Source organism: Tachypleus tridentatus, chromosome 6 (genome assembly GCF_004210375.1).
Source record: "Tachypleus tridentatus isolate NWPU-2018 chromosome 6, ASM421037v1, whole genome shotgun sequence".
NCBI classification, from domain to species: Eukaryota; Metazoa; Arthropoda; class Merostomata; order Xiphosura; family Limulidae; genus Tachypleus; species Tachypleus tridentatus.
The window spans coordinates 153,763,649-153,832,902 of record NC_134830.1 but is presented as its reverse complement, the minus strand read 5'-3'; the positions used below and the strand labels follow the sequence as shown (position 1 = coordinate 153,832,902).

At 33.4% G+C, this 69,254-nt stretch overlaps 3 protein-coding genes and 1 long non-coding RNA gene across 17 annotated transcripts; 3 read left to right on the top strand and 1 right to left on the bottom strand.

The window, feature by feature from the left end:
* Positions 1 to 8,409: 8,409 nt before the first annotated feature.
* Positions 8,410 to 11,893, top strand: LOC143251503 (uncharacterized). Its single transcript, XR_013028608.1, has 2 exons — positions 8,410 to 8,562; positions 11,732 to 11,893. It is a non-coding gene; the product is annotated as an uncharacterized LOC143251503 (long non-coding RNA).
* Positions 11,894 to 17,692: 5,799 nt separating this feature from the next.
* On the top strand, positions 17,693 to 61,528 carry LOC143254156 (prolyl 4-hydroxylase subunit alpha-1-like). 13 transcript variants are annotated; one of them, XR_013030032.1, is made up of 10 exons: positions 17,705 to 17,914; positions 20,257 to 20,471; positions 24,666 to 24,743; positions 25,638 to 25,691; positions 26,545 to 26,613; positions 26,820 to 26,915; positions 45,547 to 45,601; positions 46,239 to 46,360; positions 46,795 to 46,912; positions 53,843 to 56,817. XR_013030032.1 is itself a non-coding variant. In XM_076508964.1 (8 exons), exons 3-7 carry the CDS (start codon positions 24,729 to 24,731, stop codon positions 45,595 to 45,597), a joined length of 285 nt encoding a protein of 94 aa, XP_076365079.1. In that variant the 5' UTR covers positions 17,706 to 17,914; positions 20,257 to 20,471; positions 24,666 to 24,728; the 3' UTR covers positions 45,598 to 45,601; positions 53,843 to 56,817. The 13 variants fall into 13 exon arrangements, 3 of the variants coding, with proteins under 3 accessions (XP_076365081.1, XP_076365080.1, XP_076365079.1); XR_013030029.1 differs by lacking the exon at positions 46,239 to 46,360 and adding an exon at positions 51,469 to 51,589 and having other exon boundaries at positions 17,730 to 17,914; XR_013030036.1 differs by lacking the exons at positions 45,547 to 45,601; positions 46,795 to 46,912 and adding an exon at positions 51,469 to 51,589 and having other exon boundaries at positions 17,697 to 17,914.
* LOC143254161 (dynein axonemal heavy chain 7-like) lies at positions 22,602 to 58,039 on the bottom strand. Its single transcript, XM_076508968.1, has 5 exons — positions 57,892 to 58,039; positions 52,439 to 52,668; positions 48,759 to 48,876; positions 45,201 to 45,286; positions 22,602 to 22,734 (listed from the first exon to the last, which is right to left on the bottom strand). The coding sequence occupies exons 3-5, from the start codon at positions 48,853 to 48,855 to the stop codon at positions 22,729 to 22,731; spliced, it is 189 nt and encodes a 62-aa protein (XP_076365083.1). The 5' UTR covers positions 48,856 to 48,876; positions 52,439 to 52,668; positions 57,892 to 58,039; the 3' UTR covers positions 22,602 to 22,728.
* Positions 61,474 to 68,379, top strand: LOC143254141 (uncharacterized). Of its 2 annotated transcripts, none has more exons than XM_076508931.1 (4): positions 61,474 to 61,756; positions 65,708 to 66,416; positions 66,933 to 67,081; positions 68,133 to 68,379. In XM_076508931.1, the coding sequence occupies exons 1-4, from the start codon at positions 61,645 to 61,647 to the stop codon at positions 68,294 to 68,296; spliced, it is 1,134 nt and encodes a 377-aa protein (XP_076365046.1). In that variant the 5' UTR covers positions 61,474 to 61,644; the 3' UTR covers positions 68,297 to 68,379. The 2 variants fall into 2 exon arrangements, with proteins under 2 accessions (XP_076365046.1, XP_076365048.1); XM_076508933.1 differs by lacking the exon at positions 61,474 to 61,756 and adding an exon at positions 65,181 to 65,542.
* Positions 68,380 to 69,254: the final 875 nt, after the last annotated feature.

Below are 69,254 nucleotides of genomic sequence, written 5' to 3'. Positions count from 1 at the left end.
ATAATATATTTGGGTCATTTATACGACCTGTCGCTGACATAACGACTAACAAATAATACTGAAGAGAAAAAAGTATCAAAGTGCACGCACAATCAGATACTATCCAGAAAGGACCCAGCATGGCCAGGTGGGTTAAGGTGCTCGACTCGTAACCTAAGGGTCGCGGGTTCGAATCCCTGTCGCTCCAAACATGTTCGCCATTTCAGGCGTGGGGCGTTATAATGTGACTGTCAATCTCACTATTCGTTGGTAAAAGAAGAGCCCAAGAGTTGGCGGTGGGTAGTGATGAATAGCAGCAACATTCTCTCTATTCTTACACTGCTAATTTGGGGACGGTTAGCGCAGATAGCTCTCGAGTAGCTTTGCACGAAATTTAAAAACAAACAAACTCTTCAGAAATGACACATCAGGCGTCTGTTAACTGTTTATATACTGGCGGTGCGTTTCTCATGGGTACTGTAATAATCGATGAGATTCTCGTTTTACAATTGGTCTAGAGATATCTACAAACTCTGGTTGTCAACGTTTTATGAATAGTAAAATGTGACTTGAATTTAATGGAAATGTGTCACTTAGATGAAAGTACATATGACACTTTTCTAGAAATCTGCACTTGATGGAGAAAAATGGTTATAATTTCTGGATTCAGTAAACAGGAATTACTGTATTACATAGGAACATTTTAATACAATAAAACCATTGCAGGTCTCTGTTGTTCAGTAATACTTAAGTAATGAAGCTTAATATACTACTATAATAATAAGTTATGAGAAAAACTGAAGCATGAAAATATTTTGTTTCCTTGTAATTGAGCACAATACATGTTTACCCAATAAGTCAGTTCATTACATCATGTTGTTTATCAACTTCTTATTAGTCAGTAATAAACTGAAACTATAAACTAGTTTAGTTGAATTTGTAGTTATCACACAACTTTAATATGTCGCTTTTACTTGTGTATTTATAACGATTCCTCAATATTATAAACATGGTTATCATATGGTGGTAAAAACTTATACATTTTATTTCAGAAAGTTTATTCTAAATAATTGTTTAATCCACTTATTTCATAAATATGAATTACATTATGAAAACAACACAATATAAAAAGTTGTTTATTCTTTTACTCTTATTTCGTAAATAAAAACCTTTTCATGAACATTTTATCATCTCTCGTATATGCTTCTGATGCCGAAACGTGTTGAGGCGTGCGACGCGTAATCTGACGGTCGCGGGTTCGCATCTCCATCGCACCAAACATGCTCTCCCTTTCAGCCGTGGGGGCGTTATAATGTTACGATCAATCCTACTATTCATTGTAAAAGAGTAGCCCAAGAGTTGGCGTTGGGTGGTGATGACTAACTGCCTTCTCTCTACCACATTCTACTATTTCATGGAAAAACATACCCTGTCATCATTCGAAGGTTTTCCTTTAATGTAATAGGAATTTCTGTGTATTTTAATGTTATGGTCAAATATGCTTCACGATAAATCCAAAGAAGTTGACAATTTGAAAAAGAAACGCTCTAGAAGAAATATTACTACATGGACAAATGTTTGACATGGAGATTTGTAATGACAATGGTAAAAATTTGAGGGTCAATAAAGACGTAACATTTCTCGAAGAATATTTCTAACAGGTTTTTTGATAAATTATATATACTAAAGAAAACAACAAATATATATATATTATACTGCCATCTGTTGAAACAAAAATATTTTGTCTCAATAACAGTCCAAATATGATGCATATAAATCTCTTTACTATTTGTAGGTTTCACAGATTGTACGTCTAAAGGTAATTTCCTTTTAATTTCATCTAAAACTTTTTCTAATTTACTTGTACGTATAAAGTACAAACTCAACTTTCACATAATTTCGATCTTATAGTGAGTATATGAAAATTTAATTACGAAACTTTTTCAGAGTTTCACTCTTCTAGTAATAAAGTGAATTAATATAACCACCTGGTTAGCCACTATACTCGTAGTCTTAGAATCGTTGGTTCGAGTCTCCGTGACAGACACATGCTTGATCTATTAATGGTAAAACAAGACCCCAAAGTTCCAAAATTCGTGACTTATATAATGTTTTATTTATTGATGTGAATATTACTTTAAATCAGGTTAGGATGCGTAGTCTAGTCTTTTAATAACTATCAGACCATATCATAACTGATTTGTTACTTTTTTTAACTTTACTGTTTTTATAAATTTTATATATTTAAAGAATTTGCCGCTTTCGGATTGAAAATATAAGTAATTGGTTTTATGAGAAATTTATAATATCTAAGAGCTTAAAATTTATACACATTATAAAACTTATCACGTATGAAATGAGAAACATAAGGGCATTAGACTATGTTGTTTTCTTAATGCAAAGCTACACATTGGGCAATGTGAACTTTGTTTACCGCACCGAACCAACACAAGATATAATCGATTAAATTCACTAAAGTCATCGTTAAGTCTTGGGAGAAGAGAGAGGAATTTTGTATTTGTAGAGCCTAAGAAATCTTCAGTTTTACAAAAGGGTAAGATTGGAACATTTTAACTTCTACTTTACAAACAGCTGTAGAGACATAGGAGAGATTCACAAGTGGAATAGCGTTTGTGATATATTATTTGTTACGCAAGATCACACTCGTGTATATATACGTCTGCTATATACACATTTGATGGATAATAAACTTGTATCAATAGAAAAATTATATATATATATATTAATTTATAGTGCATATTGAAACCAATTACAACAGTAGTCAAATAATTTGTAGTTGTTTTAAACACAAACTTCCTCAGATTAACAAAGAGAAAGTTTCGAAGTCTTTGGAAACCGGAAGATCACCAAAGAAGTTTGAAATGTTGTTCTCCACTTGATATTAGTAAAAGATTTAAAACCCACACCAAAGTCTTAAGATACATTTTACTTCAAGTGCGTTTTTCGTCATCCCGAATAAACTTCCCTAATCCTTTAAAATTATTTAAATTAATTAAGTTACTTATTCATAACAACATCGAGATTTTGTGTTTTTAACTCCACTTATATGAAACTTTATATATGTTTTTATTTTTACAGTGTCGTAGGATCCGGATTATCTCCAGTTGAAATGATATTTTGAAATGTTATTTTGAAACAACCCGAAGGTTATACAATAAAAATATATATATATACTTAAAATTACTGTAAACGTAATTTTGAAATAAAAAACTGCACTGAAACTTAGTTTGATTTTTTTTCGCAAGAGAAAACATAAACAATAAATGAATAAAGTAAGAAGTAAATTACAATTTATTGTTAAAAGAAAACATTCGTTAATCTGTCTATCTCTGTGTTTCTCCTGTACCAGGAACACGAATTGATACAAAGTCAGATGCTTCCTTAGGTTAATTTCTGTAGAATATATATCGAGTGTTGAAAGTTCAAAAAAGAAATGCTGTAAAAGAAATATTACCACATGGTGAAATGTTTGACTCGGAGATTTATCTTTTATCTGTACTCACATTCTTGTTATCGATATATGATCAATAAGACAGATGTTTAGATTTCAGGAAGTTTTAAGCTTGTTTGTTATCAATCCTTCGTAACTTTATCTCATACTCTGGTGGTGTTAACCTGTGACAGTTTTTTCTTGATTGAGCTCATTAATACAATGTTCATAGTTTAAACAACTACTTTACAAACCTTGATTGCGTAAACTAGTTACAGGCTAAACGCTAAACGAGCAGTGGAAACTTTCTCAAGATGGTTTATAGAATCATTGTTGTTCTATAATCATTATTGTTTTATACACGTGTGTGCTGATACTTCACTGTATCCTGTATCACACTTCTCATTGTTAATCAATATAATACGAGGCTTCTAAAATATTTAGCGAGACCTCACTCCTACTTGCTTAATAAAAATCTCTGATAAATGTTTACTTGTCAAAGCTTAATTTTACATCCTTACATCTTCTATACATTACCATGATATATATATACCATAAATTCATTATAAACCTGTTCACAGGTATGGTAATTGCTAATAAACACATTCAATGAGAGTACGTTATCACATAGTATTCATTAGCTATATAACACTTCACCATATAATACTTAATTGTAAAAGAAACTCCAAATTAAGAAAACAATTATTAATATAGGTATACTTAATATTGCTTATGTTTAATTAATACATCAAATTTCATGCCATCCGTAGCAATCAAGACGTGTTCTCATTCGTCTTCATTTCACTATTAGTTCTCTCCTGGTCGTCTGTTGAACTCATACAAGAAATTTCTTCAAGGAGTGGAACGTTGTAATCACTCGCGCACTTCACTGTTTTACACGCACTTCGATTTCTCATTTAACACTTCTCCGCTCACGTTTTATTCCACTTGAATAACATTATCGTAATGTGGGTTTTCTTTTATCTATCATTGATTGTTTTTCGGGTAATATTTCAAAACTTTTTTTGTTATCGTCTCTGGCTAATTAATCTTGTCCTTCTACACCTGTTCTCAAACTTTTCATTTTAGATTCTCAAACATACATATATATTAATTGATCATATTAAAATTTTATCTGTATGTTTAACTTACGATTAGGTAACCTAGCCAATTAATTACGAATTTAATAATAACATGTAGCTATTAAAAATCATTCTACATCAAAATCAGATGGGCTTTCTTTACATAATTCAACCACTTCAGTGCCCTGTGAGGAAGACAACCTTCTGTTGTTGCCCAGGTCTGATTTGGTTTTATTCTTGAATTTAAACAGTTCATCTAACTTACAACATATCATTAAAGCCAGTCTTTCACGTTTTGTGTATATCACACTACTTACTAGTATAACTATAAAAACATAATGTTTATTCATTACTGAATCAGTCAACTTCCAATAATCTCAGTTACTTCCTTCTGCTGTGGCTCTCACGTGATCTACATGTTGATGAAATTCCATGATACTTTACCCAGCTCTCAAAGAGGTGAAGTTTCAGATTTCATCTTACATGTTTGACAGCTCAATGAGGTTTGACTCTACAATTATATTCTGAATTATCTGTAACTCTTTTGTAGACAATAGTTCTTGCCAGTCGGGTACTCTTATATTTATCGGACTTCCTATATATTCAGTTTTACTCCTAAAACTATAGGATAATGTAATTCATTGGCTGTGAGTAGAACAAGTTCTAACCAGTCTATGATATCAACTATTCCTTAATTTAATTACATCAGTTCGATAATCAAACCGATTTATATTTAATTTAATATCAATAAGGTGAGTTAATTTTTATATATCAAATGACGAAGTTCCTTGTGTCTTATTTTTTTTTTTTTTTTTTTTTTATTTTGTGAAAATAAAATTATTATATTTTACCCTTTACAGGGTCACATACTCTAATGGGACCTTCTATAGATTTCAGCATATCCTTCTCTATCATTTCCACAGTTTGAGCTAAGGAACAGTTTCAAAACATTTCCACCTGTCTATTAAACCACGTTTTTGTGGGTTCCGAAAGGAAATCAAAATCCTATCTTTAATATCTTTAATTCTAATAAAAATATTCTATCTTAAGAAGATATCGTCTGAGGCCTCATAGTTCTAAGTTAATCCTTCCTGTAAGATCCTTACTAAACATAAGATAGCTAACATATGAAGACAAGTGTCTTATATTCACACACGTATGCATATATAACATATACAACAATGTATAAACGCATCTAATATCGTGTACTTAATTCTTATTTCAACTTCCATATGACTTAACATATTGTTAAAAGTTTCTAGCACACCACGTGTTTCTTCACTAGAGCTAACCTTAACTCTTTATCATTAGTTTTGCCTTTTTATTTGCTTGTTTCTCTCCATGATTAGAAGGTTGTGTTAAATGTTTATTAGGTAACTGAAAGGTTAACTGCATTCTCTGAAATAGCTCAGTGTTGTAATCGTAATCTACTGCATGAAAAAGTACTTTCGGGTTATTATTTCTTGTATAGGGATCAGTACATCTCTACCATGTAATGTAAAGAACGAACTTTCCAGAGTAGACTCATTTTCATCACTTATGTAATAGATGAACCAGCTCTTCCCCAGTTTTCTGATCTTTCCCACAGTATTGAGAGATCATGATTAGCAAAGTTCTGTTGAATCCTTCTACTAATACGTTAGCAGCTGGATGAAAGCAGTTGTTTCAGTTTTCTGGACACCTAACAATTGATAAATGCCTTTTACTGACGTAGAAACGAAGTTACTACCTCTATCCGTCAGTAAGTACTGGGTTACACCGTATCCAGCTATTATGTTATTTACAAATGATTCAGCAATCGTTTCCGCTTTTTGATCAGACAAGCAAGTTATTTATTAACTCATAATTATTTTGTTCACTAACTTCATAATCTAAATCACAAATTATTGGGCCACACACTCACGTTAAATCAACAGATCAATTTTAATATTTAATTGGAATTAAGCAGGATTGGTGACAGTCGAAGCTTTTTTTGATAATACAGTTTATTGTTAGATACCATAACATCTACCCATCTATTTATATTTTGAAAAGTGAAAGCAGTGACGGTAAGACTAATTAAATTCACTCTTGGTGCTTTACTATCACTTACAGTCAGAAATCATTATTTCATGTGATTTTATGATAATCTTAAAATGATATCTCGGACCCACACACACAAAAAAGTTTTGTAAACTCTTTGAGTCACACTAGATGGCACTATATTACAGACAATGTTTGACAGGAAATATTCATTTATCAAATGAAATAATAGTTTCAGAACATTTAAAAAAAAACAAAAACGTAAATTTATAGATTTCTAACTTTTAGAAATTCTAGTCCCAACATCAAATATTACTATTAACATATATTCGTCATTTCCTTTTCAATAATGAACTGAAACAGTGTGGTAGAACGAGCTCTTTGGCTTTTCTTTACGTTGACACTTCAATATTTCCTTCATGGTTACAGTTTTACTGTGATATAGTAAAACAGTCTGACATGTTATAGTCCAGTTTCAAAAGATTCAATAAAACTGTTAACAGTCAAACTGTAATATTATATTCACTAGTTTTTGATCTAATAAACCAATAGGGATCAGAATTTAATAAGAAATCTAGGAATTAAAATAGGTAATTGGGAAAAAGATTTATACTTGTTATAAGCCGTAATAAAGACAATATGTTAAAAGACCCATGTTATTTTTAAACAAGATATCAAGCTAATAATGTACAATAACCCTTATTAAAAAAGTTTATAAAATGAAAAACTGAAAAACATTATAAGACACATTTATGCTTGACATTAGACAAAGGTGTTAAACCTATTACATTTTAACCTTTTCGAATTTTATATTGTTCCTTAGAGATTTTCAACAAATATAACAGAATTTCATAATAGTGTTACATGCACACTATAAGCGTCTAATATCTTTTTCTGACTACATTTTCTTTTAAAACTTGATTTTTTACGACAAACATAAATTGCGGAATACCATTTACAAAAGCCTTTCGATACAACATACCTTGTAAACATTATAAATTAAATATACTACAGACATTATAATAAATGAAAAAAGTGAAACTAACCTTATAAGAAAAATAGAACATACCATACGAAACATGTTTCAATGACTCAGAAACAAGTTAGTAAAGTAAATTAAATATTTGCATTAATTTCAAATCTGTTTACAGATTCGTAAACAGTTATTGATTGAAGAAATAATGTGGATAGAGAAACATATCCAATGAGAACATGAGTTGTTAATCATACATGCTATACCAACTGTGAAACAATTGTTATTAAATAAGTATCTGGCAATAAAAATTAGCGTTCGGAAAGTTTATTTATATACTTTTGTGTTTGTGTGTTTTTATTATAGTAAAGCCACATCGGTCTCTCTGCTGAGTCTTCCATATATTCAGTTGTCTGAACTGTGAAACATAGAATAATAAGTCAATAAGAAAAAATTATTGGACGCACCGTAGAACGTATAATTTAAATAAAATATTTAATTTTCACCTAAATAGCTTTAAATGAACTGAGTTATAAAGTTTCACACAACAAAACGTAACTGTACCTGACCTAAACTCGTTTGGAATGTGACAAAGAAATAAATAATAATAATGTGTATATAACAAACATATTAAAGTTTTCACATACAATAATTCAGATTCTAGCAAAGGGAAACAAAGACAAACTAGCGATATAAACACCAAATGTTTATTCAACATGATATCGGACTTTGAATGTACATCAGTATCAAAAAGAAAATTAAAACATTTCTATAAAGTTTACACCGTTGATTTGTGGTTTAAATTATTTTATCAATACATCTGTATAAGATAGCCAATTATAAAGTACGACCTTTGTATAATTTAAAATCAGTAAGTAGTAATCTGGGTTATAACAGTTTCCTAACTCAGAGCTATGGCCTTCACTATGATTGAGTCATAACAACATATTATATAAATTAGTCAATTTGAAGAACACTGTTAACATAACCAAATAACTTACAGCTGATATCAACGTCTTTTAGCTTATTGCATTGGAATGAAGATGAAGTCAGTGGTAAGTGTTTTACAGCTTATTCTGTATGTTACTTGTCGGTTAAACTCTATTACAGCTCACCGGAGACAAATAGTTGTATTAGGTGCTTGGTATCATTCCTTTTTAAAGTAACTAAAACAGTGTGGAAGAAGAAGGACATTGACATTACTTTACGTTAACACTTCCATATTTCCTGCATGGTTAGAGTTTTACCATATGCAGGAAAACAGTATGACATTTTTTGTTTTTATTTTAATAACATTCATCAAAATTCTTAAAAGCACAAACGGTTTTACTATATTCACTAACTTCTGATCTAATGAACCAAGGTGATCAGAATTAGATAATAAATCTAGGGATTAATACAACTAATAAAGAATAGCATTTCTAGTTATTAACAGCCCAAATATAAACAATTTCCCATAAGATGTACGTCACGCCAAAACAAGATATCAAGCTAAAAATGTAGTGGAATCATAAAAAAGAGAATAAATGAAAACTAATAAACATTATGACATACATTTACACTTAACATGAGATATTAGTGTTAGACCTATTACATTGTTAACCGTTTCTGTTTAGTTTCCCAAAGATAATCAACAGGTTGAAGAATTTATCATGATAGTATTGCAACCACACTATTTATGTGTAATATCTATTGCTCAATGCGTGTTTCTTTACAGACCGGGTTGTATACGGCAAACATAGTTTTTGGAATACTATTTAAGTTATCCATTTGATACCTTATAACTTATAGACATTATAAATTAAATATATTACAGACATTATAAATTAAATATATTACAGACATTATAAATTAAATATATTACAGACATTATTATTAAAAAAGTTAGTTAAACTGACATAAAAAAATGGAACATACCACACGAAGCACATATCAATGACTCGGAAACATGATAGTAAAGTATATCAAACATTTGCATTGATTTCAAAACTATTTGGACATTCTTAAATAGCTTTCAATTGAAACTATAATATGGATAAAGGAACGTATTTAACGAGAACATGATAGGTTACTTTTACATTCTGTACTAACTGGGAAGAATCTGTAATGATATCAGTACCTCTCAATAGAAAATAGCGATCGGTAAATTTATTTATATTCAATTTCATGTGTTCTTTTATTTTAGCAAAGCCACATCAGGCTATCTGTTTGAGTCTGAAGTACATTTAGTTGTTTCTACTGTGAAACATAGAACATTAAGTAAATAAGAAATAATTATTGGATACACCGTAGAACGTACAATTTAAGTGAAATGAGAACTTTACACATAATGTAGCGATTAAAAAAGTTTCACAAAACATAACGAATGTTTACCTATTCTAAATTTAACAGGAGTATGAAAAACATATAAATAATAATAAAATGTAAAATAGAAAAACAATTAAATTCTTTTCATAAAATAATTCAGATATTAATAAAGAGAAACAAATAATTCTGTAATTTACTTTTCGACAAAGTGAAGATGTAAACACCATAATATGTATGTAAAAACGGCTCGTTTGGGTTGAAAAAATTTTTTTACGTAGAGGAGTGAACAACATTTTGTGAACCTGACGATGACCGAAAAAGATCGAAACGTTGTTCACTCCTCTGCGTAAAAAAAAAATATTTCTCAACCCAAACGATCCGTTTTTACATACATATTTCTCTACAAATGGGTTTTCTCGACATCACTAAACACCATAATGCTTATTTAACATGAGTTCGGACTTTGAAAGGATACCAGTACAAAAAAGAAATTAAAACATTTTCATAACCTTTACAGCGTTCATTTGTTTTTTAAATTCGTTTCACAATATATCTGACGAAATACCCGACAATGAAATATAACCTTCGAATTATTTGGCATATAAGAGTTCCGTAACTCACAGCTATGGTCTTCAGTATGATTTCGTCATATCACTACATTACAGAAATACGAATAAACTTCCCCTATTCTTTAAAAAATCATTAAAGTTAATAAAATAACTCACTTTTATAACAACATCGACAATTCTGTGGTTCTAATTCAATTCAAATGAAAGTTCATGTACGTTTTCTTTTTTCACTGATTTTTAGGATCCGGATTATCGCTGATAGAAATGATATTCTGAAATCTTACCTTTATTCAAATAACACCAGAAGGTTATATAGTGCAAGAAAAATATATTCTTGAACTTATTGTAAACTGAATATTGAAATAAAAAATTGCATTGAAATTTAGTTTGTTTATTTTTTGGTTTCAGAAAACAGAAAAGAATAAACTGAATCAAGTAAGAAATAAAGTGTAATTTATATTTAAAAGAAAACTTTCGTTAATCTGTCATTCTGGGTGTTTCTCCTGTTCCAGAAACATTTTGCGATACAGATTGAAATGCTTGCTTAGGTTAGTTTATGTAGAACATATTTTGAGTGTTGACCATTCGAAGAAGAAATGTTCTAGAAGAAATATTACTGCATCGTGAAAAGTTTGACCCTAAGGTTTATCTTTTATCTGAACTCACATTTTTGTTATCGATATTTAATTGATAAGCCAGCTGTTTACATTTCAGGAAGTTTTAAAGTTGTTAGTAATCATTCCTTTGCATCTTTATCTCAAACTGCAGAGGTGTCAAGCTGTCACAGTTTCTTCTTGATTCATCTCATAATTTCCACAACCACTCTACTGACCTTGATAGCATCAATTACTCACAGACTAAACTACACTCTAAACGAGCAGCGGAAACTTTCTCAATGTTTTATAAAATCATTGTTGTTATATAATCATCATTGTTTTATACATGTATGTACTGATACTTCACTGTAACTTGTATCACACTTCTTATTATTAAGCAAAATATTACGAGGCTTCTAAAATATTTCTTTAAAAAATTAATGTTTCTCTGTTAGTGGCCTTGTCTACTACTAGATTGTTAGGAACTATTATTTTGTTTCACGTTTTCTTTCATATAAACATTCACTAGTTTGTTGCAATAATATTGCTAAATGAACTAATAGCATTGCTAGGAACAAAGTCTACGAACGATATGAGTGCAATTATACATTAATTGTTCCAAAAGAAGTTTGAAAGGTGTTCTACACAATTATAACATATGTATCTGGTACAACTGGTTATTCGGTACCTTCGAAATTCTCGTAGAGTTGGCAATCAAGTTATACAAAGTTTTCATGTTTTTCTTTGAACAGGCCGGCAAAGCACGGGATAAAGAAACAATGGCTTCATAGAGTCAACTGATAAAAAGCTAACCCATTAACCAAAAAGAAAGAAGACAACATGTTGTTTTGAAAATAAGAGACGAGTATTTCCAAAATAATTCTAGATGAATAAAGACATGTATTCATTTGTTATCAATGTTATTCTCTTTTCATTAGTTTATATTTTTCTTCAGAAACATAATACGAAAAATTATTCAGTGTGATAAAGCAAATAATAAATTGAACAAAGTAAGAGTTTGTTTTGTTACCGATTTGTAAACAATTTCTACATGATAGAAAAAAAATGAATATTAATTTCGAAGTCTCCGTATGTTATGGAAAATCTATTTGTAAAAGCAATATAATATGTTCGGAATTTAAGTTATCAGGCCAATGTAATATTGCAAAATATTTTTTATCAGATACTGTGTCATCTAACAACCTGTGTTTATTTTAACAAATGAAGCAGCGGTTGTCAATCTGATAAAGGTCACAACTGATGTTTTACGTCTACAGTCATAAACCATTATTAGATGTTATTTTATCACAATTTTAATTTAAAATCTCATTAGCCGTCAGACATATACTGTTTGAGTAAAACTAGATGAAGCTATTTTCCAGAACATTTTTGATAGGAAACTTGCATTTATCAAATGAAATCATGGTTTCAGATCTTTTAAGAAAGACTATACTTAAGTTTACATATTTCTCCATTTTTGTGAATTCCAGTTGCAACATGAAATATTTTTATTGATATATTTTCGTCTTTTCCATTTCAATAGTTATTTGAAACAGTATGAAGGAACGAACTCACTGGCTTTACTTTATGCTAATATTTCCAGGTTTTCTGCATTTTTACCGTTTTATTGTAATATAGGAAAACAATATGACACTTTATTGTCGAGTTTAATAAGATTCATCAAAACTGTTAAAAGTAAAGCAGTTTGTTATATTCAGTAGCTTCTGATCTTATCAACTAATGGGGATCAGAATTTGATAATTAATTGAGTGATTAATATAGGTGATTGAGAATAAGATTTACACTTATTATCAGTCATAATATTGACAATTTCCCATAAAATTTAGGTTGTTTCTAAACAAGATATTAAACTAATAATGTTGAATAATCATAATAAAAACAGAATAAAACAAAAACTGATAAACATAATAACATAGATTTACACATCACATGAGACATCAGTGTTAGATCTATTACAATATAAACCGTTACATATTCTAAATAGTTCTTTAAAGATTTTGAACAACTAGAAGCGTTCACTACAATAGTATTATAACCACACTCTAAGCAAGTTTCTATATATACAGTGTTAGAAACGGCAAACATAGTTTACGGAATGCTATTGAAGTTAACTATTTAATACAACATACATTACTGTTACTGAAAATAACCTTAAAAAAATTGAAACATATATTAGAAGTACGCACCTATGCTCAGAAACATGATAGTAAAGTATATCAAACACTTGAATTGATTTGAGATCTATTTACACATTTTTCAAGAGCTGTTAATTGAAAAAATAAAGTGGGTAAAAGAACTTATTTAATGAGAACATGAGTTGTTAAGCATACATGGAGTGACAACTGAGAAAACATTGTTACGATACAAGTACGTGTCTGTAGAAAATAGCGTTCGGTAAGTTTATTTATATTCAGTTGTATGTGAGTTTTCACGATGGCAAAGCCACATCGAGCTATCTGTTCAGTTGTCTTTAATGTGAAACATAGAACATTAAGTAAATAACAAATAATTATTGGACGCACCGTAGAACTTGTTTTGTCTGCAAGACTAACTAACGTGTGTCTTAATTTACGTTTCTTATATAGTATTACAATATCTCTGAACTTTCTGTACTGGGATAAAATATATCTGAATATTCCGTACTGGTTGAAAATTCAACCGTTTCTGTACCTTGGTGTACGGTATCTATGTGTACTATAACGGCTTATAATATGACTGGACTTTAATTTCCATCCTGGGATGAAATGTATCGGAAATTGTATTTAATGATACAGTCTCTCTAAACCTTTTTTAGTGCGAAAAGATTAATTTATCGTTCTAAACTGTAACACAAAACGCTATAATTCTAAGATAGTTTTTCTTCTTAAAGGGCAAGCAAAGAGCAACAATATTTAACTGAAACATAAAATCGTACTTGTGACAAACGTGAGATAATTTTCTAAAACACTTGTGATGTAACGAAACATTTGCAATTAACATATTGTAATTTACTAAAACACTTTTAAAATAAACATTATTTGCTTTTATATCTGATGAAACAAAATAATGTTTGTCATTGTTATTAAATACTTGCCTTGATTTTGGAAAATTCTTCGCAATTATGATTTTCTGTCTTATTCCTACTACACTTCTTTCTTGACGTATCGTTTTAATTCCAGGGATTTTGCCAATACCGCATGTAAACACTGATTGTTTACTTTGGCTGTATTTTCATAACTTTTTCCTCAGTTCAGATTTTAAGTAAATTCGTTTGGTCTAGAATTTCGCGCAAAGCTACATTAGGGCTATCTGCGCTGGCTGTTCCTAATTTTGCAGTGTAAGACTGGAGGGAAGGTAGCTAGTCATCACCACCCACCGCCAACTCTTGGGCTACTCTTTTACAAACGAATAGTGGGATTGACCGTCACATTATAACGCCCCCACGGCTGGGAGGACAAGCATGTTTAGCGCGACGCGGGCGCGAACCCGCGACCTTCGGATTACGAGTCGCACGCCTTACGCGCTCGGCCATGCCAGGCCATAATAATAAAACACGAAGAGAAAAACAGTTTTAGTAAACTATATTTTAGATTATATTTACTTAATAAAAAATATATTTATCCTGTTCTACGATTTATCACAAACTTATCTTTAACGAAGCCTAAAGTACCGTTACAATGTTAAGCCTATTTAAAAATTAAACCTTGTTGTAAAATCTACACATTTTAAATTTTAAGTTTAAATTGTGACCATCTTTTATTTATTTACAAATCAGACTATATCTAGTTGTTATTTAACCCAAATGACTTCGAATTTTAATATCAAGATTAAATAACTCACAAATTTATAAGAGCGACCACTCTCACCCTGCATCCCAAAACTTAGATTTGATGGTCAGCGTTAACATCTAAAATATATATAAATTTGATAGCATTTAAACGACAAAAAACAACCTGAGCGTTGAGAGAATTTTTGTTCAGTCGGAAATTTAGAATGAACAGATTTAAATAACAACAAATGCAATGAAATGTACAAAATAACATTTGATACACACGTGTTAGAAAAACTACTGTAAAGAAAGGCTCAAATATAAGAATAAACCATTAATATAATGATAAATATGAAATATTATTACTTCATCAGCTTTTATGTCCTTTCCAACAATATAGTAAGCTACTTTAGAAACACTCAACAACACACACCGTCTCTTAGGAACCAAACTATCACTACACAAGTTTCGAAGTCTCTGTGAAAAAGACAACTGCGGCGTATATTGCAAAATATTAATTTTACTAAAAGTAATTACAAAGGTTATTTGGAAGATCTGAGTTGACATAATAATGATGTCTATTCTGGAGTGTTTAACTCATGTATTTCTGTTGCATCTAATATGCTGTTGGAGGAATATCTTAATCCTGGCTCTATTTAGGTTTTTGATCGTAGCAATGGCTTCTATATGCTATTTAATTAAAGTAATGACGGCTTCCAGTAAATGTGTAACCACGGAAGATATGAAAGACGCTTTAAAACATACGTCTAAAGAAATCTGTATGAATATCTTGAAATATCTGAGTATAGTTGTGGTAGTTGTCCTACGGCGATTACTTTACGTATCCATGATGAATATCGCAAGATACCTGATTAATGTAGTCGTGGTGGTTCTCCTAATTTGTTTAATTATGCCAGCCATGATAGATGAACTAAAACATTCAAATAATGTCTTTAGGGTGGTTATCCTAAGTTGTTTCGTTAATATAATCCTGATGGTTCTCGGCAGATGTTTGACTAACATTGTCATGATAGCCGTATTAATATGTTTAACTTCACTAGTCATATTAGTTGTTTTGATGCATGTGACTAAAATGGTAATGCTGGATATCGTAAGATACGTAATTAAAAAGGTGATGATCAGTTTCTCAGAGAAACTGATTAAGGTAATAATAATGACTACACTCCGATTTATAATCGAAAATGACATGATACTGTCCCATATAACATAGTTTACCTATTAATTAAGGTTATAACTTTTTATTTAATACATTTATGATGATTGTCACTAGAAAAAAAATCGTATATATAGAAGATAAATTGTTTGATATCAAAACTGTTGTAATGTAATCAGTGAAGTAGACTACTATATGGGAGTGACATACGACAGAAAACTTTAGTGTTTAGTAAACATAAAAGATATCACACACGGTAAAGAACAACATGGAAATGAAATCCCAAGAGCTATTGAAGTAAGTGTAAAATCTTCCAAATAAACAATTCATTACTGTCTTATCTGAATGAGGTTAAACGTTTTATAAACTTAAGAAACACCGAGATAAATTAATTCAGTCAGTACTCGTATTTATTAGGACGATTATAGCTAATTGTCTAGTTATCTGATTGATAGTTGTACAGAAATATTTGTTCATGCTGATTACTGAATAAAGAAATAGAAGTGAGTGAGTACAAGTGAATTTGTAACAAAATATTACATAACAACTATGCATTTCAAAAAAATTATAAATAATTTAATTATGGGTTCAAAGCCAGGGTGTTTTTAAAGTAATTATGACAATAAAAGTACTTTTTTGCGTTTATTTCTTTTGTATGCAGTAAGATTTTTACAGCTTTTTTGAAGGGAAGAGAAAAATCTGAAGGAAGATTATGTGTTCAAGTACAAATTATTCAAAGAATAGTTAATGAACTCCGATGCATGGAGGATGTTGGATGAGCGGTTAAGCTAATGTTAACAGTAATATTTAGCTGAGTTAAGAATACTACAACACATAACCACGATTTTGTGTTAAGTTATCTAAAAAGGAGAAAACTGACAGAACCAGAATGTGTAATATTTATAATGAAGATTACACTGAAACAGGAGAAAATAACCAGTATAGTGATTATTTTTATCACAGTTATTAGGGTGATAACTGTGATTTACTTTAACCATTGACTTGTGAAATACTCTCAATCACTGTAGAGCACTTGGCAAAATACCAAATGACAATTACTGTATCTTTGGGTTTAATAGTTTAGAAACAAAATTTATGCTAGATTGATAATGATACAAAATACAGTTAAATTTGAACTCAACATTAAAGTAAACTATCATTAACTGATTACTACTTGGTCCTAGTTATTTAAGAGATTGTGATATAAGTAAAATAGTTTTGTTGTAGAGATTGGCTTTAATTTTAAGAAAGGAGGTTTTAGGGTTGTTTAAGAGTTTTTCTGGTTTATATGAATTTTACTTCAAAGGTTTTCATCGTTTTTTGTATTAGTTTTTTATCAAAAACACCTTGGATGTGATAAAATGAAATCAAAATTGGCGACTAAAGTGCTAGCTACACTTAAAGCGTTGATAAGAATTTTACAGCAAATATCCATTCACTGGTTAACCAGTTTCTGTTCAGTTTAGAGTATTATGATGAGTAAAACAACAACAACAATGCGTGGCTTATTTAACTGAATGTTTACTGTAACATTCTTATCAATACTGTCAGTGTAGCTACCAGTTTGGCCTTCAGTTTTTATTTTATTCTTTTAAGCTATGTTAGAAGACTTGATAGTTATTTTAGGTTTATCAGAAAACCGGGGAGTGCTCAAAAATGAATGATTTTGTATTCGCCCCCTTTTCTGGCTTTCAGTAATTTTGATGAGTTTATGGTTGTTTCTCTGATAAGTTGATTTTTCGTGGTTTCAAGCGTGAAGAAAAACGATAAAGGAGGAGAGTTGTCTTCTTGATGGTGATTTGACAAGGGGTGTTTTAAAGCTTTCTGCCTGAAATCGATAAACCGATCACGAGCAGAAGATCCAAACAGCAGAGACCCGTCCCACGTAGGCCAGCGCATCACGTCCCAAAGAAGACACAAAGCCAGAACGAGAGTTTATTGCATCACAAAGGACAGTTACATATTACAATTTCACATACAATTATATGCATGGTAATTAACTTTATACTTAACAGAAATTTACAACATATTTTGTTTATAGAGTTCATAGATATAAAACATAAACTATAAAATTACTAAACATTGAATTTATTGGTAAAATAGAGAACATAACCACACATTGAATAATATAAACAAGATACACATGATTATTAATGAATATATTTGGTCCATTGTTTCTTATGGCCATCAAACTGAGGGAGGTAGAGCCACAAGGTAAAGCTCTCAAGTTGGTTTTTTGAGTGAGTGTTTGTTTTGTGTCCAATGTGATTTAATGGAGGAAAGAACTTGGTCCATGAGGCGGCGGGTGTTTGTGCAACATTGAATAGGTTATTTCTGGTTTTGGTCTTATTTTATTATTTTTAGTATTATGACGTTGAATTTCTTGTTTTTTATAAGTAAGAGCCGATTGTATAGACGTGGATTCGGTAGACTATTCGTACTGCTTTTGGTTGGGTTGACTCAAGTGGCACAGCGCAATGTCTGCGAACTTACAATGGCAGAAACTATAGTGGGCAAAGCACAGATAACCCCTTGTGTAGCTATGTGTTTAATAACAAACAACAACCTCAAGCCAAGTTTTACAGAGATGTGAGGCATGTTGTATATTACTGAACATTCGTATTCCACAACAGATTTTATATAGGCATTTTATATTATCATTATTACTTTAGCGTTGTAAGTCAGCAGACATACCGCTGAGCCACTGGGGGTAAAGGTAAATAGACAAAACACTGCAATTTTTTACAATGTACTGTTTTTATAATAGAAAAGGTAGATTGACAAAATACTGCACTTTCTTGGAATGTTCTGTTTTATAACACAAAAGGTAGATTGACAAAATACCACACTTACTTGGAATGTTCTGTTTTATGATACAAAAGGTAGATAAACAAAATACCACACTTACTTGGAATGTTCTGTTTTATGATACAAAAGGTAGATAAACAAAATATCGCACTTTCTTGAAAAGTTAGCTAGACATAGTATTGTATTGGGCCTGACATGGCCAAGCGCGTAAGGCGTGCGACTCGTAATCTGAGGGTCGCGGGTTCGCGCCCGAATCGCACCAAACATGCTCGCCCTCCCAGCCTTGAGGGCGTTATAATGTTACGGTCAATCCCACTATTAGTTGGTAAATGAGTAGCCCAAGAGTTGGCGGTGGGTGGCGATGACTAGCTGCCTTCCCTCTAGTCTTACACTGCTAAATTAGGGACGGCTAGCACAGATAGCCCTCGAGTAGCTTTGTGCGAAATTCCAAACAACAACAAGTATTGTATTTTCCTGGAATATCATTTTTTTATGATACAAAAATATAAATAGAATACTACACTTCTCCCAAAATGTTGTATTCTGTAATTTTGAATAATTTTGGGTTCTTTTAACTACGAAAGAAAATTACATTAATTAACAAACGAATATATACTGACCAAATAGGAAAGGAATTCGAGTTAATTTTTTTTATTCTTTATAGCAGGAGCGTAGATATTTTACACACAATGGGGGGATAATTTTTTCAACCACTTACGTGGACTGTTCAATTTACAAATTGGTAATCTCTGATTACGTGAACCTGAAAGCTGTAAACATGTAGTCACAGAGTAATCTTGTTGCCACGATACTTGCATGTATACTTAGGCCTACTGACTGATACTTACGAACTATCGCTTAGATGGAAAAGCTTAGAAGCACGCCTATGTTAAAGATGTACATTTCGGCCACTGAAAATGCCTACGTCTCGGCCTAATTATGTAATTCGATTGGTAAAAACACGAAAATCACAAGAACAAACACACAATTTGTAGGCCTGTGATACAATAAAACAATTCAACAAACCAAACTGTAGGGGGGCGATGATTGCATGCAATATACCCCCCAACTAAAATGAATGGGAGATGTATATCCTCCATCCACCCCAGGATCTACGCCGCTGTTCCATAGTTTACAATATCACAGTTAATCCGGTAAGGTTAAGTTTTATTGGGTTTTGCACAGACGTACGAAGACAGACCACGATATCTACAATACTAAAGTCTGAAACATCCACATTGGTAAGACCTACTTGTGATTAGTGTTGTGTTACCTCAGCTGCATAATATTAAAAAAAAGGGAAATACGATAGACGCAAGACTTTATTACTACTAAAATACATGTAAAATGATAATAAATACACGTGATTTTTAACATAAAGATATACTGTTAGTGCAATAAGTACAAACATTTTAAATAATTAAAACTACAAAGTAGTTTATTTTAAGAAGTTTAAGATAGCCTTCTTCTTGTAGCCCATGCTAGATGTAGAGCAACAAACAGTTAATTGAGTATATCCAACACAGGTTAAGGAACCGTGTCATTTGACGCATGTGCTCTACTAGTCACTGCAAATAATGAGAGTTTTCCAGGCTAGTAAGCAAGCAGACACCTAAGGAACTTGATAAGGAAAGCATTAACAGTGAGGGACGTCTGTTTTAACCACTAGGAGGAACCGGGTAGACTACTGTTACAGATTTAGTTCGAAGTTACGTGTGTCTTGACCGCTAAGAGGAACAAGGTAAGCTACTTTTACAACTTTAGTTTGAATTTACATCTATCTTAGCCACTAGGAGGAACCAGGTAATCTATTGTTAGAACTTTATTTAGAAGTTACGTCTGTCTTAACAATTAGGAGGAGCTAAGTTAGCTATTGTTAGAACTTTAGTCAGACGTTACGTCTTTCTTAACCACTAGGAGGAACCAAGTTAGCTATTGTTAGAACTTTAGTCAAAAGTTACGTCTGTCTTAACCACTAGGAGAAACCAAGTTAGCTATTGTTAGAACTTTAGTCAAAAGTTACATCTTTCTTAACCACTAGAATGAACCAAGTTAGCTATTCTTAGAACTTTAGTCAAAAGTTACATCTTTCTTAACCACTAGAATGAACCAAGTTAGCTATTGTTGGAACTTTAGTTACAGAATAATCCGTTGAAGCATCAACAGTTATACTATTAAAACAGCTTTAGTGCAGATATGATTTATCAAATATGTTAAAAAGTGTATAGATAATGGCGAATGAAACTGATATATTTCTAGAATGATTTCGTTATTTCTTATACATTGATCCTATCTATCTTTTGTCTTCTAGAATTAGAAAATACATTATTGTAAACCTTTGTAAGTGCTGTTTTCAAGCGTAGTTTACGTTATTATAGACAAGCACTGACAAACACAATTCATCTGGTTTACGTGTTATAAAGAAACGATATCAAAATTTAAACAATAACTCTATTTAATGTGTTTATATACATGAACCTTCCTGTTAGTGTATAGGTATATCATATTAAACATGAAAAGAACTTTCGTTACAACAATCTCTACACTTCAATATAATATCAACAATCCAACACAACTTTTACACTCCATTGATTTTAGCCATCCATGTAGAATGCAAACTCTGGACTCCATAAGTATTATATTTAAAGCAAAAGCTGTTAAAACAAAGAAGAAATGAAACAGTTTTAATAAAAATAATACAGTCACATATATACAGGGTGTCCCAAAATAACGTTTACACTTTTGGATCATTATAACTTGCCTTGTTTATTGATTTTAACAATGTAACAAGATACATATGATAGCCAAAGGATTTATTTAAAGATTTAATACTGAAATCAAGAGAAAAAAATAGCAAATAAAATTCATCCCAAGGAAAGCTCTCCTTGCTTGAAATTGTAAAATGTCACAATTTGTTTGCTTCACTTCAGGTGTTCAAACTGAAATCCGTTCTACTCCAGACTCATCTCATAACGAGAAGAAATGGAAGTGCACACATCAAACAACATCTCATCTGGTATTAAAGCACATTGTTCTTCAATTGCAACTCTCAATTCGTCAATTGTTGCCCTTTTTGTGCTGTAAACTTTGTCTTTCAGAAACCCCCACAAAAAGAAATCCATGGGTGTCAAATCTGGTGATCTAGCAGGAAATTCTACACTTCCTCTTCGTTCAATCCATCTGTCTGGCATAGATGCATCCAGATAAGCTCTCACGTCGCGATGGAAGTGGGGAGGAGCGCCATCCTGCTGGAAGAAACACCTTCTTCTCCAAATTGTTTTTTGATGCGTGGCATGGCAAACTCTTGTAGCATGTTGAGATAATTCAATCCTGTTACGGTGTCTTGGAAAAAAAAATGGTCTGATGAGTCCCCTAGCGGACAGACCACACCAACAGTCACTCCAGGCAAATTAAAGTGATGTTCCTCTGTAACATGTGGATTTTCTGTTGCCCAATAGGTGCAGTTGTGTCGATTTATTGAGACATTCAGCTTAAACGTTGCTTCGTCACTCCAAACAATTTTGAGTGGAAATTCATCATCGCCTGCACATCTAGCAAGATACCATTCACAGAACTCAACCCTTCGATCAGGGTCATCTTCATTCAGAGCGTGAACAAGCGATGGGATGAAACTTTTGAATTGGGAACGTTTCAAAATGCGATGAAAGCTGGATTTAGGGATACCTGTTTCATGAGATAGTTGGCACACTGATTTTCTTGGAGAATTCAGAACATTATCAATGACCTCTTGCTCTCTTGTTGGGCTTATTGATGATCTTTTTCGACCGGAACGACCCTTTCTCATATGGTGGAGAGTTCCTTGTTCATCAAACTTGGCGATGATGTGTGAAATGCTGGGGCGAGATGGCGCATCCATATGGAACTTTCTAGTAAAACGTTTTTGCACTTCAGCTTTGTTTTCGACTTTTCAAAAAGTTTTGAGAATGAATATTTTGTGCTCGATTGTAAGCTGATTATCCGCCATCCTTGGACACAAGTCAAATCTGAAACAAAAGAAATGGTTTATTAGCTATACACAGTCAAATAGTGTAAACGTTATTTTGGGACACCCTGTATATATATACACGTACAAAATATAACACTAAATATATATATATATACATTTACAAAAACAAAGCATGCTTTCGTGTTCTCCATACTGAGGTGTTTTTTATTAATTTTGTGAGATAACAGCTGCTAGCAAACTGAGAAATTCGTTCCTAAAATCTAAAGATGTCTTTGATGTAAAGGAATGTATCGTGTATTAGGGTTAGCGAGCCTAAAAGATCACTGCCTGATATAAGTTAAACAACGTTCGTTATCACCTTTATTATTTATGTAAAATATTTTCCTAATTTTACAAAACAGATCCTCCTGATTTCTAGCAGCAGACTAAATTAACGAAAAGACAAAAAGTTAAGAGTCATTCTGGATCGCGTTAACACACACTATAAAGAATCTCACTGAATCTAGTCTCGTTTTCAGAGATTCAGATTTGTAATAGTTAGGCCAAAATAGCCCTATGATATTTAGGTTACGTACCCTTTGGCAAGAGAAGCGTTAACTGTCAACAAGGAAAATAAATAAAATATTGTCATGATGCTCCTCGTTCTGGTTTCTTGTGTCAATATTCCTCCAGTGTAAATTAGGTGTTGAGATTCTTGAACGTTACCACAGGGTAAGTGAGAAAACCATATACCTAGTCCTTCAGTATTACTACAGCTACAACAGAATGTTTATACCTAGTCCTCCAGTCCTGCTACAATAACAATATAATGTATATACTTAGTCCATCAGTGTTACTACTATAACAATATAACGTGTATAACTAGCCTTTCAGTGTTACTACTATAACAACATAATGCATGTACCTAATCCTTCAGTGATAGTACAATAACAACATAGTGTATATACCTAATCCTTCAATGTTACTACAATAACAACATAGTGTATGTACCTAATTCTTCAGTACTACTGTGGTAAAAACGTGATTATGTATCTAGTCCTTCAATGGTACCACAGTTACGACAGAGTATTCTATATACACACATATCTAATCTTTCAGTGGCACTACAATAATAACAATGTATATGCCTATTTCACCAGTGGTATGAAAATAATAGGAATTTCCTCAAAACTCTTTTACAGAACATTTGGGCTACCTTTAAAACAGACTTATTTTTTCACAGCCTTCCTTTTCCAAAGTTAAAATTGATAATCAACAGAAGGGGATTTTTCACGTTTATCAGAAAAAGTCAAAATTTTCCCATTTGTTCATATTATTATTTCACAAGTCTATGGCAAAATGAACTGTTTCTTTTGCACTAAAACTGAAACAGACAACTATACCGAACGCTATGAATGTTCATGACCTATCTAAAAGTTGATTATTTTTCATTGAAAGTTGATCTCCGTGGTTACAACTAGATAATAGATGTGATGTTGTTCTGAGGGGTTGCATGTGTACACGACGCGTGTTTACACCAAACCTGGGAAACAAAGAACTTTGGGTCAGTACATAATCACAAGACACAAAGCTTTATTTAAAACACTGTTTTAGTCGTATTTGAAAAGGCTGCTTCTTTACTGGTAGAGTTTTATTACGTGTTCACTGAGGGTTGTGTCTTACTCTAGACATATTTAACTATTACTGTGCATAAGAAAAAGCCAACGTATAAATAATTAAAAAGCATAATTTAAACTTTATAAATATCAATATAAATATAATCTTTTATTACCTTAGTTGTTACTCATGACCGTGATTTATGATTTTCTCTGTAAGCACTGGGAAGTTTTCTATGTAATTCAGTGTTTCAGTCGTGTTTACTTGCTTTAATTTCATTTTGGGTCAATTTTCTAGTTTAGTTACATGTTTTGTTAAACTGTTGACACGTTGTTTCATCCCCTGTAAAAGAGTTTTCTTTGTTATTTTTAGGTCGCAAACTATGGGATTGGTGGTCACTACGTACTACATCAGGACCATCTACAAAGTGCTGGAATGAATGCATCCATGGTATGAATATCTTAAGTTAAGAAATAAGACTTTTCTTCGTTCGAAATCTAGTAATAAACTTGGTATAATTTTATGTTTCCCAGATGTTTTGAGTGATGAGATTGTTTATTTATTAAATTTCTTGTAAAGTTACTTCAGGGCTAATTTTGAAGTGATAAACTAGTTAACGCAGCCAACCGCAAACTCATAGACTGCTTTGCTGAAACAGTGGTGTTTGATTGTCACTCTTATACTACAATCACTGCCTCAAAGACCCAGTGATTTTGGCAAGTAAAAGAGTGCAAAGTGTATAATACACTGTCTGAGACGCCATATACTAGATCAAGTTTGACCCTAAGAGATTAGTTTATGGAGGTGAGTAATGACCATGTAACTGTACTGGGTCAGAGTTTTCATTAGCCATGCAAGTTTCAACAAAATCAAACTTTGGAAAGTAATAAAACAATTATAAATAAGATGAGTGAATTTTTTACAAGACAAGTTTGAAGTTTTAAAGATTGTAATTCTGCAGCTATGAGATGATGTTCGAGAAAAATATTCATAAGAGATGAAAAAGTGATTTGTAGAAATTCAAAATCAGATTAGTTCACACATTTCTCAGAAATAAGTGCATTAGTAAGTCTACAAATCTACACTGCTAAAATACAGGGTTCGATTTCCCGCAATGTACACAGCAGATAGTCCATGGTAACTTTGCTTGAAGTCAAACAAACTATTAAAAACTAACTTATTGTATTACTTGTTACCTAGAAACAATGCTATTAACTTCTGTATAAAACACGATTTGCTAAGAAATATCCAAACATTGTTATTAGTTCTGTGATTTATAATTATATCTTTTTACTATAAGATGTAGGTCATGGAAGGAAATATATATATTGTTTTACTTCAAAGTTACAAGGATTTGAATACCGGGCTGGAGACCGGATTGCAACGTGGATGTTCTCTGTGAGTTAATAATTTTAAATATTTGTTAATTACTTAACACAAACTACAGAACTAAACCTATAACAGCCTAATTTGATTTAAATATTCCAACTAGTCTTTCTGTCTGTTTATAAAGATATAATGTCTTTTTAAAGTTTAGAGAAACAATAACATTTTGTTGTTGTTTTATCTTAACGTCAAAGCAGCTTTCAGGTATGATAGAAAGATTTTTGTGAGGGAAAAACAGAAGAATATTTCTTCATATTCTTTACGTTAAGTAGCTGATGTCTGATATATTTTTAAAATGACTCTTTATTCAGTTACGTTTATTCATTTTGTAGACCTAACAAACGAAATATTTTTATAAATATTCTATGAAATATTATTTTAAGTAACTATTCCATTTCTAACAAACAAATACTTTCTTTTCTTAACAAAGCTAATATTTCGTTTTTAAACATATCAGTGAACTATTCATAAATATCTCGTTAGTTTTTAGGCCTAACAACAACAGTATTGCTGTAAAAATCACCATTTGTAGGCTGGAAAGACTAATACTTTTTTGTAGTTTTCATTACGAAAACAGTGAGATGAGTTTGTTTCTGAATTTCTTGCAAAGCTACTCGAGGGCCATCTGGGTTAGCCGTCCCTAATTTTGCAGTGTAAGACTAGAGTCATCACCACCCACCGCCAACTCTTGGGTTACTCTTTTATCAACGAATAGTGGGATTGATCGTCGATTTATAACACTCCTACAGTGAGGGGGGATGCGAACCCGCGACCCTCACATTATGAGTCGCACACCTTAACCCACCTGGCCATGCCGGGACAGATAAATTACGCTAATAGTAACAGAGGTACATTTTAATTTCAGCTATCTGATGTCGAGGCCGGTGGAGCCACTGCTTTTACTTATGCCAGAACTGTGGTTTGGCCAGAGAAGGTATAGTTACATTTATTTTACGTTTATTAATGCCATTATTGTATTATTATCATAACAAAAACCTTAATATTATGGACGGTTTAAATACAATCGGATGTGTGATGAAGTAACCAAACTGAAAAGTTCGGGAAATTCATAGACAAAAATACTTTTAAAAAACACTACCTATACTAACTTTTAAGAAACACTACCTATACTATTTCCAGGGATCTGCTGCGTTCTGGTGGAATTTAAAAAGAAATGGGGAAGGAGACGAGATGAGCCGTCACGGGCGTGTCCAGTGCTGCACGGATCTAAGTGGGGTAAGTGTTAACTGACCTAATTTTATGTCCGTTTTCGTAACAAAATAGTGATCACATTGAACTAAAGAAATGACTCAAACATATCAGATGGTTATCAACTCCATTGTATATAATATGTTTTTGAACAGAATTCTAAATAAATTAGCAAGTCTAACTATTGAGACCTGTGAAGAGAGAATAAAATATACGTAATTAATAACCATGGAAAACATGGCCGACTAAACGACAGTACAATTTTATAATTTCTGATTTCAGACAAACGTTTCTAATTTTTTCATTTCTTGTACATTAGAAAATACGTTAATCAAAACTTGATTCCAGCTATAAGCGTGTACATCTATAGTGAGTATGAACAGTACTAGTCAAAACACAGATCATTGTACACTGTCAACTGTAATAGTACAAACGTGTAAAACAAATTATTGTACACTGTCATCTGTACTAGACAAATATGTAACACAGATCCTTGTACACTGTCAACTGTACTAGTCAAATATGTAACACATCCTGGTACACTGCCAACTGTAATAGTAGAAACATGTAACTTAGAGATAACACAGAATAATTATTTGTTGTCAAATACATAAAACAGTTCTAACAAGTTTTAACAACTGTGGAGTGACATGCATTAAAATATGTGAAAATTATATGAAAAATATGCATGGAACTGTAGATCTAACTGTAATACTATCACAGAGACATAGTGTGCAATTTTTATCTGTAGTACTGTCACAGAGAAATAGTGTGCAATTTTTATCTGTAGTACTGTCACAGAGAAATAGTGTGCAATTTTATCTGCAGTACTGTCACAGAGAAATAGTGTGCAAGTCTTATCTGCAGTACTGTCACAGAGAAATAGTGTGCAAGTTTTATCTGCAGTACTGTCAGAGAAATAATGTGCAATTTTTATCTGCAGCAACAGAACCATTGTAAAATATAACAGATGTATATTAGCACTTAGTAAAATATTATAGAAAAAAACCAGAAATAGAGTAGAACAGTAGAAATATGGTAGAACACAACAAATTCATAGAAGAATGCAATACAATAGTATCATAGTAGAACACAACAGAAATTTTTAAACACAATTGAAAAAAATTGAAATCTAGGTATTGTTATTAGGTAAAAACTTGTTTATTTATTATATATATTGTGTCAAAGCTACACAAGGGTTAGCTGTCACTAGTAATGAAAAAAATCTAACAGAATATACACCTGTGTATACGAAAGATATGCAAGCTAATAGGTAATTATATTACTAGTGAAATTATTCAATTCAGTTAGAAATAGAACATTATAAAATAACTAATAGAGCCATTGAACACATTGTTAAGAATATTTAAAATGTTTCGATAAAGTTTTGTGGTGATCAAGTACGTGTACAACAAACAGGTTACAAACTGTATATGTATATTTCAGAGTCTGTAAACTACTTGTACCTACTGATGACAAAACATTCTCCATACATCACAGATTTGTTGCTACATTACACTTGTAACAACGTTTTCTTACTTATCCATCTGAGCCTTCTTCATATGTTACCGCCTCAAAAAGAATTCATCGTTATCACGTTTAATGTTTTCTCTGTTATTGGGAAAATTACTGATTGAAACAATATCTCATTGAATAAAATTATTTATATTTCAAATATGGCCATGTTATTTTTGTTCATTATTTTTAATTATTTAAAAACCAATGTCCAAATTTGAGGATACAGTAAAACCAAACAGATCTTTCTTTAAATCACTTCTGGATTTTGATGTCCATTGTTTTTTTAACTTTTTAAAAAACTTCATCTTCATTGAATTGTACATTTTATTTTTAGTCCTAAAAAGACTCGGGTCAGTAATTTGTGTACACGAACTTATGTGTAGTCAGGAGTTTCTGTAAATTTTGTTTATTTGTTGTTCTTAAGCATAAAGCTACAACATGAAATACCTTTGTTTTGCCCACTACAGGTATCAAAACCAGATTTCTAGCATCATATAAAGCATAAATTACTTCTTTCTTCAAATAAATGACATTTCCCAAATTGAGCGTTAATTACTGTTCTTGGAGTTGTCACTACGAGTGTGTTCAACAGATAAACTGTAGCGGTTTGTATTCAATTATTTAGTTTGGGACACAAGAATATTTGTGAACAGCTTGTTTATATTTTAAAATGCATAATTAATACTATGCTGTATACCATATGTTACTGACATCAGCGAAAAAATAACCAACATTTGGAAAAAAATTATAACAAAACCCAACATTCTGGTAAACACCAAATTTATTGAAACACCAGGTACAAAACTAAAGTCCATAGTACGTAAAAACTACACTGACAAACACAACATAATTTATAAAATACAATGCAATAACTGCCACGACATTATATTTGAGAAACAAGCAGAAAAATAGAAAATAGATTCAAAGAACACAAAATACCTTCACACGTTTTTGAACACTGTAAATCAAATAAACACAAAATAACCATAAAAAACATCCAGATATTAAGTAGGGATACAAATATAAACAAATGTAAAATCAAAGAAGCCTACTTACACAACAACTAAAACTAAAATTAAACCAATGTAAAGGAACCTACATAACCTAACATCCACCTACAACGTCCTCTACAATCCTGTACCCATTTATACTCTCGTCCCTATGACGTGTCTGTCAACGGATACATTCAAATTTTCTCTTTCTTAACCTGAAGATGACCAAGGAAGGTCAAAACGTTGTTCTCTCCTTATCAATAAAACTGTTAACATCCATAGAAGCCATTCTGAGATACATTTATATTTCAAGTTTCTCTTCATCAAGAATAAAATTGTTGCTGAATGAAAACGGCACTACATATATTCTTACATTGGTCTTGTAAAGCATAAAAAGGGTTTGATATTTTACGATAAAGATAAACCATTAAATGGATATATGTAGATGTAAAAAATCCATCACCTAGAGTTAGGTGGCTTGATAACTCTCTTTGAGGGTATAATGGACTATTTTCATGTAGCATTTTTGTACGTCCTGAAGTAGAACAGATTTCCATTTTTTCTTAGACTTTTTGACTTTAAATATGAAGACACAAGTGTACACCCAATTAAATAAATTAATTGCTATCGTCCAAAAGAAAGGACTGAAACTTTGAAATGTGCAAAACTAAGAGTGCCAAAGAGACATTATCTTGTTCACAAATTAGACTTAAAGTACCTTCCAACAAATATATTCATGATGTTTAAGAAATAATCTTTCTGTTCAAACAATACTATTTTAAATTATTATTTTATTTATGTACTTCGTAAGTATATTACTCTGTTGCAGTTTTGCAAATATGCAAATATCTGGAACATTTTCATTTTAGGCATAAAAAATTACTGTAATAAATGCAGTGTCCCCTGTCAGCCAATAAAGATAAACATTATTTTAAAAAGTAAATACATTATTAAGATTTATATTACACACAATAGAATGTATTTAAAACATACACTGCTGGCCAAAATCTTAAGGCCAATGAACAGAAAGAAAAAAATATGCATCTTACGTTGTTAGACTCAACCACTTATTTGAGTAAAGCTTGGAAAGATGAAAATAATAAAAGGGAAAATAAAAATAAAAAACTTTTGAAATTAGCCTAAATATTAGCTGGTCAAAAGTTTAAGGCAAAAATGAAACGAAGCATTAATCAGTAAACATGTAACGAAATTTAGTAATTTGTGTTCAAGCATTAGCGTTGTCAGCATCTTCCACTAACATCTCCTGTGTTACATTGGGTAAAAATATGACAAAGGCTAAAAAGTTGAGAGAGTTTGAATGTGGCAGAATTGTTGAGCTGCGAAAGCAAGGTCTCTTTCAACGTGCCATCGTTGGTGAGATTGGGCGTAGTAAAACGGCTGTTGCAAATTTCTTAAAAGACCCTGAGGGATACAGAACGAGAATTTCAAGTGGTCGGCCCAAGAAAATGTTGTCTGCCAAGACATCAGTTGATCGTCGAACCAGATTAAGGCCCTCAGGGACACAGAATACAGCTCAGGAACAAGAAGACGGCAACTACGAGAGAAAGGCTTCAAAAACCGTAAACATTTTCAAAGGCCACGCCTCCTTCCACACTATGAAACAGCTCGATTAAATTTTGCTGAGAAGCACCAAATATGGTACATAGAAAAGTGGATGAAGGTTTTGTTTTCTGATGAGAAAAACTTAACCTGGATGGTCCAGATGGCTTCCAACGTTACTGGCACGATTAGGATATCCCACTGGAGACATTTTCTGCACGACACAGTGGAGGAAGTTCCATCATGATCTGGGATGCTTTCTCTCTGCAATTAAGATAACCTACCTTGATGGTGGCAGGTGGACGTGGTGACGTAAATGTGAGAATGGGACATTGGTCAGCACCATAATTCCATCTTTTCGAGTGGACATACACCTCACTGCAGAAACTCCTAGGGTGGAAAAACCACTGAGAATCTCTAACTCGGGGATGTTCTTCAAATCCCTCTCAACAATAACTCCTTGTGATGAATTCAAAGTAGCATGAGGTGTAACTTCAATAGGTGTATCTGCAATTGCCTTTCAGTGCAAGAAGAGTTCACTATGTTGAGATGTGGATGTTTCCACCAATATGTCACCAGATCGAAGCTTCTTTACTGACTTTGGAGAGCCAGCAGGTTCCTCTAGTCCCTTCTGAATGAAAAAGGGAGACATATGCCCTGAAGGTTTGTTTGAAAATGAATGCAATATAAATAATGAGGTACAACAGATGGTACAAATGGTGAGAATTGCTGCTCAGAATCTTCAAGATGTGGTCATATACCTATAGACTGTTTTTTCACTATTTTATTAAGATTTTTAATTGGAATATCCACATTAAAAAAAGAGAAATTTCGGTACCCACTGACCCCACCTACCATAGAGCCCTATGAGGAGACACACTACAATGTCAAAAAAGGACACTGCAGCAATGCCAGGGTTTCATGCGCACTATACCCAAACACCAGCATCAGATACAATGTCCACAACACCTGTTGAAGACATCCAACACTGGTGCTTGGTTGACCCTAGCCCGAGTGGAGCAGCCAATTTACTCAAGGCTGCCTGTCTACAGTAATTCAAGGCCAAAGTTGTGTGTTAGGGTTGGACCCCTCAACCACCAGAATCCTCTCCTCTACTTCACGGGTTGCCATGCACGGCAAACACGTGGGTGGATGTTTAGACCCTAGAGGAGGTAAACTTAAAGAACAGAACCTTCCCTGAGAAGTCCCTCACCATGTACTGGAATCCACACAGAGGGGTGTGTGGTAAGGACTACCTTCCTGGCTTCACTAGTAGAATCTGCAAGATAATGTGCCTGAGGGTGTCATGATGAATAGTGCTCTGTAAAAAGTGCAATAGTTGAACCTAGTTCCCCAGATTTTTAAAAGTCAACAGACTTAGATTTATTCAGTGTGATCACTGGTATAGAAGGGAAGAATACTCTTATACTTTACTCATGATAGTCCATGAGTGAAGGTCCAGGATAGTATGGTAATATCACCTGGTGAACTACTAGGTGGTCTTATGGAACACTTCATTTCTACAGAGCCTGTTGCAATCAGTAGTAAGTATAGAGAAATAGTAGTTGCTAGTGTGGAATTGGCTTGAAAAAGTATCTGTCTGGGCAACACTTGTCACATAGTGAGATCCAGTGGGAAAAAATGAAGTAAGGGAACTTGAAAAAATAAAGAAACAAGAGGAATAAAAAATTACTTCTTATAATCTAGCAGATGTGGTAAAATGGCCACAAGGGGTAGACAAAAACCTTCAGAAGAACATGCAAATAATGTAATAGAAGAGTTTTGGGAATAATTCACATACCAGCTCACATAATGTCCTCCAGCGGGCAATTCAAATGGGTAGCTAAAGACAGAAACTTGATAAATCTGATGAGATGTGACTTGAAGAAGTTTCCTTGCTGTAAAGTAAGTCCAGCATAAGCAATATATAAAAATTTGCGAAATTACTTCATCAAGGCTATCAGGGATAAGTAGCAGGAAACTGAAGGATCCCAATGAATAAAAAGTCAGGAATGGAGTTAATGGATCCACATTATGCCTCAGAGCTCTGACAGGACATAGCAAACTACTGGGGCCTGAACAATCATAGAGGTGAAAAGTGTTTGGCAAAGTAATCGGTGAGAAGGATTTATGCTCTTCCTTGGCTGCCAGAGTCTCAGGAAGGAAGTACCTATTAATATATATATATATAGCAGAACAGAAGTACAGTGATAAAGAGTCTTGTGCAAACGACTCCAAGCTATGATATTCACAGGCCAGCAGCAACAAAAAGTACGTTTTATGGGGAAATATGACGCATAGCAGATGAGGGTAAAAGCTCAAATGAATGTGGAGAGAAAACGTGTAATACTATATTAGCTGAGTTAGGAAATTGAAAAGGCTTTTTGGGATAAAGTATGCTAAATGATTTGAGAACTAAAGATATAACTGAGGAATGAAATAATTTCCAATGTTTATAATACCAAAAGGTAGATGATAAAAGTGTCTTATCAAAAAATGAGATATGGTTGCCACGTCTTGTTAAGGTAGATTTAATTTCCTTGTGAGAACTCATTGGGGTTTGTGGAGAAATTAAGACAAATACAAAGCAATTTTAGAAGTTTAACTCCAATGCCATGTGAAGGACTGCATAATTTCCATGTATGAAGTTTGAGCTCACAATGTTTGGATGTGGAATGTCGGATTATGGTTGCTTCAAAGGAGTTAGCAAAAGAAGAAGTGGCAAAGGTTGGTACTCTAGGAGATACTGAAGAAGAGAGTATCATGGTTAGGCTGTCCAATCCACGGCTAACAAAGGTTGGTACTCTAGGAGATACTGAAGAAGATAATATCATGGTTAGGCTGTCCAATCCAAGGCTAACAAAGGTCGGTACTCTAGGAGATACTGAAGAAGATAATATCATGGTTAGGCTGTCCAATCCAAGGCTAACAAAGGTCGGTACTCTAGGAGATACTGAAGAAGAGAGTATCATGGTTAGGCTGTCCAATCCACGGCTAACAAAGGTTGGTATTCTAGGAGATACTGAAGAAGAGAACATCATGGTTAGGCTGTCCAATCCACGGCTAACAAAGGTTGGTACTCTAGGAGATACTGAAGAAGATAATATCATGGTTAGGCTGTCCAATCCAAGGCTAACAAAGGTTGGTACTCTAGGAGGTACTGAAGAAGATAATATCATGGTTAGGCTGTCCAATCCAAGGCTAACAAAGGTTGGTACTCTAGGAGATACTGAAGAAGAGAACATCATGGTTAGGCTGTCCAATCCAAGGCTAACAAAGGTTGGTACTCTAGGAGATACTGAAGAAGAGAACATCATGGTTAGGCTGTCCAATCCAAGGCTAACAAAGGTTGGTACTCTAGGAGATACTGAAGAAGAGAGTATCATGGTTAGGCTGTCCAATCCAAGGCTAACAACAAGGAATGGATCAAACCATAGCCATGACTCCAGATAACAGATGAATCATGGGGAAGGAATTGTGGAGGTCCAGTCTTAATTTAATGCATAAATTGCAAAAGCCAGAGGATGAAGTCTGGGGAAATCAAGATGCCTGTAGTTGAGAGATTCAATGAGATTAATTATCATTGTCCCACACTGTGAACAAAATCACCAGAAAATCTCACAGTATACCATCCATTCAGTTGGGCTGAGACAGATGATTTGTTATTAAATTCATTATTCCTGGAACATGGTAAGCTAAGGAGCTGATATGATGAGAATGAGCCAAGTAGAGAATATTCAAAGTTTGAAAACAAAGGTCCAAAGAATGTGTGTCCCCTGATGGGTAATATGAGATTAATACTCTGGAATTGTTGGAATGAATCATGACAATTTTTCTCTTCATTGGAGCTGGAGTTTCAGCCATTTCCCATTGGACACTAAGAAGTTTTAAAATATTAATATGGAAGGAAGATTTGTCACCTATCCATAGACTGACCCTAGAATTCCCGACTATTGATAAATGCTCCCCATTGATGAAGTGAGGCATCTGTAAAGAGATGAATCTCAGGATAAGGGGATGGTATAGAAATATCTATTGTAGTATTTTTTTATCCAACCACCACTCCAGATCTAATATTTCACTTCTGCATTAGGAGACAGGATGATATAGTGCAAAGCTATGCAAAGGTTATTTGTCCCTAATTTAGCAGTGAAAGACTACAGGGACAGCAGTCATCACTACCCACTCCCAACTCTTGTGCAACTATTTTATCAAAGAATAGTTGGACTAACTATCACATTGTAATGCCCAAAGACTGAAAGGGCGAGCATACTTTGTGGTACGAGAATTTGAACCTATGACCCTCAGATTGCAAGTCAAGTGCCACAATCACCTGGCCATGCTGGGTCCCACTGAAGAGAATGCATGTGTGCTTGTTCCAAAGGAATTATATATTCAAAGGATGCTCATATCTACAAAAGAGAGCAAACCATCTGTGCAGTAAGAGAAGGAGACACGAGTAAGAGCACAACTATCTATTCCATAAAATGATGCCAGGTGGTAGTAGGCTGAACCTAACTTAAAAATGTGTTGAAAAAGACACCCAGGTGGAAAATGTATTGATTCTTATAAGACAGTTAACTTTGATAGCTTTTAAAGGAGAATATAGAATTGCTGTTTCACCAACTAAAGAGATGATGCCAGAAGTAACAAAGTATCCAAAAGGTAGATGATAAGGGTGTCTTATCAAAAAATGAGATATCGTTGCCACATTTTGTTAAGGTGGATTTAATTTCCTTGTGAGAAATCATTGGGGTTTATGGAGAAATTGAGACAAATACAAAGCAATTTTAGAAGTTTAACTCCAATGCCATGTGAAGGACTGCATAATTTCCATGCATGAAGTTTGAGCTCACAATGTTTGGATGTGGAATGTCGGATTATGGTTGCTTCAAAGGAGTTAGCAAAAGAAGAAGTGGCAAAGGTTGGTACTCTAGGAGATACTGAAGAAGAGAGTATCATGGTTAGGCTGTCCAATCCAAGGCTAACAAAGGTTGGTACTCTAGGAGATACTGAAGAAGATAATATCATGGTTAGGCTGTCCAATCCAAGGCTAACAAAGGTCGGTACTCTAGGAGATACTGAAGAAGAGAGTATCATGGTTAGGCTGTCCAATCCACGGCTAACAAAGGTTGGTACTCTAGGAGATACTGAAGAAGATAATATCATGGTTAGGCTGTCCAATCCAAGGCTAACAAAGGTTGGTACTCTAGGAGATACTGAAGAAGAGAGTATCATGGTTAGGCTGTCCAATCCACGGCTAACAAAGGTTGGTACTCTAGGAGATACTGAAGAAGATAATATCATGGTTAGGCTGTCCAATCCAAGGCTAACAAAGGTCGGTACTCTAGGAGATACTGAAGAAGAGAGTATCATGGTTAGGCTGTCCAATCCAAGGCTAACAAAGGTTGGTACTCTAGGAGATACTGAAGAAGAGAGTATCATGGTTTGTGATCTTTTCAAAGTGATTACAGACTTCATTCTGAAACTCCATATTCTCAAAATAAGGTCAAGTCTTTGGGGAAACTAAATATATGTCTCCTCCTGGTGGTTGTAAGCCAAACAATGTTGTACCAACATGCATGAACAGCAATATCAGATGATTGAGGGAAAATTAAGTATTTGTTCTTAGATCTTTTTGCTATCAAAGAAAAAGTAAACACAAAAGCAATTGGGGAAAGCCTTGGAACCTCTCAGACCTGACTGAATAATTGTAGAAAGGGAGCAGGAGGTGACTGATCCAAATTGACCTTGTGAGAAGTCAACCTAGTAAGTGATGCCACCAAAAACAAACAAAAAAAAACGAAACTACATTTTTTCCAGGATGTTCTGGATTAACAGCAAAAGGAGTTTCAAAAACTCCCAGACCAAATATGTATCTTCATCTGAGAATGACACTAGATAACAATGATGGAATATAGGAAGTCCAGTTAGCTTCTATTCTAAAAATAGTAAATAGGGAATTTATATGTGAAAACCATGTCTCAAAGTGAAAGGTCTGAATTTTTTACACTTGTTCCAATCTTTTATAATGCACTCAATTGCCCATAAAGATATTTGTCTTGTAATACTTTCCAGTTACATCAATGATCCTTCTATTCTGGTACTGTAAATGAGACCCTCATTCAAATAATGGACCAATGCTTAGATGGGCAAAGGAAGAAATCCTAAAGGTCCAATAACTGCTATAAATGTCAGTGAAGGGAGTATGTTTTAGAATTTGTTTGCCAGATACTAAAGTACAAGACATTATGAAGCATGTTGATAATTTACTTGTGGGTACCAAGAAATATCCTCTTTTTGTAGTGCATGTAGGAGAAAATGATAATGAAAACAAGACAAGAGAGAGGAAATGCTTAAAAAGTATAAAGAATGCCATCAGAGATTTAAGGATAGAAATACACATCTGAGGTTTAAGGAATGCTCCTTCAAGCCAGATACTGAAATAAATTATTGAGTAAGATCCAAAGTTTAAGTGAAAGATTGTCAAGTGGAAGTGGACACTTAGGCCAACAGATAAGCTATCTGGAGCTGTGAGATAGTTTTCACGATAAGGGAGAGATTATATATTAAAGATGAGATTCACTCAGGTAGGTTAGTTAGTAGGATGTCTGGTGAACTTCTAAAGATGTTTGTAAAGATATTCAGTCAGTTACTCTCATATCCAAAGTCACATGTTGCTGCTATCAGGAACTGCTGCCAACCTGATCTGTTCTTCATCCTATGACTCAACTCTACAAGACCCTTTTGTATAGTAGCAAATAAGCTAACTAGGGCAATGTGAAATTTGTATACATGAAGTTTAGAGTATAACAAGATAAATACGTATTAAAAACAAATTTGGTAAATTTGACAGTGATTCCATGCACTAGGCAACCAGCATTTTGCATAACTTAATTTTTGAAGTCATCCTGGATCATTTGTTCATTGGCTAACACCTACAAAAACCTGATTGGACAAAAAGCAGATAATTGTCACACCCATAAATCACATATTGTACTGATCTTGTATTGATAAAACAATATTAATACAGGAAAAGAAGAAAATGGCTTGTAAGTGCAAAGGGCATACGTATGATACTTGTAGGAAATGTTCTCGATGTCAGTGTGGATGCAACAGTTTAGGCTTGGAGATCAAAATGGCAAGAAAAGAAAGTGGGAAACAGCTGCAGAGAAAATTAAAGGCAGAAAGCAAAAAGAAGAGGAAGGATTGATTATACTATTCCATTCTGGAGTGATAAAGATGAAAAGTCTAGCATTATTTCTAAAGATCCCTTGGATTTCATGATACCAAAGAAATGAAGCAGATTATCCACGAACTCTTGTGTAAAAGCAAGGTATTATTGTAGTACTTCAACAGGGCACAGGAATGATGTCTATTCATTTTGAAAGTTTTTTTTTTGGTATCAAATCCAGAGCAATGTCAAACTTTCCAAATTAAGAAGTTTGATGGACTGAATGTTTCAGACCTCTTGATAAGAACAATTATTTGCTTGCATTCTGTATGACTATAATAAGGATTCTATGCACCATGTTACTTCAAAGAGATGCTAAAGGTCTAATGTACATAATAGGAAATGACATTTTTTTAACATATATGACGATACAAAAGTATTCTCATCTGTCAACGATGTGCAACATTCTCTACCAGAGAAAAGTTATACTCGCTCTGATATGTTAGTCAGGGGCATTCAAAGAAGTGAAATAGAGATTGAAGAAGAAGATTTTTAAACAGCTGCATGGCACTTTCATTGACTGAAGACTGGGTTTCAGCTAGAACCTACAGAATGATTTGTCCAACTGCACTGAAACCAATAGAGTACCATTAACCAAGGTGATGAGGATTATCCCACTAATGCCAAGATGAAGGCCTTTATGTACTCTGAAAACAAATAATGGAAAAAAATAGAGAAGAATAAAACAAACTATGCTTGATCTTAGAAAATAGGCTGAGAAAGTTAGTCAACAATGCAATACTATACATACATCTTCCAAGGTGGACATTCACCAAAAAGAATTAAGTTGAATACTGTGTACTATGAGAGTCAAAAACTTACAACAGTGCTGGTAAATCTGTGAATTTTTCATTAAAATTCTGTTTGGAATTTTAGTTAAACCTGAAAACACTAAAAATATGGTTTTAACTCATTGTGGAATAATGTTACATATTAATGTCTACCATACAGCCCAAATCCTAAGTGTCTTGGCCCTTGAAAGCATTGTTTAAAATAAAAATAGTAAATTCAACAATTTGTTTAGCTGCTATTATTCTAATATCAGGAATATTAGGAACAAGATGGATAAGTTCAAAGTTGTAGTTGAAATTGGAGAATGTGGTATAATAGGAAACATGGGAATTTTGTTAAGCTTGAAAAATATTGATAATAGGAATCATTTTGAAACTAGCTGATGTAATGTATCCATTCAAAGCAAATGGAAGACAATAGGGATCCCTTGGGATAGAATAGTACATCAGATCCAACTGCTCTAAGGGTACCTGTTAGGTTTGGTGACAAAATGTTTAATAGTTTGCCAGCTATAAGTGAACAAATGTACAGGAAAGACATAAGGTCCCAAGGGAGAGATCCAAATGCTAACTATTTGAGGTGCCTAAAGGTACAGGCCAGATTTGGTGACAATCAGTCCAGTGATTCACAAGTTACAAGTGGACATAAAACTTTTGTCAAGTAGTGCTTCATAAATAGATAAGAGGTCAAATTATTTAACAGTGAAAGGCTTTTTAAAGAAAAGGGGGTTGAGAGACTATTTACCTAAGAAGTAAACTGTGGATTATTAAGTTGAAAACTTTAGAATGGAAGTTACAATTAAAGGTTGCAAGTGTAGGAAGGTTTTAATTGGATTATTGTTAAGGGAGTGAACATTATACAGTTTATTACTGACCTCATGTATGTGAGGTCGATGATAAACTGTATAATAACATCAAGGATTTTACTGGTACAAATATTGATGCAATTGTAATAGGAGAATAATTTTAGACACATTGATTGAGACTGTGTAAAGTCAAGTAATGAAAGAGAGAGACTTCTTGAAATGATTCAAGATGGTTTTCTATACCCAATAGTCAGTCAGCAAACAAGCAAAAAGGTATTCTATTTTGGATTTATTAACTGTTAATCTTTAAAGAGGAAATGCTTCTATGAGTTGAAGTGGAGGAGTATTTAGAGAAAAGTGATCACTAAATAGTTAAGTGTAATGTTTTGCTATACTTTGAGAGAAACAAGAAATGAGATCTTTGTTCTTCTGAGACCTTGATGCAAGATTTATCATTCGTGAAAAAAATAGATTAAGCCAAAAAAGCAAAAGGATAACAGGAAAGATCAAATTTAACTAGTTTACTAAAGATATAAAAGAGAAAATCAGGGATAAATTCCATGATGTTAAGTGACTTTAAGATATTTAAATTGACAGATATGTTAAAAAATTTGTAGAACTAGAGAAAAGCTACAGATTTTCTTCAAAAAAAATTAGGAAGCTCAAATGGGCTTATTTAGCTGATAAAGTTAAAACTAATTACAAAGATATATTTTCAAAGTATGTTAAAGACAACTAAATTGTTAATGGCAGGAGTGGCTTCTGGTTCCTCACACTGGTTGATTGGGTTGTAAGGAAATTTGGACTAAAGTCAGGTATACATAAATGATCCTAATTCTACATTCAGAAATAAATCTTCTCCATCAGGGTTGATACTGAAGAACCAGCATTCCTGCTGCTCAAAATATTTCAAATTAGGTATAATATTTATGATTATACATTCTTTTAACTATATATAAAGTTATGAAATGGACTTCAAGTTTGAAACATAGCAAATAAATGTCACATAACATCAGAATTCTTGATTCTGACAACAGAAATGTATTGAGTTTCTGTCTTTTCTAATATTCAGCCTGTAAAGCCGTTATCAAATATAACAAATTCAGAAAAGAAAAATAAAGGAATGTAATAAAATGTGTTAAAGCGAGTGACAGAGGTAATATGAGAGTTGTTGCAAAGTCAAATTTATGAGTTATTTTAAAACACCATAGTATATTTATGATGTGTTAAATTTACAAAGTTTAATTTGTTAAATTATTTTACATAAATACAAAAACAAAACAGTCCAATTTATGAATCACTACTATTTATAGGAAATGATTTATGTTTCTACCACAAAACTACTATGGGACTTGTAAACCTGATTAACTATTCTAGCACAATCCTTTTGAGAATTGGCAAATACAAATAAAAAACCAGCATATCAGTTGAAAGGAAAGATTGGAAATGGGTAAGAGGAGGTAAAGTACATATTGGAAATACATTTTCAATGTAAGAAAATGTTAGTTTCTGAATAAGTACTACCTCCACTCACCCAAAGACAGAATTCCATACTGCAAAGGTGGAGAGGTTAGTAAAGGTGTGACAGTATGAATACTGTCATTGAGCAGATAGCAACTGCCTTAAAAGAATGTGTAACATGTGATAAAAAGAAGGCACATATGTGGGGTATAGAACTGTTTCTAGAACTTCTCCTAGTAATGAACAGAGTAATACCTATGAGGCAATATGTAATAGGCAAGCATCATATCTTCAAGAAAGAGATGTGTATCTTCATCCTGTGAAGAAATGCTGTATAACTATGACGTGAAACAGAAGAGTAAAGACAAAAATGGAATGTCTAGTTTGTAATTGATAACGGGCCCAAATAAATATGTGCCAAGGGTAGAGTGTTGGGGCACACTGGAGCACGTCAGTTGCTGTCTAACTGAGCAAAACATTAAGTAGAAACACTTTGTTATTGTGAGCAACAAAATCAATCTTCCTCACCAAAACAACAAAAAAACAAAAAATTCCATGAGAAGCACCTTGTACAAGTAGTTTGACAAAAAGTTGTTAAGTAATTCAGAATCAGCCAATTGTTAATAGATAATGCATAAGTTGTCTATATATGTAACAAGTGTTAGCAGTGAACATAGTGACAGTTAGTCACAGTAAGGTGGCTGATAATGTGATATAAGTGGCTAAGGGAAAAAGCCTCAGGATACATCAGATTATGCAAAGTGCTGTCATTTTCTGAAAATTACAGGAATAAGCACCTTGGATACATTGTATTAGGCCAAATGTGGTCTGTCCATGCAGAAACATCCAGTGCAAATGCCTTGCATAAGAAATTGATTTCGAGATAAGCAAGCATGGTAAAACACATCAGAGGAAGTGCCTTGGATCCAGAACATTATGTTGCTGAATAATCAATAATTATATTGACAATAGCCCTCTTCTTACCAAGTGAGTACATGTGAGCTGTGAAGTTTGATTTATTTCATTGAAAAAGTCCCATTCAGGAGGAAACTTCCATGGTCCATGACTCCAGCTACTGGGAACTGGAAATGGAAAGGACTCTCAATGCTCCAGTAGAAGAGGGGGTAGGGGAATGTGCACTGGGCAGTCTGGAGGAATAATACACTGGAGACAGTGCAATGAGTGTGTGAGATTTCCTATATATTTTGAAAAGCAGAAAGATCCTGATTGTAAGAATCATGGATCAGTATAGATGGACAAAAATACCAGTCTGCTTTGCTCATGGCGTCTGTGAGTGATGGTCCTTTATATGTGAAATAGTGATTAAAACAATTATGTATATACACACACACCACTACACAAGTGCACAGTTGTCTTACAAAAACACACCATCTAACAATGAGCATTATAGGAGTATACAGATTTAGTGCTGATATAATAATAAGCATACTTGACCAGGCAACATCTATCACCAGGTTGGGCCCTGAAATATAATGTATATCAACAAAATAAAGTAAAAGTTATTAATACATTGTCTTAAGAAAACGATAAATGCCCAAAAACGACATAGCTAGGATGTGCAAATAATGTGTGACAAATGTATTTGGAGTTGTCTGCATACCAGCCTGAATAATCTTCTCTAAGGGACAGTAGTTTCAAGCAGCTAAAGAACCAGTTAAATGACAAATTTGGTGAGAAAAACTTTATGTCAAGAGTGATCTTCCATGAACACATCAGAATATACCAGTCGTATGAGTTAATGAAACCAACCAGTAAGCATAATAGGTGACAGATCACAGAAAACAAAGAAATTCCATTGCAAGACTCATGAAATGAAGCAGTACAAACCACATAACATAGAAGAGAAGAAATTGGACACAGCAGTCAGTCCAGATACGAAGAGGAGAACAGGTGGAAAATGAGAGGTAAGGAGTTAGGAGAAAAAACCTTCTTGGGCATCCTATGTCTTGGGAAGGTAGGTCTAATCAGGATAGAAGATAACATACAAGGAAAAGTAAAGAAAGTGGAAAACATTAATGCCATAAATACTGGGAAAAATGATGAATGTATGCCAAGAAAAAGAGAAAATAGGTCTTAAGGAAAAGATGATACAAGGAACATATTGCAATGACTTAAAAGGGAGAACTGGATAGGGCACAAATGTGGACACTGAGATTCTAATCAAGCAGAAGAAAGGAAGGTGGCAGATGGCTACATGAGATTAAGTCCCTGAATAAGGCAAAAATATCAGATAAAAGGCACACATGGAGATGGAGTTTGGTGATGTTGGTATGAAATACCTCCTAGAGCAGTTTCTGGAGGAGCACTCAGGACAGATGGAAGGGCAGAGGCTGTTGCTCCAATAAGAGCCAAAGCAGAAGGAAACATGTCTATGCTAGCCAATATGATGCAACCAGCAGAATATAACAAGGAGTGGTCAGGATAAGAGAAATAACTTTGGAGAGAATTCTGGTCAGAAGGTAGGCACATAGGTGAAGACCTCTCCAATAGTGACTGAAAGCATCCTCCCAGAGTTATAAGGTGAGAGAAATCAAAAAGAAAGAAGTGAGTGGTGAATGTATATATATATATTTAGAGAGTGAGACAGTACTCTCAGTTGAGAACACACCTACAGAAATACCTGAGGATGAAGAGACCACCACTCAGAGAAAAAACCTGGTCAGAATGGGATAAATAGTTAGACACAGGTTTCATAATTTTGGGAATATGAAACACTAGAACTTTCATGTCATAGTAGTTGGTTTAGTACAAGATATCCCCAGCCTGAAAACACAGAGATCTGGACATGGTTCCCTCTTACTTAGCTCATGACAGTGGAATTGTCAGACTGAATCATAAAAACACACCCCAAAAAACCCAAAAAGACAAACAACACAAAAGTAAAAACCTAAACTGAATAACATGAGAATAAAAAAGTACCTGCTCAACAATAACATGTTTCAACTCACATCTACTGTGGAATTAGATGTGAATAGTAGCAAAGAAAGAGGAACTTTCAAACTAAGTAACATAAAATAAGTAAAAATAACAAGCTGCCACACCCAAAAAATTAGCCAAAGAGATATATATCCAAACAGTAATGATTATGCAAATCAGTACAATATTTGTTTAGAACAGGTGAAACTGTTTATTTTAAAATACCTGTTATAAGCTTTCAAAGATGTCATTCATATTCACAGTCCCTCTATAGAAGCATCTACTTCTGTTAATTAACTTGTTACAAGACTTTAAAATTACACCCTCACCTTAGTAGTCCTTCTGAAGTAATTAATACTGCTTTCCCTTGTATTCACTAACCTGTCAGAGACTTCCATAGCTATCACCCATCTACACAATCCCTCTGCAGCAGTGAAAGCTGTTTTTATTTTCTCTGGGTCAAAGTCAGCATTTGAAGTGTACTTATCTCTAATAGCTTTGATTGATTTAGCAGAGATGTTGTCCTATAAAGTAAAACATAATTTTTACTAGCAATACAGAAACTACTACTTTTTAACAGGCAAAACAATATGGCTAATATAGCCTACCATCTCTGTTACCATTATAATACAAATGATAAACCAAAATGCTTTCTTTACACTAATAACAATATACCTACAAACATTGTTTTTAAAGTTTAAAAACACCACAGGTATAAAAATTATTACTCGTACACAAGATCACACAACCAGTACAAAAACTATCTGAACTGACAAATGAACCAAAACAGCTGCTGAAATATTTCAGTAACCAAACTCAATTTTTATATAAATCATAATTTGGAACTAAAGGAATTCCTTACATTTTAACTGTTTATAAAACATTACTAAAACTTGCTATATCACATATGTAAAGTTATATTTAAAAACGTTTATTAATATAAAATATCAAAAGCTGTGAGTTAAAAACTTAAGTTATGTAAATTATTACAGATCTATTGCTTGTTTGCCTACTTTATCATAGTTTGTTAAGCTTTCTAAAAACTTCATATCTCCAAGAAGACGCTTAGAAGGTCCCCAGAAATCTTCTACCATTTTGCCTATGAAAGGAAACATTTGAGAAGATTAAATGATAAATAAACTTAAAACAAATTAATTAATTTTCAAAGTAGAACAAATTCTTATAATAATACATATTTTTTTATTTTTCAAAATGTATTAAACACTATATTAAATTATTTATGGAATATCCTATATGCCATAACCAGTGAACAAAATAAACATGAAAAATAAATTAAATCTAATCAGTGTTGCATCAGTACTGAATCAGATTATTTCTGAGTTTGTTTGTTTTTTCCAGCACAAACCCACATGTTGTGTCTACCATGGGAAATCAATCCCAGGACTTTAACATTGTAAGTAATAAATTCAACTAAACACATATAATTATCTCATGGAAAAATCCTGATAAACTGCTTTTAACCTCTTCTGTGAATCTAAGTTCAATTAAACTCAATAAATTACATGGCGTTAAATTGAATTTGGTAGTAAACATACATTTTGCAAAATTGTGGAGATTGCTGAGTTGTAATAAAGCATCAAGTAATCAGGTTACAAATATAGAAAAAAACCTAAAAAGGAAGTACATGTAAAAATGGCTAAAACTAATCTTTAAAAACAATGAAAACAAAATAGTAGTGATGGCATATCCCTCCATGACAGCATAGGGAAGAATTAATGTACAGCAATATCAGACAGTACTGAAACTCTTGCTTATATGTGTGATTCTGGAAAAACTTTTTTATTATGTGATCTGCATTCCCCAACTTTACAAACTTTTTATCCTGTGTGCAAGATTTGCATTAGGGGTCATAATTTTTCTGTTTCACCTCAGTTTCCCATCACAGAGAACTTTATTTTTATCCACTCGAATGTACAGAAAACAACCGAGCAGCTGAATTTATTACTGTGCATAGTAGAGCAAAATGAAGGTGAAGAAGTTACACACAGATTCGATGTTTATGGAATATCTGGCAAATTTTTTGTCTTTAGACAAGAAGAAAACAATAAGAATTCAACAGAGATTGCTATACAAGACTGCAAATGACTCATAGCTGCCATGTACTGTCATCCTTACTAACTACTGACACCCCAAGTGAGCACTGGTGCCACAGGTAATCTGCTATTGTATATAATGATTCAATTGCAGTTGAGCTTAATACAACCTATTTTGTCTGTTAACATTCTAATACACCATGTGCTTATGCTATTATGTAAGGATAATATAAACCCTACTATCTTGTTTGCAATGTTTTTGAAGATTAGTATTCACCATTTCTACAATTATTTCCTTTTTCAAAAATGTTTTCTTTAGTTGTTTCCTTGTTTTTTAATGCAATGATTCAATAGACATAGGAAGGTTGTGTTTATAACTAGATTCTAAATACAATGAGGTTCCAACTTTAATATTTTATTGTTATTCTATTGTTGGGTAGAAATTCCAGTTTTATTCTGTACTTAAGCTCTTTAAAGGAACACCATATTTCTGTAAGAAAGCTAACATCAAGGGGTAATTATTGTTGTTTGTTTGTTTTTGAATTTCGTGCAGTGTAAGACTAGAAGGAAGGCAGCTAGTCATCACCACCAACCACCAACGCTTGGGCTACTCTCTTACCAATGAATAGTGGGATTGACTATCATGTTATAACACCCCCACAGCTGAAAGGGTGAGCATGTTTGGTGCAACCAGTATTCAAACCTGCGACCCTCAGATTACGAGTCAAACACCTTAACCCACCTGGCCATGCTGGGCCAAGGGGTAATGATAACACTGTTTACATTAACATTATGAATTATTTTTTAATTGTTTGTTTGTTTATAGTTAAATACAATGATACATAAAGGGCTATCTGTGTTCTGCCCACAATGAGTATCAAAATCCTGTTTCTAGCATCATAAGTCCACAACCATACCACTGTGCCTCACGGGGCTTTTAATTACTACTATTTAATAACACTTCTGAAAGTGAACACTACTTGAAATTATGCTACCTCAACAAAATTGGTTCACACCATTATTTTGGTTTTTGAGATATCATGTAATATAAAATAGAAGCAGAAAGAACAAGAAGAAATTCAAACTTTTTGCTAATATATTTACAGATATTTTCAGAACTTGTGATTCAGTCATTACACAAATAATGTTAAAAAAGGAAACACAATATATAAATTTTCCTTTCAATTTTTTCAGTTAACGTGCACCAGTAACAAGGCAATGTGAGGATGTACACTACCAGCTTTTTATTTGGAGGGGTATTTTTAGAATGGTCATTTGGGCTTTAGGCCTGTCAGTTGCTAACATCATTAAGGCTATCAATATGGATGTGTGCAGCTGTAATAATGAAGTTATCAGCACTTGATCAGTTGTTGTGTGGCTGTGTAGCCTAGAAAGGGCACTGCTGTACATAATTTATGGATGTGTGTAGCTGTAATAATGAAGTTATCAGCACTTGATCGGTTGTTGTGTGGCTGTGTAGCCTAGAAAGGGCACTGCTGTACATAATTTATGGATGTGTGTAGCTGTAATAATGAAGTTATCAGCACTTGATCGGTTGTTGTGTGGCTGTGTAGCCTAGAAAGGGCACTGGTGTACATAATTTAAAGTTCTAATGGCCTGTTGAGCTAACTCTCATCCTGACCACTATCCATTTCCATGTTTTATATCATTTCATAGATTTTATGGATACACTTATTTGACTACTTATCCAAATTAGCACAAACAATAAATTAGTGTAAGTCATAATAAAAATATAAAGAATCAGTTTAGATTATCCACATGGGTAGGATTATCTGGATATTAAGAAATCTGTACTGACTGGGGCTTAAATCCATGATGCTTACTCACAATAATACTATATAACAGTGTTCTATTATCTAAGCTATCAGGCTTCAAGTCTCAAATTGCATACTTCTAACCTAACTATTATACCAATATACAAAGAATTTTCAAAAATCTCATATGTGCAATTTTTCACCCATGAGTTATGTTCAGTTGCAACTTGCAACAAATAACTACAACTATTAGAAAGATCTAGACTAATTTTTTTTGTACAAAATTACTTTAGGTACTGTTCATTTTCAAAATACTTTGAGAAGAAATATTAAATAATACCTGTTACGAATGCAACTTCTACAAATGTTTCTACTTTCAAAATATCATTTGGTTTGATATTTTTCACACAATAAAATTTTGACAAAATAAATTTTCAAAACTTTTTTTGTATACAGTCTGAATTGGTCCCTTTCAGGACAGAGTTTCAGTCAATAAACTACCATTTCTAGAAAAATTTACGAAAATGTTTCATTTAATACTATTTCTGAAGGTCTGGATTAACTTATAGGCTACAAAGATCAACAAACACATACTGCTTACAAAGGTTCTGAGTATTGTTGCTTGCGTTCATATTTGGATGCAAAATTCTACAGATATTAGAAATTTCTACAAGACTAAAAAAAAGCATTTAGATTATACATCCCTTAAAATATATATATATATATTGCTCTTGGCACATACCACTTCCAGAAGGGTCAGGAATACGATCTGGCTTGATACCTTTGAGGATACAAATTGCTTCCATGACAAGTTTAACCCCTGCAGGAGGACTCTTCATAGTTTTCACAATAGTAATATCCTAAAAAATAAAATAAATTTAAAAGGGATATAAAATCTAAGATAAAAGGTCGTATTCAACATTACTATGATATGATCAAAAATATGTAAAAATAAAAATTACAGAAAATAAGTAGTTTTTGTAAAATAAACAAAATAATACATTAACATATATTAACTTTAATAGCATATAATAATTTTTTAAAAACAAAATGCATGATGTATGAATAATTCTCTATAATTAACAATAATTAAAAGTAAAGAGTACTTAAAATCAAGAGTTCAGATGAAATACGTGTATAAAACTATCAAAATGCAGAATCTGTTCTGTTCATAACACAAATAGAAATACTGACAAATGGTTAGATAATATTAAATCTACATATAATAATATATTAGAACTTAATATGAATGTGTTATGACAAAGTAACTGAATAGGCAAAATATTCAAGAAAGACTTACAGCTGGGGTTAAAGTGTTGAGTGCTGCCAAAGCAGCTTCTAATACTGGCACAGCTTCTGCTAAGTCAGTATCACATTCATTTTTTAATGGCCTGAGCAGCTACAGCCTGCTCATTGGAAATAGCCTCATCAACTTTAACAGTTCGCTCCACTTCAGCAACTTCTGCTGATTCTTTCGCTACCACAATCATGATCTCATCAACTATTTGACTAGCAATTACCAGTTGTGGTTGGAGTTCAGTAAGTTCAGTCTGCATTAGAGATACCTGGCTTGCAGCATGAGCCAGTTTCTCTAGTCCAACCTCGTAATGTTGTTTTTGTTTCATCACAATCCTAAAGCATACATTAGTATACTAAGACTTTAAATTTATGATACATTATTTGATTTAACTAATTTTTATGTCAACATTTAAAACATCAGATCATATAAAATATTTGGTGTTGCTGAAACTTATACAAATAAATAATCATTACTTACACTATTTCACCAGTTTTTGTCAACTTTAAGTTGTTATAAAAGCCTGTCACATACTAGGATTAATATTAACAATATTTTAATTCCAAAACAAACACAATGAAAAGTCTGTGCATTCTATGTATGTTTCTTATAATCAGACAGATGTGCAATAATAACAAGATGGCAAACAACAATTTATAAGCATAATAAAATGATTTATTTTAGAACATACTACAAACTTTGACAGAATACTGGACTCCCCTCTTCAGGTATGATCTCTAGCTAAGCAATATAGGGTTCATAAATAAGCACAGAAATTAAAACCACATGGATTTAATGTAACAAAAATTATGTCACATGGTGAGAGGATTATAGACAAAGATAAATGCTGGTGAAATGTAAAAGTGGTAAATAAATTTTGCCAGATTTGTTTGTTTGTTTTTGAATTTCACTCAAAGCTACACAAGGGCTATCTGCGCTAGCCATCCCTTATTTAGCAGTGTAAGACTAGAGGGAAGGCAGCTAGTCATCACCACCCACTGCCAACTCTTGGGCTACTCTTTTACCAACAAATAGTGGGATTGATTGCAACATTATAACGCCCTCTCGACTGAAAGTGCAAGCATGTTTGGTGCAATGGGGATTCAAACCCCAACCCTCAGATTATGAGTCAAATGCCTTAACCCACCTGGCCATGCTGGGTCATTTTGCCAAATAAAATTGATGTTGCTCAAACCATTATCAGTGTTTAATGAAAGGGTATCTTGCCTTTTGGGTTGGTGTAGGAGAAAAATTTTGTCTGAAAGCATTTTGTGTGACCTGATTCAAACTGATGACATATCCAAACACATGTATGGAACTCACTTTTGTGCATGTGATCTTAGTGACTTTAGTCCTTATTTCAAATAAAATTTTACTGTATATTTCTTCTCATGTTTGCATGAAAAACTGTATACGTTTTACTTTTGTTCCTTTAGTACTGGTTATTTCAAATTAGATAGTTAATGTTAAGTGAAGGTTTGAATAGAGTTTGTATTCAAAGCATTGTATATCAATGTTCAAGTTATTAAATAGATTGGTAATCTCATTAGCAATGTTTGGCACAAAAGAAAATGAAATAACTTTGTTATGCTTTACACCATTGAAAGGGGAAAGGTTAGAGTTTCTTATGGCTTTGGAGTTTAATAAAAGCTCTATCTATGATAATGGTATTGAAACCTCTAGATAGTGTTAGATTCCTTAAGTAGTTCCAGTCAATTTGTATGTCTTCTTTGTGGATACAAAGTTGTAGAGCATAGTTTGCATAGGCAAAGTAGAAGGATTTTTATGTGACAGATGTTGATTAGATCTTATGTGTGATGGTAAAGTAGTAGCACAAGGTTTCCTGTATAGAGATGGTCACTTTATTGTTTTCTCCTTTCACGTTAATATCCAATAAAAAGTAAGACAGCTGTTAGATTCTACTTCATGTGTAAAAATTAAGACATTAAATCTTAAGGCATTTTAATGAAATTAGGTGAATTATCTTTCTCATGCCACAATATACTAAAAACACTAAGAGACAGACTTTCTTAATTGTCCAATTTAATTCCACCAGTGTTCTGGAGCAAATTTCTCTGAGTATGAATCTTATACAAACATATAATAATGATTGATGATGGACAAAGCTTGTTGAATGTGTGTTACATTTTTCCAGCAAAACATAGAAATACAGAATGAGTAAATAGGAAGATTAAAGTCTAAAATCGATATGGGAAGAATACAATTTGATTTGATTTGATCATTCCCCAAACACAGAGTACCAAGAGATATTTTGGGTATGTCCATTTGGAGTTTGTAATAAAATTATTGCATAAATAGTGTAATAAAATTTATGCATATATTAAGTGTAGATACTCAGATTATGCCATTTAGTTATGTTGTTACACACAACAGTCAAGATGTTTGTTGTTATCAACAATTAAAAGGATCAGCTTTAAGTTATATTTTTCAATAGAAGTCACTGAAAATGAAATTGCATGAACTCCTTTATATATTTGCTTTGCACTTCTTAGTATAATGCTATATTAGAATAAAATCTTACTTTTATAATCTGTGGAAGTAGTGTAATACAAAATAACTATTCTTAGATATGTAAAGGAGATCACATTAATTTCCACACCTATATCTGCTAATATACAGAGGTAGTATGCATTTTGGAAATGGGTTTTATCTTTGTGATTTTAAAATGAATGGTGAACAAAGTTGGCATGTGAAATACTATAACAAAATAAAGGACAGCAGAAGGGAGACCTTCTTACAACTTGTTTGGTTTTTGTCTTTTTATTATAGGTACAAAATAATCTGGTAAAGAGAACACGTGAAAAACAGTAGTCATCTTCATCAAGATTATTATTACTCTGCTAATATTAAATCAGCAGTTATAAAAAATTTTTAGATTTTGAGTGCAAACAAAAAAGAAAAGTCTATTCACTAGTCTTTTACTCAGGTAATTGTCTCCTTTTGAGATAATTGCTTAGTATGTGATGTTGTAGATACAAAAAACTGAACTAATATCAACAAAGAATGTATTTACCAGAGTCATAATAGAAAATAAAAGGCAGATCAAGTGACATTTGAAATGAGTTAAAACAATAATTCAATTTACAGAACTGTTTTATACCTACCTTCTCTTTTTCTTCAGTAGGGACTTGAAAGTAGAAATAAGTTCCAGGTAGGAAGTAGGTGTAACATAATTGTATCTTTGTAATTCACTTAGAAACATGACAGACAGAGCTTCAGTGGTGTTGTGTAAGTGTTTGCACATAATAATGCAGCCTTCCCTTTCCTCAGGAGCTAGTTCAACATCTTCTAAGTACTGACTTGCAACAGCTTCTAAAGCATCTTCAGGCCAGGACTGAAAAAAAAAACAACTATGTGATTCTAAAGAGAACAATTAGAAACACAAAGTGTTCACTGATTAGGAAATACCAGTTAAAAGTACATAAATGAATAGGATATTGTTTCACTACACCTAAAACATGTACAAATAATGGTTATAAATGTAAGACCTCAATCTAATCAGTATTAAATCCACATTTTAAATAAACTATCTCCAAATATGTATAACTAAGCATCATTATATGTACTATTTTTATCTTAATTCATTAATGTCTGTCCTTAGTTAATGTCCTAAGTAACATATTTGAGTAATAAAATATATAAGATTACTTTGAACAAATATTATAATACTTAACTTGTTAAACCTCAAGCTTATAATATAGGATCTCTAACCATCTGATGATGAAGTTAAATGGAGTCTTGTTTACTGTGTTTTATTTTTTAAATTTGAAACTTTCTCATCTAGATTTATGATTAAATATTAGTTCTTAATTTACATGTCTAGAACATATTTAACCAGGTATTCAGGCTTTTCTTGAACTGCAACATCTGTTTACCAATAAAATTACATTTTACACAGTTTTATTATATCTCAATGTAACGTAACTGTTTAGAGATTATATACATAAATGAACATTGAAGAAAGAAAAGCATTAGTTAAAAAACATCATGAAAAAATTAATTTTCACATATTCAAGCTCTTCACAATTCATATTTATTATCAGTATCAATAATACAAAGATTTATGAATTTCATTAATTTGTAATAACAAATAATTGCTTAAACAACTGTTAAAACTGAATGAAGTTTCAAAATCAACCATATTTTTATTTCCTTTATAATACATTTTTAAAGGTACACTTACTTTGTGCAAAAATCCTTGTTGATTAGGTTTTATATCATACAGTTATTGATCACATAAAATGAAATCTAAAAAACTCTAAAAATAATTAAATGTGAATAATTAAAAACAATAAAAATGCAACAGATCTGACTTGTCAATGATCCTTTATTCTCAACAACAAGTACTTGAAACCACTCAGTGTTTCAGCAGCTCTTTTGTCTCAAGAGTGATAAAATAATAAACCCTTCTCATTAGTAATCTATATCATCATGTTAATCTAATTATCATTTAGTAACTTTTATCAATTAGATTATAATAATTAATTAGTATTTATCTTATGTTTCAGATGCCAGTCTGCTGCCCTATATGAGAAAATCCTGGGAGGGACTATTTTTTGTGTTAGTAATGGCCAGGATTTGATTTTTTGTGTTTGTAATGGCCAGGATTTGATCCTAAGTCTTCTTGATAAAAATCTTGACTGGGATCTTCCCTTTTAAAGCTTAAGTCAACTAACACTTTGAATGTTTTTAAAAGGTTTTTGATTACTTCTGTGCTAAGTTGACTAAGAGTGTTATCAGACAGACAAATACAGAAAGCTTCTTTTATCTTTCTTTTTCTCACATGTAATTCATATTCTATTAATTCATTAATATTTCAATTTAGTACATGATCGTTTTTATAATGGATCTCTATATGGAACATGTTAAACTTGACAATTCAAAACATATTTGGTTCAGGAATGTTGATGCTCCTTTGTAATACGGCAATACACTAGAGACAAGATTCAGAAATCCGTAATTCATGTAAGCATGTAAGGTTGCATGATATAATTTACAATTGAAAAAGATAACAAGGACTCATTCTTTGATGTGATAATTGCCAAGACACAGCTCATACATAACAAGAGTATGCAGGAAACCAACAGATGTGGGGAAATACCATGGTTATAAACAAATCATCCCAAGAGCATAAAGTCAGGCATCATAGACCATATAGTTTGAAGAATGAACAAAATCTGTAAACGTATTTATTGAAAATGTATTTCTGATAGACATTTACCTCCTCTCACAAGACTATCTAGAATCCTACATTCACATGGAGAAGAGCAGGTGAGAGGGAATAACAGAAGTACTTCCCAAAAGTGTTCAAAGGATACCCCTAATCATAAAAGAAAACGATCTGGAGATAAGAGGAAGGGAACCGCATCATTTCTGAGTTAGGTATACTTTTCACCCATGTGTATAATTCATAAAATATAACAATGGAAATCATAAGGTGTAGAGTGGCTGGGGCATGTCAGACTGTACTACACCCAAAACTCCCTCTATTGGGTACCTACATACATATGAAGGTAGAATGAGGATTACACCATCTTCAACTTCAAACTCAATGAGGGATTAAGACCTGCTATGATGACTGGATACTACATAAAGATCAACACCCTATAGCAATCTGAGACTGGCCACTCAGCATATAGAGGATAGATTTAACTTGTGTGAGGACTTATGTTGACTGGTTCACTCAAATAAACATTATAACATTGGGAAATGACATCCATGGGAAGGTAGGATAAGGTCTCTCAATCAAAATGGGCAAACTGTATTTGCAATGGATCAATTCCAGTTGGTATGGAATATGAAACAGGATGCCATGTCAATCAGTAAGGTAACAGATCAACTCCACAATATTATAAATGTTATAAGATGGTCACATCATCTTGTAATGAGATGGATCATCTCTTTTTGTTGTGAATATTGATGGAATGTGTAAGCAGCATAAGGATGTCACATCCAGCAGTGAGAAGACAGATGAAACTCCTGTGGAGGCCACATCACATCTACAGCAGCAAAACACGACCATCCGACTCTCAACTGAATAGTTATAGCCTACTTTATTTGTGGAACCCATTCAGGAGGGTGCCTCCGTGGTCAACCACCCCAGCAGCTAAAAACTGGAAAGTGGTAAGGACTTACTCAACTGGAAAGAGGGTGAGAATGCATTGAAGAGTCTGCAGGAACATCAACACTGGAAACAGTACAATGGGAGGTCACAAATCTGTATTTTGAAAAGAGGACCATACTGAGTGGCAGGGATGAGCAGCTATCCCCTTGTATCTTACCTAAGCAGTCCAAAACAGACATGTTTATGAAGCAATTATCAAGAGGTAGATAATCTGCTAGTGATCTTGTGAAACACCCCATCTCTATGGTGAACATGTGGAGCATAGATGATAGATTGAGAGTCTACGTGGCCAGTGCTGCTGTGAAATTAAAAAATACCTGGTCAGGCACTACTTGCCACAGAGTGAGATCAGTGTAATAAAAGAGAAAAAGGAAGAATGAAAGCAATAATCCATGAGGCATCTCTAGATATTTGGATGCCTTCAATAATTATTTTAATAAACAGGAAGTATAAAAAATATGTGTATGAAGCAATAATGTTTACAGAATAACAACAGCAAGGAGACACGCCAAGTTTATAGCTAGTTTAAGAAGAACTGATGCTATCAAGGACAACAGAGGAGTTCTATAAAACATAGAATCACAGAAAGCTGCTGAATAACATCTGCTATTTGTTTAGATTGAAACAGATAGACACTATCAACGTTAAAAGGCGTTATTCAAGCTGTAAATTAAAGATGAGAAACTGTCCATTGTATGTTTGAGTTGAAATGAATTGACGCTATCGAGATTAAAAGGAGTTAAGCAAACTTGGATGTTGAAACCCAGAAGAACCTTGGATATTGGGCTGATGCTACAACATGGGCTATTGTTGTTAAGAAAATGATTAACTAACAAACTTAGAAGTTTGTAAACAAGAAAGAAACCTTTTCCATTTGATGACACATTAGCACAAACTATTAGTAACTAACAAACTTAAGAAATCACAAACAGGAAATCAACTGACACCATGGTACTTATGATTAAGTTGATAATTCTCCCCTCAGCTAGTATAAAAGATCCTAGAGCAGATGCCAGATTGTTCGAAATCTAGCAAGCAATCTCACTTGATTGACATCATCATCTAGAAGGCTCACATCTCGGATCTCATCTTTGTCAGAAGAAGAAGGGAGAGAAGTCAAGAAGGAATCAAGGAAAAAGTATAGAAGATGTCTCTTGCTATTAGTAAAACCCATTTCGTGCCCAAGCTTTTTTTAAGTAATTTTCATGTCATTCTTTCTTAAACATCAGTCATCATGTTAATACAGTTAAAATGATTGCCTATGATAAACATGAATAAAGATATATATATATATATATATATATATGTGTGTGTAAATATTAAGGGTTTGATGACATATATAAAAAGTGTTATTGGAAATCCTAGTCTAAGTCTTTGCTTTGTTTTAACTATAAATTCTTGAGTTAGTGCCTGCATGCTCCATTCACACACTGCATCCTCACTTCAAATAAATATATCATGTAACAGTATGTAGTATTAGCTGAAGCTCCAACAGCTAAGCCAAACAACCTACTCGGCCTGCCTGCAAGTCAGCCCATGACTACATTACACCCCTGAAAAAGAGGGAAATGAAAAAAACGTACCAGTTAAAGTCACATCAAAGTCTGGAGCACAGCCACAGATGGAAAAACAAAATTGCAACATGGGCAAAAGTGCAATGTGATGAAGATGGTTGGAAATGAACGTACTTGGCATGGTCTACATGCTAGTGTGAAGTATCTCCTCCAACAGACAACAAAGATAAGAAATGAGGAAAAATGTGAGAAGAAGGATCAGATGGCAGAAAACATAGAACAAGGTTTGGGATGAAGAAGGTAAAGAGAGAAGTAGGTTAAATGGCCCAGAAAGTGGACCCAAATCTTAAGAGACAAAGGAAAAGATCACAAAGGGAGGAGGGTTAACAAGGAATAAAAAGATGGTTGTACATATCCTAGAGAGTAGTTGTAAGTGTAATATCACACCTGATGCCCATAACTAGAAACAGGGTTTATTGGGATCCAAACAAAAGTAAAGTTGGGAGATGGAAGGAAGAAAATAGGAGAAAACGAGGAAGAACCCTCTGTATTCAGTGCAGACTTGGGGAGAAAGTAGGTCAAAACTGAAGTTCTAAAAGGATGTGAAGGTAGGCAATGGAGATATCTATTATTGGCATCTACCACCAGGTAAAAACGCCCATCTCTGAGCGAAAAAGGCTCCACAGTGAACTTGGACCAATTGTGCAGTAGCAATAAATTATTTATAACAGATGGTGAATATTAACTTATATTTTTAACAAGTGTTATCACAAACTAAAGAGCTTTGACTTCTATAGAATAAGTAAAGATATTAGTCACCATTCAAAAGATAAAAAATACTAATTAAAATTAAAAAAAAGAGCAACAGATTGTCTATAACATAACACTATACCAATTAACTTTTAAAAACAACAACTACCTGAAACCAGTCAATGGTGCAGTAGTTTACCAAAGACGAAAATCTGCGAAATCGAGTTCTGAAAGAATCCCCTATAGGGCTCATAGCTAGAACTACATGAATTTGTTCTCTAACTCGTTGTAGAAACATGTTAAACAGCGCTATTAGGGAGCCATCTGTCTGTTGAGCTCTATCTTGCTGTCTACAAACAGATATTAATAAAATTTACTCTTATCCGTTTTAGTTCATTTTTTGATCAGACACTCAAAGTACACACACAATTACGTATATTAAAATTATGAAGTAACTCCAAATACTGGACAAGTTATTTGAGAACTTTATAAAAGAGTCTAATAAAACAGTTATCAAAAGTTTCTAAGACCATATTTATTAGTAATTATCTGTATTTTTAACAACTGCAAGTTAATTAATACAATGTTTTTCCAATAACTAGAGTGTCTTTCTTCAGTTTCATGGGAAAAACATTATTGATTCCTGTTTATTGATTAAATTTAATTGCATGAATATAAGTAAATATATAAGGTTTAATATAAAAAGATATTGCTAATGTTAAGCATTGATGTGTTGATAATATACAAGTTTCTACACGTCATTATATCCCGTTGTCATAACTTATCATGACGGCCAGATATCGCACTTCCTGAATTCCAAAGACTAATGTTATATCTTAACACCTACATTTGTTACAAAGCTTCACTGAAATGTTTTACGTTTTAAAGGTGAATTTTCGACAAATTTAATAATTGCCTTAGAAACTGTGCTTTGGTTAGGTATAATTCCTGTGTGGTTGCCATATATTTAAACACTTTGGTGTTTGAATAAAAATGAAACAAAATATGCAGGCCCTCGAACTCAAGTTCTTCTCGGTCGTTCGGCTGTTTCCGTGACGTTTTACAGCTTTGACGTAATAGTTGCCAAACACGCTTCGTTGCGCACCGACCATTGTGTTCCTTTCAGTGCTGGTGTTTTATGTAAATCTATCGGTGCTTTTTTTCGGATTACATACGTTGTGAGACTATTTTTTGTCTTGATATTGCTACTTTATGTTTGTTTTATGATAATATGGTTCACTGCATTGCTTATGGTTGTAAAAACGGTTCGGCATCAGGCAAAAGGTTCTTTTCGTTTCCGTGCAAGGAGAAGGAACCAGCAAGGTGGCGACAGTGGGTGCGAATGGTTAATAGGAAGAACTAGACTCCTTCACACCATGCAAAGCTTTGTCAAAATCACTTTGAACGCTCATGTTTTGTGTTGGATCCCACTATTTTGGATTACGTTGGTTTCAAGCCAGGCAGGTTGAGACTGAAAAAACCATCGACAGTAGACAGGATCGTTCCCACCATCTCTCCTCGTGTAGAGCTGAGGACTGATCTCAGCCTGCAGTGTACAGGTTCCACCACTTTGAAGCCATTCCTCATCATCACTAAAAGAACAAACTCAAAGGTATGTGTGCAGTATAAAGCGATAAACAATAACTAGTATAATATAATAATTTAAAAAGTACACGTTTTTGAAGAATGTAACTAGATATACACATTTCACATTCATAAGTGTGTTTTGCATTTGTGGCACCTGAAAGTCAGTGCAACCTTGATTTTCTAGTCTAGACAGTGGACACATTTATCCCAAATAGAGTACATTCCAAGTTTAAAAGCTGGTAGATCATTCTGTAGATGTTTCTGTATCATTTTTAAACATGGAAAAGTTTGAAGAATTCTATTTTTCAAATTTAACATTTCAAGATAAATTAACTATTCAGACTACTACATCTAGTTTGATTTTACAGACAGAATTATGACGTATAATTGAAATTCATTTTGTTACGAGTCATAAATTCCCGGTACAATGATTGTGGAAGGGCCGAGTATTAGTTACTATAGTCGGCAAAGTATAAACAAATAAAACCCAGTCTGTGATACCAATAATTTATAAACACCAGACAGGTTTCGAGATGCTTAAAATTACACGTGAAATAATACAGACCATATTTGTTGTTATGACTTAAGCTTACCATTTTTCCACTGGAGGTATGACCGACTCGCAACCGGTCTTGGCGCTATCAGTATCACTCACAGTTCAGCTACTCTCGCTCGTGGAACTGTTCTCATCACTAGAACTTATCAGATCTGTGTCAAAAGTAACTGTTCTAGCTTCGTTCAAAGTAGGTTCTAATTAATATGGTGCTACTCAACACTGTTCAGAACACAAAGTCAAAATAGACTCCGCCTCTGTTTCTCTGTATGCACTGCCCATGTTTATTTACATTCAACGCACTGGTGTTGTCGGTTTGTTTGGCAACTATTACGTCACAGTACTTTTCCTAGCGGCAAACGTAAAAGTAAAACGTTCGGATTGTCGCTCGGAAATGGCTCTTTCTGCATCAAGATCAATGTTTCATTTATTAGCACATATTTTTTATAAAAAATATGAACCTACAAAATTGATCAGTATGAGTAGTTTTTTTTACTGCAAAGTTTTCTTTTTTCTGCAAAATTCACCTTTAAGCAATCTTGAATACTTAGAACATGTTGGATTTTCGTAAATAATCAACATAAGTTGATTTTTTCTATTGTGTGTATCTTGAACTCGAGTAAATTGATTATATTTTCAACATTTTTTATTGTTGTTATATTTTTCATATGTACTTCTGTATTAATTTCTCTCCTTCAATGGGTTAGCAGTAAGCTTACCCATTTACAACGTTAAAATCTAGATTTCGATTTCTCGAGATGGATAGAGTGCAGATAGCTCCTTTTGAAGATTTGTGTTAAAATAAACGAATAATTATAACCGGACGCGGACTACAGTCCGGTATACTAACCATTGGACTAAGCTTGCCTTTTATTTGATTCAAAATTTCCTTCTTGCATTTATTGTCTCTCTAATATCTTTGCTTGTTGTTAAGCAAGAAGTTAAACGATAGACCAGGGGCTTACCTCGTGTGCAGTTGATCAGAAATCGTGCGTCGGTAAAGTTATTTGTGCTGGTGAAAATTCACCTACACGTGTAAATTCAAGTGGTTAAATAAATAAAACATAATCAATGTTATAAAATCCCATTCCAGAGTATACATAAATGTATTTACCAGAATATTTTTCCTCTTTTGAACCGTTTGTTGCTAGGCCTAAATACATGAGGTGAATAAGCCGTCGTGTATTTAAAATGATGAAGTTAAAATATAATTGTGCAATTGAAAAAAATTCTAATGAAAATCTCTGAATGGGCAATCTGTACCGTGCTTATCGCAGATATTGAAACCTGATTTTTACAGTTATAAGCCGTCAGATTTACCGCTGAGATACCAGGGATTTCTTGTATGTAAATTGGCTTAATGGCTAAAAGATTAATAAATACAAGTACTTTCTTAAAGCTTAAGTGATTTTTTGTTGACAAGATATTAAGCAATCTCTTAATGAAGATATCCTGACATAAAAGTCGCTTTACGTAGTTAATTCTGTCACTTCTAGTTACATCTGAAAATATTTCAAATGAATAAAATATTTTGTTTTTGTTTAAACTTAGATATCATGTAACGTAGTGTGACTTTTTTTCAGCCTCTTTTGGTTGTGAAATTCTTCAGGTCTGACAGTGGCGTCACCTTACAGCCGTGTTACGAAGCTATATTTTGTCAAGGTCACTGGACATCATTTTGAGTGAGATCACGTCGTCGGTAATATCAGAACAACTATTAGTGGAAGTAACTTTTAAGAAAAGATTTCTGTTAGTTCTAGCTGATTCGTAAATTTCTAAAGTATGTCTGACAGAAAATTCTTTGTTGGTGGAAACTGGAAGATGAATGGAAACAAATCTAAAATAGATGATATTGTGAATTTCATGGTTACCGGTCCACTCAACGCGAACACTGGTAAGTAAATTCTGATAGCAGTAGAACCGGGGTCAGACACAAGTTCAAGCTGTATTACTAATAGTAATACTATTAATTTATTTATAATTGATATGATCAAGTTGACTAGGATTTACTAATGTAATGTAACTATAAGCAGTTTGATAAAACTTTGTAGCGAAATAAGTTTCAGATCATAAGTGTGTTGTTAATGCGGGTTAAGGCATTCGACTCGTAATCTGAGGGTCGCGGATTTGAATCCCCGTCGCACCAAACATGCTCGTCCTTTCAGCCCTTTGGGGCGTTGTAATGTGTGGGTCATTCCCACTATTCGTTGGTAAAAGAGTAGCCCAAGAGTGGACGGTGGGTGGTGGCGGTTAGCTGCCTTCCCTCTAGTGTTACACCGCTAAATTAAGGACGGCTAGCGCGGAAAACAAACAAACAAAGAAACAAACATTACAGCATCCGTTTCAAAATGTCTCATTTTAATTCTACTTTTCGTGTCCCTCTAGTGGTGAGCTTATTATTCATATATTTTACACGGGTTCATAATAAATAAAAACCAGAAACACAAGTAACCTTTAAAATATTCTTAACTTGACACATCAGTGTCGTAACCTGTGTTATTAAATATCTCTGTGGAGTGGAGTTAACTACTAATGCTCAAGACGGGAACTTAGTAACCGGTTTAGAAAAACCGGTTGTTTAAAACAAGTATTAAACGTTTCATGTATTTTTTTTCAGTATACATTGAAATAGGTTCTAAGAACTGCTTTAGCAACTGAAGGATACGAAGTGACTTACGAGAACAGATCGGTGATTGTTTCTACGAGGGTGACATCTTTAGCTTGGTTGAATTTATGTCAATAAGAAAGACTTTCATTTTGTCAATGTCACTTCGCTTGTGTCCTACAACTGTTTGTTGACTATTAGATTTTCGTTCTTTAATTTCTGGCCGGCAGGGTGCGTTGTGATTATCATTGAGTCGAAAGTAAGCATTTAGTTTTTATACAGAATACAAAACGTATATACATGTATATCGTTATGTTTAGGCTAAAATACGTTAATACTTTTGATACTTTTTTTGCTGTTACAGAAATGTTGGAGAAAATCCACGGTTATTCACTTTTACTGACTATTGTGACGTTGTTGCTGGGTGTATCAGTGAAGGCGGACTGTCCTCCTACAGAAAACATTTATCCCTGTTCTTGTAGTAGAAACGTTAATACTTGTTTCTATTCATGTAGAGGTCTCGATAATAACTCGTCGTTTCTCGTGTATCAACAGTTTCAGTCCTGTCCAATTATCTACTTTAGTATTACTTCTGAAGAAATTTCTTCTTTGCCACACCGTTTCTTTGGGTGGTTTGGTTCTGTGGAAATATTCAGTTTGGACTTAGCACACATGAAACTTGGATACTTAGGTGAACTATTGTCGGGTTTATCAGCTTTCGATAAATTTTTTTTATTTTTGAATTTCGCGCATAGCTACTCGAGGGCTATTTGTGCTAGCCGTCCATAATTTAGCAGTGTAAGACTAGAGAAAGGCAGCTAGTCATCATCACCCACCGCCAACTCTTGGGCTACTTTTTTACCAACGAATAGTGATCGTCACATTATAATACTACCACGGCTAAAAGGGCGAGCACGTTTGGTGGGATGGAGATTCGAACCCGCGACCCTCAGATTACGAGTTAATCTGGCCATGATGGGCCTTAACTTTGTTTATTTTCTTAAATATTTCTTGACAGACTATTATTTGATTAATATTTGTTCCGCCTATAAATTCAAGTACTTTTTATTTGCACCACCTTCTGAAAGCAGCAACAACATACACCTATCAGTTATAAAATACTCTAACCCGAGTGCTTTCGAAATCTGGACATATTTTCAACGGGACAAAGTTACAATCCTAAAATCTCAGGTTCGATTCCCATCAGAAACTTTATTTATTTTGTTTTATGGCCCGGCATGGCCAAGCGTGTCAAGGCGTGCGACTCATAATCTGAGGTTCGCGGATTCGCATTCTCGTCCAACCAAACATGCTCGCCCTTTTAGCCGTATGGGCGTTATAATGTGACGATCAATCCCACTATTCGTTGGTAAAAGAGTAGTCCAAGAGTTGGCGGAGGGTGGTGATGACTAGCTGCCTTCCCTCTAGTCTTACACTGCTAAATTAGGGACGGCTAGCACAGATAGCCCTCGGGTAGCTTTGTGCGAAATTCAAAAACAAAACAAACAAACATTTTGTCAACGGTACAAAGTTACAATCCTAAAATCTCAGGTTCGATTCCCATCGGTCGACAGAATACATATTTTACATTTTGTGGTTTTACGCTACGAAGGTAACTTAAAGACCTGTATTAAAATGTGAATAATTACATTTTTCTCTACATTCGCAGACATAGCTCATCCTTAATATGATATTTTAAGTTTATGATCAAATACCACGTAGCACGTACGTCAATATTTTAACGTTCTGAAATACTTTTTGGAAAATCACACTTACCAATTCTCCGGGAGAAAGTTTGTTCCATTTAGGTTGTAAAAAAAAAAAAAAAAAAAGTTCAGTGAGGTTTGTTTGTTTTTGAATTTTTCGCAAAACTATGCTAGAGCTATCTGGGCCAGCCGTTCCTAATTTAGCAATGTAAGGCTAGAGGGAGAGCAGCGAGTCATCACCACCCACCGCCAACTTATGGGCTATTCTTTTACCAACGAATTGTAGGAATGGCTGTCACATTATAAAGAGACCCTCAGATTACGAGTGGAGTGCCTTAACCACCTGGCCATGCTGGGCCAAAAGATAAGACATTAATATTAACGATTCTTTTCACAATTTTACACAACTCGATCAAATCCCATTGAATTTCTTATTCAAGAGAATACAGTTTGACCGATACTTGTAACTTGTTGTTTGCCAATTTATTATTAATCACAAAGCTAATAATTTAGGCCTTCTACGTTATGCACACCACAGAGATTGAGCCACGAATTTTAGAACCACACATCTTAGATGTGACCTTGACCTCATATTTTACTAAATTAAATTTTAATTTGTTTTTAAGATTTGGAACAAAAGAAATTAAAAATCCATTGAACCATTTTTTTTTTCATTTCACCATTTCATATGAAAAAACAACAACACATATTAAAACATCTAGGGTAAAGTTGCAGCCATTACCAGCCTGTGTCGATGTGTGACGTATTTTATTTGTAAATATAGAACACTTCCCCCGGAAGGATGACACTGAAAACAAAGTTTCGATAACCGTGGTGAGCACAACACAGATTAAACTTTATGTAGTTTTAACAACAAACAAACGGATATAGAGGACACTATTCCACATAGACTATAACAAAGTTTTTAATATTGTTTCACAATTTGCTTAAAAACTATTAACTAATACAACTGAGTTCTGGTATCATGTTTAACATATCATCCAGTTTTGAATCTAAAAACACACGTTGATGGACATCCCTCAGAAATATTAGTAGTGGTTTCGCCCAGACCAGTACACTTCCAATCTCAATACTTCTACAAAAAGTGTGAATTATATGATAATTTATCTTTTCTTCAGCAGCTCAGTTTACCATAGTAACAGATTTATACATCCACATCCAGCTGTTTGAAGATACACAGATAACAATGAGAATCAACACGTGTTCTGTTATCAGTGTTTACTTGAGTTTGTTTAAAAACTGAAAACTTCATAAAACAAAGAGCACGAAAACAAGTAACATAAAGAAAACAAGTTCGTTTGGACATCAGAAACGTTTTGATTTATATTGGATAAGTTTATATTTTCAGGTGAGGTGCTTGTTTGTTAATGTTATAGCGTTACTTCTGTTCATACTGTTGTAATCTGTACAACTTGTATTTCTCTGTTTAAAATTGTCTGTGAGTTTATGTCTGTGAAACATATTTAAGTTACTGCATAAAATTATTCGTTATTTAAGTACTTTTATCTTACAGGAATGTCGGGAAAATCAAAGAATTGGTCACTTTTACTGACCATTGTGACGTTGTTGCTGGGTGTATCAGTGAAGGCGGACTGTCCTCCTACAGAAAACATTTATCCCTGTTCTTGTAGTAGAAATGTTGATACTTGTTTCTATTCATGTAGAGGTCTCGATAATAACTCTTCGTTTCTCGTGTATCAACAGTTTCAGTCCTGTCCAATTATCTACTTTAGTATCATTTCTGGAGAAATTTCTTCTTTGCCACACCGTTTCTTTGGTGGGTTTGGTTCTGTGGAAAAATTCAGTTTGGACTTAGCACACACGAAACTTGGATATTTAGGTGAACCATCGTCCGGTTTATCAGCTTTCGATGGATTATCAGTCAAAAACGAACTTCTTGTTTCCATGCAATGGGTTGATTTAGGAAGTAGTTTTGACTGGTCAGTTTTCTCAGCTGTGGACTTTGGACCAGAAGTGTCCACAACTTTCTTTTCCAATGTGTCCACATTTAATGAGTTAAGTCCTAGGTTTTATGGAGGGTTTGCAGGCTCCAACATGAATTCATTAGTTGTGTCAATTGCTGGTTTGAAAACAGTGGCTGAAATACCCATGGGCCACTTTTCATCTTTGGTAAACGTCAACTTTGAAAGAAACTACTTAACAGAAATAAAGCGTTCGAACTTTCCAAGACCAGCACCAGAACTGGAGTATATAGATTTGAAGTAAGTATATCATTTACGTGTAACACCATTAATACTAGTAACATCATCCTTTCACATAGTAATCGCCCTTCGTCTTATGACAGATCATCCAATAGCTTGTGTTTTAATATTAATGGCAGATTTCAGTAATTTTAAAGATATTCAGATGATGTCGTTTCTGAACCATATGAACCTTTTGAGGATTTGTAAAGTTTTTATCAGTTTTAGTACTGTTTGAATAACACTAAGCTCCGCCTTCATTGTCTTTTTATTGATCCTCCAACGATGAATCTTAACAAGTGTCCTTCACCCAATAAAATACCAAGTGACGAAATAAATTAAACCTTGTATTGATGTGGACACCCACCTCTCAGGCACAAAATACGTTATTTATTTAATTAATGATAGTTTAATGTCGTGATACAAACTAAATTTCTCATAATAATAAAATAAAAGTAGGTGTCACCTCAGTGAATATAAAACAAACAAATAAATATTTGTTCATGTGACCAATATCTCTGGTTCTCTTTTTAACAGCCGAAACCAGATAAGTTTTATTCCGGAAGATCTGTTTACAGATATGCCCAAACTGAAATCGCTCGACATCTCCATCAATCAAATATCTGTGCTACCCGAACAAACTTTCAAACCAGTCTTCACGTCACTAGATAGACTTATTGTAATTGGTAGGTGTATTTTTCTCCGATGTTCACGTGACTTGATAGACTTATTGTAATTGGTAGGTGTATTTTTCTCCAATGTTCACGTGACTTGATAGAATTGTTGTAACTGGTTGGCGTATTTTCTTCAATCTTCATGTCAGTTGATAGAATAAGTGTGATTGGTAAGTGTATTTTTTCTTAAAAAAACAACAGCAGAAAGAAAGATAAATAAATCTTGATGTATCTGTCATGAGCTAAAATATAACAATTGATAGATAATTATCAATTCTAAAGTGATACAGCAGTGGTTTCGAAACCGCGTGTCGCGAGAATTTGACCACACGAAGAATAATTAAGAGCAAACACATAAAAATAACTGTACAAACAATAGCAGGGCTGTGGTACAAATCAAGGTAAGCATGTTTGGATGTCGTCAGAGAAAAAGGACTAGTTACGTTTCGATACCTTTGGTGGGCTGAGCACAGATAGCCCATTGTGTAGGTTTGTGCCTAATTCTAAAACAAACAAACAAACAAGAAAGAGGTTTGTACAACATTGACAAAGAGGGTTTCTTAATATAGCTATTTTTTTCTTTATACTAGGACAGAAAATGTCAACAGTAGCAAAAGTAAGTTGAAATAAATCAATCCACAAATATAAGTTACACAGTTCCTTATTAAACAACTGTCCTATCGTCTCTAATTTATAAAAAGAACAAACCACATGGAAGGAAGCTAGTCAACACCACCTACCACCAACTCTTTAAGCTATTATTAACCAAAAATAATGAGATTGACCATCACATAATCACGTCCCAGAACTTGAAAAGGCGAGTATGTTCTTGGAAGAAATTGATTGTTTATACGCTAAAATTTGGGATTAAATCCCTGCAATTGGCACAACGCGGATAACCAGTTTGCAGCTTTACAATTAATATTTGAATTTTATTTTTAAAATGCTAACCCCATAATGACATTTCTGGTGAATTCCTGAATGCAAACTAGTGAATTTCCTTCTAGAAAATTTTTATTCCACAATATATGATCAATTAACCAAAGAACGTTATTACATTTAGGTTTACCCTTCACATGTGACTGTCGTCTATCCTGGATTATACCTCAATGGAAAGAGAAAGTCATTGATGCTAGTGGAATGGCACGAGTCGTCACGTGCAGAGAACCTCCCAATCTTGCTGGGAGACGGGTTCCAGACCTCAAGGCTGAAGATTTGACTTGCTAACTTGAACTGGGATAAAATATACATTTCAGTGTATCGTAATAATAAATAAATACTAATAATAAATAAAGTGTTTCATCAGCTTTCGTATTGTGTGGTTATTGCCTTCTTAAAGTGGCTTCCTTTTTATTAGATGCTCGGCGGTTAGGGCGCTCAACTCCCAACCTGCGGGCCTAAATCCCCGTCACACCGAGTGCATTCGTTCTTTCAGCCGAGGGGGCGTTGTAATGTGACGGTAAATACTATTATTCGTTGGTAAAAGAGTGGGTCAAGAGTTGGCGGTGGGTGGTATTGACTAACTGCCTTTCCTCTAATCTATAACTTTTGAAATAGGGGCGGGTAGCTCAGGTCGGCTCTCTTGTAGCTTTTCTCAAAACTCAAACCAAGTTATCATTTAGATAAATACAATATTTTTTCACTAATGAAGGTAGTAATGTACATAAATATTGGCCACATTGAATTGAATTAACGGAATGCAGCAACCTCTTGTTATAATTACTTTTGGCATTGGAATCGTATCATTCGTTCATCTGTCAAATATAGCTCGCTGTTTACTAGTTTCGTCAACTGGTGGACATAGAAAGAACTAACTTTCTGATGTCACTTAGCTGACGAGAAATGGTTTACCAGGTTTTTACTTCAGTTTACCTTACGAGAAAACGTTGGTTTTTTTAATTACTGCGAAACAGTAAAAAAAAATGTTTTATTGCTAGTCCAAACTATTCATCTTCTCCCTAATTTGGGTATCGAAATATGATTTTTAGAGTTGTAAACTCTCAGATTTACGCTGAAACTTATGTCGCCACAGTAAAAACAATGAAAAGTGGTAATTGCAAAGAGAGAAGTATCAAACCAGGTATTTTGTGGTTTTATTTATGGATAATGTCCATAAAGAGCTATCCGTTCTGTGCTCGCCGTACTTATCTAACCTCCAATTTTAATGATAAGACCTCTCAAGATT

Bases quoted from the DNA above. Each gene is read 5' to 3' on its own strand.
- LOC143254156 (XM_076508964.1), top strand. The intron at 25,692-26,544 runs GTGAGTTAATAA...TTTTAATTTCAG, and splicing joins TTGCAACGTGGATGTTCTCT to CTATCTGATGTCGAGGCCGG. The intron at 26,916-45,546 runs GTAAGTGTTAAC...TGTTTTTTCCAG, and splicing joins GCTGCACGGATCTAAGTGGG to CACAAACCCACATGTTGTGT.
- LOC143254161 (XM_076508968.1), bottom strand. From the start codon at position 48,855: ATGAAGAGTCCTCCTGCAGGGGTTAAACTTGTCATGGAAGCAATTTGT. The intron at 45,287-48,758 runs GTATGTGCCAAG...TTCCTTTCATAG, and splicing joins TCCTGACCCTTCTGGAAGTG to GCAAAATGGTAGAAGATTTC.
- LOC143254141 (XM_076508931.1), top strand. From the start codon at position 61,645: ATGTCTGACAGAAAATTCTTTGTTGGTGGAAACTGGAAGATGAATGGA. The intron at 61,757-65,707 runs GTAAGTAAATTC...TTTATCTTACAG, and splicing joins TCCACTCAACGCGAACACTG to GAATGTCGGGAAAATCAAAG. The intron at 67,082-68,132 runs GTAGGTGTATTT...TATTACATTTAG, and splicing joins AGATAGACTTATTGTAATTG to GTTTACCCTTCACATGTGAC.